Source organism: Prionailurus viverrinus, chromosome A1 (assembly GCF_022837055.1).
Source record: "Prionailurus viverrinus isolate Anna chromosome A1, UM_Priviv_1.0, whole genome shotgun sequence".
Taxonomy (NCBI): domain Eukaryota; kingdom Metazoa; phylum Chordata; class Mammalia; order Carnivora; family Felidae; genus Prionailurus; species Prionailurus viverrinus.
The window spans coordinates 167,267,746-167,339,834 of NC_062561.1; positions in this window are offsets into that span (position 1 = coordinate 167,267,746).

The following is a 72,089-nucleotide window of genomic DNA, read 5'->3' on the forward strand; positions in this document are numbered from 1 at the left end:
TTTTAGTATTTTCCCAAAGTTCATACAGATACTTAGTGATGAAAATAGAATTCAGACTAGACTTCTTTATTATTCCAACATTTCAACAAATGTGTTACATATATCTCAGCTACTAAAAGGATTTTATGAAACACACAGGTACATGTCTTTGTAAGTGCATGTATTTTTCTTAAGTGTACCTTATTTTTTTTTAATTTTTTTTTTCAACATTTATTTATTTTTGGGACAGAGAGAGACAGAGCATGAACGGGGGAGGGGCAGAGAGAGAGGGAGACACAGAATCGGAAGCAGGCTCCAGGCTCTGAGCCATCAGCCCAGAGCCCGACGCGGGGCTCGAACTCACGGACCGCGAGATCGTGACCTGGCTGAAGTCGGACGCTTAACCGACTGCGCCACCCAGGCGCCCCTCTTAAGTGTACCTTAAAATAAGACACTGACTAGAGGAGCCAACTGGTGAATTCACAGATATTATTGCCTAGGGCATGGGTAACTTCATTTCAGTGTAAAATGTGAGGCACCCCTTTCAGGAGTAGGATGCCTAGTTATCCACAGAAAAGCTCTCACCATCAAACACTTAAAATTGTTTTATAACATGTTTTAAATATATATATACATACACACACACACACAAACACACACACACATACATATTAAATATCTGAATGAACTAACTGAAGAGTAAAGGAAATGTCTGCAGCCCAGAAGGGATGGTAAATATAAATACAGAAAGATAAATGAAAGGTAATAGTCAGTGCAATAGACATCTACTGATCTCTGGTAGCCTAGAGCCTGGGTTTTCATGTGGGAGTAAAGACCAACCTGAGATACATGCAAGTTGGGAGCTATGTGTGGAGATCCCTCAATCATCTAAACATGACACTCTGGTGGCAAAGTAGTAAGAAATCTATCCTGCAGATGAAGCTATTGCGAAGTTTGCCTGTTTCCACTATAACTTTAAATTAAACAAAAATTTAAAAAAGCATCCTCTGAGTGCTCTCAAAGACATGACTCTCAGACATGAATTTATTCTACCTGTGATGCCTCAAAAATGAGAGCTGAAAATTTCATTTAAAGTGATCTTGGTTTGTAATGTCCCTGGGAGCCCAATACATGCAAAGACAAACTCTAACTGGAAAATAAATTTAAACTGGTTGTTTAAAGATTAACGATTACTCACAAATAAAAGTCAAAGTTTTATAATCTGAGAAAGAGAAAAAAAAAGAAGAGAATAAAGACAAAATCAGAAAATTGTGAAGAGAAATGGAAAGAGGACCATCAAGTAAAAAACCTGCAAAATAAAATACTAAATATGAAAATACTAATATTTTATATATAAAGTATGAAATGAGCATTACTAAGGAATAAGAAATGATAAAACATGATATGCAAACTTGAAGGAAAGCCATATGCTTCTGGAAATAAAGAGTTAAGATTCGCATCTCAAATGACAGGTTAAGTAAAATATTACATTAGACACAGTTGAAGAGAATATAGTGTGAAGAAATTACCCAGAAAGAATCACTGTGGCTCAAAAAAAATATTTGGTAAAATGAAGAAAAGGTTTGGTCCCACAAAGGGGAGATTTCAGGACTCACTAGGTCCAGAAGGACTGAAGAGACAGAAATGGGAAAAGACAATAATCAATGAGATTAAGACTATGACTTTCTCATAAATAATTACACATAACTATCCTTACATTGAGAAAGACAGATCCCAAACAGATAAACAAAAGACAATAAGTACTGTCACATAAACAATAAATATTAACAGAATACCTTAAAAACAAAGAATATTTAAAAACAATATTCTAAAAAAGAAAACTTTAAAAATCAAGGACAGATTTCTTACAAAGGAATGAAAAGTAGGATGAGTAAGACTTCTCAAAACCACAAAAAAAGTTAGAAACAGGGAAAATTCTTCATTCGGGAACACACAATTACATAACAACTATAGTTGACTATAGTTTCCAAATGAGGGTGAAATAAAAGTAAAAATCTTAAGAGATAATTCAATTAAAATTCCCTTATTAAAATACTTTTAAACTATTTCAAGAAAAAGAAAATTATTCCAGAAGGCAGTTCTTAGGTACAAACAGAGATGTTGAACAAAGAAAATAATAAATATGTAGGTAAACTGAAAAAAATTTTAAAATATATGTTATATGAAAGTTAATTTGAAGGAAGTTTTATAAATAAATAATATCTTCAGTTATATGTGTTCATGGCACTTATCATGATGACAGTACAATAATGCCTGATTTGGGGAACTCTTTGCTCTCTTCCATGAAACAACATCAAAGAATTTCTTTAATCTGTTGGTTACAATCTGCACACATGCCAATTAAGCTCTGAAATAAATATCCTACATATTGTGGCATCATAATTATAGTTCACCACCATAAACTATTAACTGGCATACTGTAATACAGAATAAAATCTGAAGAAGTGTTTGCTGAATTATTGAAAGCTTTAAGTAACAATATAAAATAGTTCCATTTTAAGTATATTTCTTTTCTTTTGATTACAAACGATTATATTGATAGTAATTCTTATTTCATTATATAAATATAAAACATTGTATAGGATCTTAAATAATAATGTGCCTTAATACACTCATACATACAGTTTCCTGGTATAAAAGGTATCAGCTGTATTCAACATTTAAACTTGAATATTTTAAGGCCACAGAGTTGGATGTGCTTGCCCAAGTTTACATGATGTGACAGAAAATGAGCTATATTTTTTCATTATAACATAATAAAGAAGGGATCCTGCCTCAAGCAAAAATGTTAGGCATCTATATATAGTTTGTCATAAGATTTGCAACAATAATTCCATTATTACACTATAATAATGCCAAGAGGTGAACTAGGTGTGATAATAAATTAACTTTATTTACATGGCATGTTTGTAAGTGAAGACAATCTAATTAGATCAACTTTAATTATCTCTAGAGGGAAAGAGTTGTTATTGATTGGTTTGTGAAAAGGACAATAAGATAATTCATTAAAGTTGTTTTCTTATTTGCCAACTTTATAAAATGCTTAAAGTACAACTTTTGTTAAAACTAAGTCCTAAATCTATGAAGGTGTCAAAAAGAAACATTCCTTCCCTTCCTGTGTTTCTCAACTTAGATATGATTTCCTTATAACGTGTTTTGTCTTACTTTAAAAGACTTAAAAATTACCATGTCCTTATTTTGATCTCAAGTCAGAATTTGGATGTGGGTGTACCACAAATAAATTTCAAATCTTAAAGTGAATTTGGCGCTCAATGTGGTCAATAATTTTGACAGCTCCTCAGTAGGCCACGGTTGCCTACTATTAATAGACAATATGAATGTCTATGCTCCAGTACATAAGCCACATATTTTATTTTTAAAATGTTTACATTGTGATAGAGTCTCTCTACATCTTCAGTGTGGATTTTATGTTATTCAAAATTAATATAAGCTACGAGATAATCTATCATAAAGTCTTATTTCCTTTTGGTAATTCTAATTTAGTTTCTTTGTCGGTCACAGGACTAAGGTCCCACCCATGTCTACTTTGGCTGATTACTGATCATGAACTTCCTTCCTTTTACTCTTCCATTATTTTAATATAGAAAACAATAGTAAAAAATAAAGTGTAGATGAATAGTATGATTTTGAAGTTCAAGGGGAAAAAATTAGTAAGCAAATTAGGGGCATCAGAGAATCATTAATATTTATTAAAACATTGAGCTACACCTTCGGATACTTTATTTGCCCATTCAGAATAATATATTGAATACTGTTTGTTGTCAATACATATTAATTTGGAAAGGGGATTTATGTATTAGCTACTAAACTGGGTGGCAAAGTGATATTCACTACTTTTTGCCTTCAGGGATTCTTTTGTTCTATGATGATGATGCCACTCCAATATCAAAGCAATTATTAATTTGGCCTAAGAAAAATATTCTCTGTGTGAGTCTTCCCAATATAATTATTGAATATACAAATTTTCCACTGAGGTCTCTGAAGTCTGATGAAAGGTATTAAAAGATTTAGACATAATGTCCACAAGGGTGATTTAATGTAATCATAATATAATTATACATTAGATAAAAGTGAGATTTTTAGGGACGCCTGGGTGGCTCAGTCAGTTGAGCATCCGACTTCAGCTCTGGTCATGATCTCGCGGTCTGTGAGTTCAAGCCCCACGTCGGGCTCTGTGCTGACAGCTTGGAGCCTAGAGCCTGCTTCAGATTCTGTGTCTCCCTCTCTCTCTGCACCTCTCCTGCTCACTCTCATGCTCTGTCTCTGTCTCTCTCTCTCTCTCAAAAATAAACATTAAAAAACATTTTTTAAAAAAGTGAGATTTTTTAAAATGTGGCTTATATTTGAGACTTATATTAGAATATTGAAATTTTATACCTTTACAATAATTTTAAGAGCTGATTATTAGGTCACTGAACTTAAGAAAACTCATTTAGGAAATATTACCCTACTAACCATGCATACTGTTCTTTAAGGCTTAACAATCAATTTTATTCTTTCATTCCAATATGCTTTTTTGATCATTCCTCTAGCTTAGCCATGATAAAAGAAAATGATGACTATACTGACAGTAAAATAGACTCATTATCTATACATAAGGTGCAAAAAATCTGTTACATAAACTTATATTAAAAGAACTTGAATATGGTTATCTAATATTATCAGTGGATATCAGGGCAGAGTTGAACAAGAGGTCAGGTAGTTGACATGTGCCATTTTAAGAAATCAAAATTTTTGGGGCGCCTGGGTGGCGCAGTCGGTTAAGCGTCCGACTTCAGCCAGGTCACGATCTCGCGGTCCGGGAGTTCGAGCCACGCCTCAGGCTCTGGGCTGATGGCTCAGAGCCTGGAGCCTGTTTCCAATTCTGTGTCTCCCTCTCTCTCTGCCCCTCCCCCGTTCATGCTCTGTCTCTCTCTGTCCCAAAAATAAATAAAAACGTTGAAAAAAATTTAAAAAAAAAGAAATCAAAATTTTTATCAGAATATTTTCAGAAATAAAATGTTTTATTTTCAAGTAACAAGAAAGCTACATAGTAAATATACAGAAGATAAAAGACAACCTTCATAATTTTCTGTAGAAATAATTATTTTCTATTAGAAATGAAAATGTGAAACATGGTCTCAGATAATTTTTCTTATTAGTTTTGTGTAACTACAGGTGATTTCTAGAGTATGAGACATCAGATTCTGTGTATTACCCTAAATATAACCATACTTGTCTGTCTCATATACAAAGAACTCAACCCATCAAGGCCAATAATAGTCTTTTAAGGCTCTCTACATGCTATATAAAATGGCATTCAGACTGAATTGTTTCCCTCAGAAACATGCATTGACATAATAATTCCCAGTACCTCAGAACTGTAACTTTATTTGGAAACAGAGTCCATGTAGATGTGAAAATACAGACATACAGGGAGAATGTCATGTGACAATGTAGGCAGAGACTGAAATGATGTGGCTGCAAGCCAAGGAACACCAAGGATTAAGCCACCCTCAGAAGCCAGAAGAGGCAAGAAGCATTCTTTCCAACAGGTAACAGAGGGAGTATGGCCTGCCAACACACTGATTTCCCACTTCTAACCTCTAGAGCTATGAGACAATCAATTTCTGTTGTTTGAAGCCACCCAGTGTGTGGTACTTTGTCAAGGCAGTAGCTCTTTGATAGGATTTTACATATACTGATTCCAAATAGTCAAATAAGCCTATTTCTCTTTGGATCTAGTACACTCACAGAGCTAATCCAAGGTTACTGGTTTCACTAACATCAAAGATAAAGTCATGCTGCAAAGAAATCTATAGGAAAGAGGAGAAATGTGTGAAACTGAGAAAGGGAAACCAAAGGGACCCCATGAAAGAAAAAGCTGATTTTTTCCTTTGCTTCTTTTCATGCTTCTATTCTTGCTAGTGTCTGTACCCTCACTTTACACATGGCTTAATGAATACCCACCATGTAAAGGTCAAGGAGTTTAGTTACTGATTTCCTTGGAATCTTCCAGCACAAAAATAACATGTTCCATGACAATAAAATGTTGTCATGAACATTTTTCAAGACCATCAACTCCAAATACCTTGAAGGCAAGACCCCAGGCTCCAGGGTATAAATGACTTATGGAGGACACTTGAGCACTTGTCCTTGTTCGATCAGTTCCTGGATGCCTGAGAGGACACACACACCAGACCACTGTCCTCAGTAAAAACTCCAGACCCCAAGCAAAGATGAAACCCCTGTGCCTTTTCCTTTCTGAGTTTTCCAAACACTCTATCTGTGTTTTCAATAAACTTTGCTCTTACTTTGCTCTTACTTCGTCTTGGCTTGTGTTTGATTTCCATCCTATGGGAAGTCAAGGACCCTCTTGGTTGGTACTGTGGGACCCACTCTGGGTCCTTGATTCTGGCCTGCTTGCAGCAAAACTAACCAAGAACCTTTTCTCACAGACTGGAAGATAGCAGCACATAAGCATTCGTGGTTCTAACCTGTAGGTTTGTGTTGATTTTGTATGTGATCTATTTTTTTACTCTAAAACCCCTGACAAATTGCAGATGGACTAATTAGCAATAATTTGTTTTAGATTATCCATTTTTAATACACATTTTATATACTTAACAAATATAACTAAATTCTCATAAAATAAAATTCAACATAAAGGGGATAATTATCCATAAGCTTCCTGCAATCTAAAATCTATGCATGTAACTCAATTTAGATGAAAATATCAGATGAAAAGTATTCCTAGAATCCCTCTCTTTGCAAAGATGTCACGCTATGCAAACATGATAGTATTTCATATGTCAGCAACATTCCAACATGAGAGGACACAAAGGAATTTCAGCAAACAATTTTATGTATTTACTTTTTTCCTGCACTAAGAACTAGACTTCAAAGTTATTCTAGAATTGTATGTGTCTTGCTATGGTGAGAAGGAGCATCCGAATTTTTATTATTAAAATAGAAAAAAAAGAATAAATCAATGTTTCAGTTTTTAAAAGTAGAACCCAGTTAAAAAAAATAAATGAACACTGAGTGTTTATAACAATCTATTTGGCTTTGAAAAAAAAGATGAAGGACAAAGTTAAGCTAAAGTAACTATTCTCTATTCACTACAACTGCAGTAGTAAAGGTTGTTTAATATAGACCCATTCATATCCCCATGCTCTGACCTTTCCAGGGTTTTAGACAGAGTTCCTGAGTTACTCAGTAGGGTAGGGTTCAGGAGACACTGCTTTCAGACCTATAGAACAACTCCTCTGTTTTCTGCTTGTTCACTTAGCTCAGTTCTCCACTGAACAATCTTAAATTTTTGTATTTAGTATAAAAATGTGTATGGTGACTAACTTTCTCAAACCTCATGAACTCTTACATTCCCACCACAGAATCAGAAAGGAAATAACATTTTTATTTCAGCAGCTTAGTTGCTTCAGAAATTGAGTATGCAAAAACACAAAAAACAAAAAACAAACAAACAAAAAACAAAACACACACACATGGGATTCATAATGCAAAATTATACAGGGTGACTTGGTAATATATACTGAAAATCCTAAAATAGTGTAAAATCTTTGCACCACCATCTAATTCCTAGAATTATCTATTAATTCTATCTAACCTATTATTAATTATCCTAAATTAAATATCCTATATAGAACAATTATTTTATTTAGCTGAATATTCAGAATGCCATTTTTATAAATATTTAAAATTATAAACCACAACTTTTCCAGCAATAATTGCAATTAAATTACAGTACATTTGGTAGAATGTATTTGCGGATATTTAAGATGATGGCACAGCCAGTAAAGATTAAAGAATGGAAGAGGTAAAAAATACTGTACCCCAAAAGACAACATGCTTAAACAGTTCTGTATGTACAATATGTCAAACATTCATGAACTAGACTCTATAATACATGAAATGGTTCAGGAAATGTGTAAGAGAAAAACCCAACCAATTCACTAAGCACTGAAGAAATTAATGACATAACAGGAAAAAAAGGTACTGAAAAGTAAAATGTGGTCTGATATAAACTATTAAATAATATGAAAGAAAAAAAGGGAAAATGGCTCAGTAGTAGAGAAGCTGATGATGTAAGTTACCTTCTGAATCACCTTTTCTCTCATTTGCTTAGACACCCTTAGTAAATTTAGAGTGTTTTGATAAAATTCCACACCCACACCCACATGATAAAATGAACAAAGAAACAAAGAAACAAAAACAAGCAACCTCCTAATAAAAAAGTACGAGTGAATTTCCTTAATTTGGCAAAAGAAAACTACCAAAACAGTGCATACATTACACTAGATGGTGTAACTCTCCCCAACGTAAAACTAAAATTAGTAACAACACAAGGTGTCCATTATCAGAACTATTCAACAGTGTTTTTGAGAGCTTAGCCAATGCATGTGAATGTCCATGAAAAGAAATGATTTCTAGTAAGCATAATTATTTATCTGGGTAAAGGAATAAAAAATTTATTTGGGGATTCTAAGAGTCTCTTTAATACAGGAGCAAAGTCTAACAAATATTTAATTATTTTGTGGAGACACAGTGTTAAAACAACACACAATACGTGCAATAACCTCAGCAGTATTAGGAAAATAGATTAACAGAATAGAAAGCCCAGAAACTGAAACAGACAGTTATAAGGAATTGCTATATAAATATGTTAGCATCTTCGATCAGTGCATTAACAATGACAATTCACAAAGAGGTGAGAATCTCAAATCCAGGTAAGTTTGTAGGGAAAATGGAATTCATATGCATTGCTAATGACAATGTAAACTAATCAGTTCACCATGGGTGAGAAAAAACTGATTGGAAGAGAAAAAATAATAAATTCATAATTGAAAGATATTTATAAATTCTAAAAGAGCTCACCTCATTCCAGGCAAACACTAGAAAAACTTCTTTTTAAAAGCCATACAAGGTGCCTGCCAATTAAGATAATTTTGCCGCGAAAATTTTAGACTACTCGCCACACTGAACCCTTATTTTGAAAGTACCCCTCCCAACAAAGTCCATTATACTTAGTTCTATTTTTGATTTTTTTGAGAAACCTCTGTAATGTTTTCCATAATGGCCATACCAATTTATGTTCCCACCAATAGTGTCCAAGAGTTCTCTTTTCTCCACATTCTCATGGAAATTTTTAACCTCTTATCTTTTTTATAATATCCATCCATGCCTACCTGGCATGATGTGAGATCTCATTATGGTTCTAATTTGCATTTACTTAGCAATTAGTGATGCTGAGCATCTTTGCATGTACATACTGGTCATTTGTTTGACATCTTTGGAAAAATGTCTATTCAAGCCCTTTGCTCATTTTTAATCAGTATTTACTTATTTACTTGCTATTGAATTATATGAGTTCCTTACATAGTTTGGAGATTAACCCTTTTTCTGAGATGTGGTTTGCAAATACTTTCTCCCATTTTGTAGCTTGCCTTTTCATTTTGTTGCTGATTTCTTTGTTGTGCTAAAGCTTTTCAATTTAATATAGTTGCACAGTTTTTTCTGCCCGTTGTGTGTGTGTGTGTGTGTGTGTGTGTGTGTGTGATATCCAAAACAAAACATTGCCAAGACCAATGTCAAGGAGGTTTTATTTACGTTTTCTTCTAGGTGTCTTATGGTTTTATGATTCAGGTCTTACCTGTATATGTCTTTAACATATTTTGAAAAAATTTTTAGAAGTAGTGTAAGACAGGGATCTGGTTTTATTCTGCATGTGTAAAAGCACATTTTATTCTGCAGTTTTCTCAGCACCATGTATGAAACAGACTACTCTCTCTCCATTGTATGTTCTTGGCACCCTTATCAAGGATCAGTTGACTGTACATGCTTGGTTTACTTATGTGTTTTTTATTCTGTTCCATTGGCCTATGTTTTTGTTTTGTTTTTTTTTTGTTTTTTTGTTTTTTTTTTTAATACTAGTACCATTATCTCTGCTAACTGTAAGTCTGTAATATAGTCTAAACCAAGAAGTATGAAAGCTCCGGGTGTGTTCTTGCTCAAGACAGCTTTGGCTACTTGCAGGCTTTGTGGTTCCACACAAATTTCAGGATTGTTTTTTCTCTTTGTGTAAAAAATGTCACAACAAAACCCAGCAGGTGTAAAAGCACTTGTGATGGGAGCAAGCCCAATATGTCTGAAGAGTAAAAAGGCCGATATAGCTGAAACATAGTGACCATGGAGTGAAGGAGTATGAGATGAGAGAGTGGGGCAAAATTATGAAGTGCCTTGTGAGCCATATTTGAAAATGAGGATTATATTCTGATTGTGATAGAAAGCCATTTGAGGATTTGAGCAAGGGACAAAGACCAAAATGGCTGTTCTGCAGAGAAGGAGTTTTAGGTGGACAAAATGAAAGGACACCAATTAGGAGATGACTGCAATAGTAAAGAAAAAAAATGTCACTGAAAGTTTGATGAGGATTGCATCGACTGTGGGAGATTAGGTAAAAAGGACATTTTAATAATATTCTTTTAATTAAAAACACAAGATATCTTTCCATTTATGTCTTCTTCAATTTCTTTCACCAGTGTTCTATAGTTTTCAGCATACAGATCTACCACCCCTTTGGTTAAATTTATTCATAAGGGGGGCACCTGAGTGGCTCAGTTGGTTAAGCGACTGACTTCGGCTCAGGTCACGATCTCCCAGTTTGAGGGTTTGAGCCCGGAGTCAGGCTCTGTGCCAACAGCTCAGAACCTGGAGCCTGCTTCGGACTCTGTGTCTCCCTCTCTCTCTGCCCCTCCCCAACATGGGTTGTCTCTCTCTCTCTCAAAAATAAATAAACATTAAAAAAATTTTTTAATTATTCATAAGGATTTTATTGTTTTTGATGCTGGTACTAATGGGATTTTCTTAATTTCATAAATCATATTAATGAATTTTTGTTAATTTCTCTTTCTTTGAGATAGTCTATTATTATTGGGTAAAAACAAGTATTTTTGTATATTAATTTTGTATACTACAACTTTAGGAATTTTCTAATTAGTTTTTTTTTGATGTTTATTTTTGAGAGAGAGAGAGAGAGAGAGAGAGAGAGAACCACCGGGGGAGGGTTAGAGAGAGAGGGAGACACATAATCTGAAGCAGGCTCCAGGCTCCAAGCTGTCAACAGAGCCTGATGTGGTCCTCAACTCATGAGATCATGACTTGAGCCAAAGTCAGATGTTTAATTGATTGAGCCACCCAGGCGCTCCTAGGAATTTTCTAATTAGTTCTAACAGTATTTATTGGGGGGGGGGGGGCGGGGGGGGAGCCTATAGGGTTTTCAATATATAAGATCATATCATCTGCAAACAGAGGCCATTTGTTTCTTTCTTTCTGATTTGGATTTGAACTGTTGTTCCCTTATACATCATGGGTCTTTTTTTTTCCTCTACTGAATATTTAAAATTTTTTCTCTTTAATTGGTTTTCTGTGACTTGATTTGGTATGCATCGGTGTGTCTTACTTTGTATTCATTCTGTGTATGTTTGCTGAGGTTTGTTGCTTGCTTGTTTTTGGTTGTTGTTGTTTATAGTATTTCCACAGTTTTGGCAAATCCTTTTAATAATTTTTTTTTAAATATCTTCTTCTGTCTCTCCTGTTGAGTACTTCACTGCACAAATATTATACCAATTATTATTGACCACATATCTCAAATATACATTTTTATATTCTTCACATTTCTTCTCTTGATACTTCACTTTTATCATTTCTATTGACTCTATATTCATCCACACAGATTCATTCATTTTATGTGTGAATTACTGCTAAATATATCAATTTTTTTCATATTTTGTACTTTCTATTTCATATTTTTTTTTCATTGGTTACATAATTTTTTCTTTCCTCCCTCTGAAGCACCCTTACCAATACAGAGTATCCATATTTTGTTCTTTATATATTAATGTATTTATCAGTATTAAAGTATCTTTCTGATAATTCCAATCTTTAGGCAATTTCTGATTCTCCTTTACTGATGCTTTCTTCTCTTGGCCAAGATATTTAATTAAATTAACAATATTTTCATGTCATATATTTTCATAAAAGAGTACACCATTTATTGTGGGAAACTGGTAGTTTGTAGTGCTGACTCTCTTATTTAATTCAGTTGCATTTGGACTTTGTTGCAGTCTTAGTTAGATACAGTTCACGAGTGCTTTGATTTTGAATGCGATATCAGAACTTTCCCTTCTATAGGGCTTAAAGTTTGTGCAATCATGATCTTTTTTTAGAGATTTCCAATTGTCTGTCATATTTTGATGTCACTGGAAAGTTCTCTTTGGTCTCCAGAATCTCTTTGGTCTTACCACACATTGTGAAATCTCTCTCATTTATGCTTTCTTGATCCCAGCCTTTAATAATTTATGCCTTACAATTGGTGAAATTATCAAGATTCTTAGTGTGAAAATTTTCTCTATTTGCAAGCTAAAATATTAGTCTGCTACAATTTCACGTATGCTGGAAAAAGGCAGGAGGTTCCTGGGTCACAAGATAGTAGGTAAATTTGTTGCATATTCACATTGCTTCCCTTTCCCCACCAAGTCCTATGGTTACAAGGTGGTAGTAGACCCAGCTGGATGCTACACACATAGTGGGCGTGCATCACAACTGAGTAACAATGAGCTTAGGAACCCCAAATCTTTATAATAGCTGCAAGCAAACCTGTAGAACCTTTGTCCTAAAGAGACATTTTGTGTTTGTTATACTGGACAGCAAAATATCGTCTTCTTGTTTAGAGGCAAACAGCTATCTTTTCTTTTCAAGGCTTTTTGCTATAAAACATTCTTGAAAAGATAATCCAGGATAAAAGGCTGTCAATATCTCAAATCACAAGATACGCAGAAATGCCAAAGACCCGTATATAGTTGCCTCTGAACAAAAAATCTACATTGCCTGTCCTGGATTAGCTCTTCTGATCTGTCTTCAAACTTCAGTTTCCACTGCTCTGTAGGTACAGAACATCTCTCACGTATCTGAGGGGCTATGTTTTTCCGCTCACCTGCCCTGCCCTTTATCTTGGCATACCATCTGATATCTATATTCATTCAGGAATTGTCCATAAAAAACAATAACAAGGAGCTGCAGACTTGCTCTGTGACTAGGGTAACTCAGAATTATTTTTTATCAAACCAGTCTAAACATTAATGATTTGGCTATTGTTCCCTTATGATTAGCTACTCTTATTTTCCTAATTTCCTAATATCTATTTTTCTGTTAACTTCTATCTGTATTTGGCTCTCTTTAGGATGCGATTATTGAATGGTTAATTACAACACCATAGTTAATTTCAGACCCTGAAGGAAAGTTACTTAACAATCTAATCATACCCATGTGTTCCAGAGATCCATGTAGGAGTCCACATTGTCCCATTATTCCAATTGGGCTGAAAAGAGTTGCAGGTCATCTCTATCCTATAAAATCACTCTCTGCATTTTAGTTCCTCAGGTCTTTGGTTTTATTTCCATCTTCTGCTTCCTAATAGCTATGATTTTATTAGCATATGTCTTGTTTTTTGTGTTAGGTTGAAGACAAGGGTTTCTTATTGTTAACTTTCTACATGCTATTCAGTAGTTGACAATTCATCTACCTTCTTGTTAAATAAATACATTAGTGTAATCATCATTATTTACTGATCCATCTCCTCTGTTGTTCTATTAAAATAGAAAAAAAATGTTGTGGTTGCTTTAATTTTTTTCTTGTCGGTAGTTTTCAGAGAGAATTCTATTCCTCCCTGTGAGGCTTCCAACGTTACCCCACAGGACTAGGGAAAGTTATCAATGAGATCTTTCAACTGTTCCATGAAAATCCTTTCCTTTCCCTGCACTGCTTTAAGAATTGTCTTGGTTTCTGAAGTTGTCTCTCCTTTTTCAATAAAGATCATGTCTAAGTGTACTTTGTGGTAATTTTTCTTTTCCTTAGCTTGAGAGTTCCTGGTAGTTTCTTTGGTCTACTTTTATTTTCCATGTTCATATTTTAATTTCATCAGATTTCATATGAAGGTAGTTTGTATAAACTGGCTTCATTTCTCTATTTGTTTTTTTTTAATGTTTATTTATTTTTAAGAGAGACAGTGCAAGCAGGGGAGGGCAGAGGGGGTGGGGGGAGACACAGAATCTGAAGCAGGCTCCAGGCTCTGAGGTGTCATCACAGAGCCCGAAGCAGGGCTGGAACCCATGAACCAGGAGATAATGACCTGAGCCGAATTTAGATGCTTAACTGACCCAGGCACCCCTTCATTTCTCTAGTTGAATTCAGAAGTCACTAGGCTATTTTCAGAAACATAATTTATTATGTGATCCATGTGATTCTATGAGTGTCTGTGTGTAAAAACTTAACCAACAAATACACTAAAAAAATTAGTAATTTAGTGTCATAAAACTTGGGTATGACATACACTTTGGCCATATTTCTTTGGCTAAAGCCGGTTTGATACCATTTGCACAAGGAAGTATAATTTCCTAAAAAGCAAACAACAGCTATTATTTCTTAAATGTTTATTTATTTGAAAGTGAGAGCACAAGTGTGATCAGGGGAGGGTTGGGAGTGGGTGGGGGGTGGAGAAAGAGGAAGAATCCTAAGCAGGCTCTTCACAGTACAGCACAGAGCCCAACGTGGGGCTTGATATCATGAACCTTGAGATCATGACCTGAGCTGAAATCAAGTCAGATCCTTTACTGACTGAGCCACCAGGTACCCAAAACAACAATAATTTTTAATAATAATATGAGACCATGTAGGCAACTAGCAATGCCTGCTATATCACATATTATTATTTATCTGAAATAATAAGATAGGTGGATAATTAGTTAAAAGTTTATCAGAAAAAAAAATAGTCCAAATGTTCACATTCTCTGTTCTACAATATTAAAACTGAAAAAATTAGAGATGAGAAAGAACAAAAGAAAGAAAGAAAGAAAGAAAGAAAGAAAGAAAGACAAGAAAGAAAGAAAGACAAGAAAGAAAGGAAGTTCTCTTTAAGAGAACTCTTCTGAGAATTTAATAAGTATGCCCTGCAGTAAGCTAGAAAAATTGAACTGTAGTCTGACTCCTGTGTGGAAAACCTAATGGCTGAGAGTGAGCTAGTGAGTCACTTTCATGGTAAAGTGGAAGAAAATAGTTGCTGACTTGAAATCAGCCAGGATTATACTAGTCAAGGTCAAGGATAACTTGAACAGTGATTGGTATGAACTAAGTGCCCATGTTTTTCTGGACTCCATACCTCCCAGAATTCCCACATGGTATCATCAACTGGGAAAACATTTATAAGATTCAATTTTCCTGCCTCCTTCACAGGAGTGTCAAATTGTGTTTTGTTTTAAGAAAATAAAGAAATGACAAAACTTAGGTGTAGTGAGTTAAACCAAATATTCATTCTATAAAAATGAGAATCAATATTAAAAAATCATGAAAGCTAGCATCCTCTCCAGTTTGTTTCTGTACTTTTCAACAATTTGTTATCATGACATACCATTTTTTAAGTATATGTATAGTTTGTAAATGTCAATATATTGGTCACTAAGAAGCTTCATAAAAGATCAATAAGCAAAGCAAAGGTAACTCTAATTTATTTACAAAGCTTTATCAAAAAAAACTATATAATTGTGTAATACACACTTTAAAAAAATTTCTAAGCAGTGAATAGTATTTGTATTGGCAGTTGAAACAAATGTGATAAAAACAATACTGCAAAGGAAATATCAATAGAAAACTAAATAACATGGGGTGCCTGAATGGCTCAGTCAGTTAAGCATCTGACTTCAGCTTAGGTCATTATCTCATCGTTTGTGAGGTTGAGCCCCACATAGGGCTCTGTGCTGACATCTCAGAGCCTGGAGCCTGCTTCAGATTCTGGGTCTCCCTCTCTCTCTACCCTTCCCTCACTTGTGGTCTGTCTCTCTCCTAAAAATAAAAAAACATGGAAAAAAAGAAACATAAATAATCTGAAAGGATCATCTAATAACCAAATTTCCACAGTAAGATATATTCAGTTAAATGAATTGATTCTAAATAATTAGGTATATATTTCTAAGACAGTAATTCCTCAAATTTTCCTTTTATAAAAATTATAAATTATTGGCTTGGATAATTATTGTAAATTGTCAACTCATCAATTTGGTTTTGGCAAATAGAAATAATTACAATGATAACCAAAATGGGAGACCAAATTTGTAAAGCCTTGCTTTGTTTGAAGGTCTAAAGATAAACAAGGCAATAAAGTGTCTTGTTTTCATCATATTTATCCGTGAAATCATTTGGTATATCAAATACGTTATTGCTCTGTCTGCACAGCACAGCATGAAGTGGATATTTGGCAACTTTTCAATTAACTCAGCCAATGTAGTAAACCAAACCAGATAATTCAGGTTAAAAAAAAAAAACACTTTTGAATTATCAGATCTGGCTGTCTACATTAAGGACTAATTGAAAGCAGAAAGGACTGCTTGTCAAACACAGTCACTTAAAATTATTACAACTGATTAAACAGATCCCTCATTGCCTAAATTACAAGACAAGTTAAATTTTAATGGCTATAAGGGGAACCTAAGGCAGGATCTTTATAATAAAATGGATTGGCTATTTAATGTCAAATACCAAGCACTCAATCTTACTATAATCAGCTGATTCAAGTGAGTAGTTCTAATATTTAAGTGAATAAAATAACCATGCCATTATTGTGGGCAGTAAGAAGATAAAATCAGATAAAATTATACCTTTATAAACTCCAATATTGAACTACTTTCATCATATTGAAATGCTTTGTGATTTTACTAGAAAGAATAGCGTATGGTTACTGATCATTCTATTCAACAGGTTATTGGATCTTAAAGTGATTTATAATATAGAATTTCCTAGAATAATTTATTAAATTCATTCTGAATTTGTTAAAATTAAGTAACTTTATGTAAGATAAATGCAGCTTTAGGCTACTATTATGATTTTTTTAAGACTGTAGTTTTAGTAATAAAGATTTTTTTAATCATCTATCATAACTCCATTTGGATTGGTGCACCATTCACTCACACTCTTATTTATCTCTAAAACATCCAATTTATAGTCTATAAAATTCACTATTAGTTAATCCTTACAAATATTATGATAAAAGATAATAATCCCAGACACTAATCTGTTTTTTCATAAGTACCAATTCTGTGATATAGGATTTTTCCAAAACCAATTATAAATGATTATATAGTTGTTGCTTCATCTGTCCAAAAGGCTGGAATGTTTATTTACCTGATGCTAGTATATTCTGATCAATTTCATGGTTTTGGTAATCTGATAACTTTTATTGACATTTATAGCACACTCTGTGATTATAACAATACAAGTTAGCCCTTAACTTACACCTGAAGCACTAACTGATTTTAATTTATAGTGGACTAGACTCAAATCAGATCTACCAAAACCCAGCTGTTATTTTCTTCTTGAATTTCTATTCATGGCTTGGTCATCTTTTACTATGATACTCTATAAACATGGTCCTGTCAGTTGAGCAGTTAAATGGAATCTCACTGATTTATATAATCTGAATGAAAGTAACTAAACAGATACCCATAGTTTGCACTGCTACCAAAGTCCTCCAGTTTCACATTAAAACAAGAGAGTTAGCAACACTGGAGACTTTCATGTGCAAGATAACTTATACTCTTCCTTCAATAAGGAAAACTGGTTCATCACTTGCCTGAATATATAAAGATACGATTCTTTCTCTGACCTGAATCTTTCATCGTGAATACCAAGGCCGTAACTTGGTGATCAACAGATTTCTTTTTAATTTTTTAATGTTTATTTATTTTGGGGAGAGAGAGTACAAGTGGGGGAGGAGCAGAGAGACAGAGGAAGACACAGAATCTGAAGCAGGCTCCAGGCTCTGAGCTGTTAGCACAGAACCCGACACAGGCTTGAGCTCATGAATCCTGAGATCATGACCGGAGCCAAAGTTGGATGCTTAACTGACCGAGCCACACAGGTGCCCCATCATCAACAGATTTCTAAAATTGCAAAATATACTCTTTTATCAGTATAGTATGTACCTAGAACTCTCATAGAGTCTTCTTAAATCTATTAAAACGATTTGAAACAAGTTATGTATTTTTCTGACTAATACATTAACAATTGCATTCAAGTAAGAGAAAAACAAGATAATTGCTATCAAACTCACATTACTCAAATTAAGATGTTTCATTTTGAAAATAAAAGATTATGAATTTTGTCAAAGTATTTAATAAACAATATATTAAATACGATTTAGAATACAAAATTGACTTTTTTATGTTAAAAAGAATAGGTTTGCTCTCTGAGGCAATAACAGTGACAACCTTGAAGTATAGTGTCAATATGAACCAATGAAAATTCATCAGTTACTAAAATGAGCACTTTTATATGAAAGTACATTTGGAAGTGATGCAATGGACCAAGTTTTTTGCAAACATATAAGAAGAAAATGTGTACAGTATTATTTCCTTTTCTTTCTTTTTTACAATTTCATTATGTGTATGCCTAAGTACATTTTTATACAGAAGGCACACGATATTCAACTTGACATCGATTACTATATAGACTTCAAAAATTACTCAGTATAAAAAAATCAATCATTCATATTATACCATTACAAAATAATAAGGGAGTAACAGTGTTTAGAATTTCAATTCTATGACTTTAATTTTAGAGAAAAAAAAATGAAAGCTTTACTTCCTCAAACTCTGGGATCTTTATAAACTCATCTTGAAATGTAAAGAAATAATTAATCTATTTAATCCTTTCAAAGCCTAGTGGACGCTCTAGTCATACACACTACACTTTTTACATATGAAAAAAAAGGGTCAGCAACTGGTTTAGGGTCTTTGCTGTGGGCTCAGTGGCTTCTTTGGATGTAATCTGTAATTTCCTCTTATAACATTAACTCCCGGGATTGTGAGAAATTCATCAGATCCAAGATGAATGAAAAGCCCACTAAAGATTATGCATAGGCCCAAGTATCTACACTTCACTGCAGATACTATGTATTATGTACTGAGTGACCTATATGAAAAATGCACACCTGCACTGGGTAATGGGAGCTAGTATGTCCCATTAGAGGCTGCATGACCAACTAGGGATGACAGCTGAAAGAATCCCAAGCTGATGGTTTCACTGACATGAGCTAATGCACACCCAGTCAGCCTCAGATATGTCACAGTTCAGCATGACAGGGACACCAGAAGCTGTGCCTGGAAGTCACAGCATATTTTTATGCTATTAATGTAATGCTCTTTTTTTCTCAGATCTGTATTTATTTTTTAATTCTTAGTAACTTTGAACTGGGTGAAGCCGAGGTGTTTGACAATCAGTTTGAAATCAAGGCCACTGCAGCTTCTAGAGCAGAAGGAGGATTGTAAAAACTAACTCCTATAAACATGAAAATATTATCCATAAAAGATAAAGTTTCTATCCAACTACATAAAGAAAAAGTCCAAGATAACAAAAGACAATATGGATTTAAACATCCAATGGAATTAATAACCTGCTCTACTGTATACTCTAGAACTTAACTTTACAGATTCTGTTGAATTTGTTTATAGAACCAAACTGTTTACTTTTTTGGATGCTATTTCATTCATAAATTTCTTTTTGGGTGAGTAGGATTTGGAGGAAAATATCTTTGCTAATTTCTAAAAAGGGTTTGAATTAATTCAGCAGTCACTTCAAATACCTTGAGTGATTTACTATGTACAGATCTTATACCTGTTGCTGAAGATACATAATTCAAGAGGTTAGCTTCAATGTAATGGCAATTTTTGAACGTGTGTGCATGTGTGATTGCTGCTACCATAGTTCATACCGAGAAAAAGTAAGTATGAAATCTACAAGTCCATGGAAAATATAGGGTGAGATGACTAAACATATTTTGTTGTTCAAATATTTATTTATCTAAAAGAAAATAAGTTTTAAAATTTTATTTAGTTGGCTTTAGAACACTTCATTCAGCTTATTCCCTATGTATGTTATTACAGGTACCTCTCCCAAGAACAGACAGAATCAAGCTTACTTGAAAATCAATGTTCAGTTAAACCTAGCAAGGATGTGTTAGGTTAAATATTAAATAGGCAGTGTTTATCTCATCAGGTTTTTTATGGTTAAACCTAATATGCACTTCATGAAACTGATAGAACTCAACAATTGAGCTCTACATATTTAAGAAAGTACAGCACAATACAGCTGTGTATTGGGTAGAATTCAAAGAGGATGAGATGAAAATTAGTAAAAACTTGACTTATACCTAGTGAGTAGATGCAAACTTTTTAATAAACATTTCCCAGGTACTAAAACAAAACTACTCCTTAACTTCACAACACCATTCTCTATGAAAATGTCCCATTAACCAAGTTTTATTTTGTAAAGACAAAGGAAGTTACATGCTCTGTCTTTGCAACGTACATCATAGTATATATAAATTATTTAAAATACTATAATCACAGTAAAGTGAGTACAAGCTATGATCCAAAATATTAATTACCTGGAAATTAGTATCATCTTATAGTTAAAAAACTAGGAACATGTCTACTATTAGAAAATACAATTAATTATTAAATTATATGCTTGACCTCTTTGTGTCTCTCTGGGTGATTCTCAGAACATACTACCTGTATGTAGTATTCGAAGTTTTATAGAAAACAATAATGCAAGACATGTGAAATTTATAATCCAACATTGCATTTTTGGCTCTTTTTTATGCATCATCTTTGGGATTTAATTTACTTATCAGATGGTATGAAATCAGAGTTTGAAAAAATTTTTCCAGAAGGAGTGAATTATATTATGCAGCTTTAATTCTAGAAGTAGAGAAAGAATTATCTCTAAATAATTAATGGCATTTCCCCCTTTCTTTCTTTATCTGAAAGATTGCTCAAGTCATGTTCCCTGAAGGTTTCACTGTTCCATGGAGACAAAGTTGACAGGTGATGGCTAGATATTGTTTAATTAGGAGAAACCCCAAAGTAAAGAGCTTTCCAGCAAGAGTAGCAGCTAGCCCCAGTAAACAATATTTGACACCTGCTTTGTTAAATTACAATGAACACCTGCCATTTGCCACTCAGAATGCTTACTACTCACTCATTTCAAAGAGAAACTAAAAAGTTAGAGGCTTTAAATTGGTTGAAGGTTTAAAGGTAAATAAACTATAATCTTAACTTGTATTTGTCTTAATTAAATTTTATTCCACACATAGCATATGAATCTAGCCTATTTCCAGAAAAATAAAATTTTACATTAAGGCTAAGATGCCATTTGACCACCAAGTTTGATCTCATTTTGAATGCTAACTTAAAAGGTGAGAGGCCTAAAACTTGCTGTTTGGCTAAAATGATGTTTCCGGGGACTTTTCGGCAAGATGGCGGCTTAGGAGGACGCTGGGCTCACCGCACATCCTGCTGATCACTTAGATTCCATCTACACCTGCCTAAATAACCCAGAAAACAACAGAGGATTAGCAGAACGGAGTCGCCGGAGCCAAACAGACAAGAGGCCCGCGGAAGAGGGTAGGAAGGGCGGCGAGGCGGTGCACGCTCCACGGACTGGCGGGAGGGAGCCGGGGCGGAGGGGCGGCTCGCCGGCCAAGCAGAGCCCCCGAGTCTGGCTGGCAAAAGCGGAGGGGCCGGGCGGACTGTGTTCCCACAACAAGCGCGACTTAGCGTCTGGGAGGTCATAAGTTAACAGCTCTGCTCGGAAAGCGGGAAGGCTGGAGGACAAAGGGAGGGAGAGCTGCTGAGCCCCCTGACAACAGAGCTCAGTTTGGTGGGGAACAAAGGCGCTCGCCAGCGCCATCTCCCCCGCCCATCCCCCAGCCAAAATCCCAAAGAGAACAAGTTCCTACCAGGGAACTTGCTCGCTCCGCGCAAACACCCAACTCTGTGCTTCTGCGGAGCCAAACCTCCGGCAGCGGATCTGACTCCTTCCCGCTGCCACAGGGCCCCTCCTGAAGTGGATCACCTAAGGAGAAGCGATCTAAGCCTGCCCCTCCTGCCCCCGTGCACCTTGCCTACCCACCCCAGCTAATACGCCAGATCCCCAGCATCACAAGCCTGGCAGGGTGCAAGTAGCCCAGACGAGCCACACCACCCCACAGTGAATCCCGCCCCTAGGAGAGGGGAAGAGAAGGCACACACCAGTCTGACTGTGGCCCCAGCGGTGGGCTGGGGGCAGACATCAGGTCGGAGTGCGGCCCCGCCCACCAACTCCAGTTATACACCACAGCACAGGGGAAGTGCCCTGCAGGTCCTCACCACGCCAGGGACTATCCAAAATGACCAAGCGGAAGAATTCCCCTCAGAAGAATCTCCAGGAAATAACAACAGCTAATGAGCTGATCAAAAAGGACTTAAATAATATAACAGAAAGTGAATTTAGAATAATAGTCATAAAATTAATCGCTGGGCTTGAAAACAGTATACAGGACAGCAGAGAATCTCTTGCTACGAGATCAAGGGACTAAGGAACAGTCACGAGGAGCTGAAAAACGCTTTAAACGAAATGCATAACAAAATGGAAACCACCACAGCTCAGCTTGAAGAGGCAGAGGAGAGAATAGGTGAACTAGAAGATAAAGTTATGGAAAAAGAGGAAGCTGAGAAAAAGAGAGATAAAAAAATCCAGGAGTATGAGGGGAAAATTAGAGAACTAAGTGATGCACTAAAGAGAAATAATATACGCATAATTGGTATCCCAGAGGAGGAAGAGAGAGGGAAAGGTGCTGAAGGGGTACTTGAAGAAATAATAGCTGAGAACTTCCCTGAACTGGGGAAGGAAAAAGGCATTGAAATCCAAGAGGCACAGAGAACTCCCTTCAGACGTAACTTGAATCGATCTTCTGCACGACATATCATAGTGAAACTGGCAAAATACAAGGATAAAGAGAAAATTCTGAAAGCAGCAAGGGGTAAACGTGCCCTCACATATAAAGGGAGACCTATAAGACTCGTGACTGACCTCTCTTTTAAAACTTGGCAGGCCAGAAAGAATTGGCACGAGATTTTCAGGGTGCTAGACAGAAAAAATATGCAGCCAAGAATCCTTTATCCAGCAAGTCTGTCATTTAGAATAGAAGGAGAGATAAAGGTCTTCCCGAACAAACAAAAACTGAAGGAATTTGTCACCACTAAACCAGCCCTACAAGAGATCCTAAGGGGGACCCTGTGAGACAAAGTCCCAGAGACATCACTACAAGCATAAAACATACAGACATCACAATGACTCTAAACCCGTATCTCTCTATAATAACACTGAATGTAAATGGATTAAATGCGCCAACCAAAAGACATAGGGTATTAGAATGGATAAAAAAACAAGACCCATCTATTTGCTGTCTACAAGAGACTCATTTTAGACCTGAGGACACCTTTAGATTGAGAGTGAGGTGATGGAGAACTATTTGTCATGCTACTGGAAGCCAAAAAAAAGCTGGAGTAGCCATACTTATATCAGACAAACTAGACTTTAAATTAAAGGCTGTAACAAGAGATGAAGAAGGACATTATAGAATAGTTACAGGGTCTATCCATCAGGAAGAGCTAACAATTATAAATGTCTATGCGCCGAACACCGGAGCCCCCAAATATATAAAACAATTACTCATAAACATAAGCAACCTTATTGATAAGAATGTGGTAATTGCAGGGGACTTTAACACCCCACTTACAGAAATGGATAGATCATCTAGACACACGGTCAATAAAGAAACAAGGGACCTGAATGACACATTGGATCAGATGGACTTGACAGATATATTTAGAACTCTGCATCCCAAAGCAACAGAATATACTTTCTTCTCGAGTGCATATGGAACATTCTCCAAGATAGATCATATACTGGGTCACAAAACAGCCCTTCATAAGTTTACAAGAATTGAAATTATACCATGCTTACTTTCAGACCACAATGCTATGTAGCTTGAAATCAACCACAGAAAAAAGTCTGGAAAACCTCCAAAAGCATGGAGGTTAAAGAACACCCTACTAACGAATGAGTGGCTCAACCAGGCAATTAGAGAAGAAATTAAAAAATATATGGAAACAAACGAAAATGAAAATACAACAATCCAAACGCTTTGGGACGCAGCGAAGGCAGTCCTGAGAGGAAAATACATTGCAATCCAGGCCTATCTCAAGAAACAAGAAAAATCCCAAATACAAACTCTAACAGCACACCTAAAGGAACTAGAAGCAGAACAGCAAAGGCAGCCTAAACCTAGCAGAAGAAGAGAAATAATAAAGATCAGAGCAGAAATAAACAATATAGAATCTAAAAAAACTGTAGAACAGATCAACGAAACCAAGAGTTGGTTTTTTGAAAAAATAAACAAAATTAACAAACCTCTAGCCAGGCTTCTCAAAAAGAAAAGGGAGATGACCCAAATAGATAAAATCATGAATGAAAATGGAATTACTACAACCAATCCCTCAGAGATACAAGCAATTATCAGGGAATACTATGAAAAATTATATGCCAACAAACTGGACAACCTGGAAGAAATGGACAAATTCCTGAACACCCACACGCTTCCAAAACTCAATCAGGAGGAAATAGAAAGCTTGAACAGACCCATAACCAGCGAAGAAATTGAATCGGTTATCAAAAATCTCCCAACAAATAAGAGTCCAGGACCAGATGGCTTCCCAGGGGAGTTCTACCAGACGTTTAAAGCAGAGATAATACCTATCCTTCTCAAGCTATTCCAAGAAATAGAAAGGGAAGGAAAACTTCCAGACTCATTCTATGAAGCCAGTATTACTTTGATTCCTAAACCAGACAGAGACCCAGTAAAAAAAGAGAACTACAGGCCAATATCCCTGATGAATATGGATGCAGAAATTCTCAATAAGATACTAGCAAATCGAATTCAACGGCATATAAAAAGAATTATTCACCATGATCAAGTGGGATTCATTCCTGGGATGCAGGGCTGGTTCAACATTCGCAAATCAATCAACGTGATACATCACATTAACAAAAAAAAAGAGAAGAACCATATGATCCTGTCAATCGATGCAGAAAAGGCCTTTGACAAAATCCAGCACCCTTTCTTAATAAAAACCCTTGAGAAAGTCGGGATAGAAGGAACATACTTAAAGATCATAAAAGCCATTTATGAAAAGCCCACAGCTAACATCATCCTCAACGGGGAAAAACTGAGAGCTTTTTCCCTGAGATCAGGAACACGACAAGGATGCCCACTCTCACCGCTGCTGTTTAACATAGTGCTGGAAGTGCTAGCATCAGCAATCAGACAACAAAAGGAAATCAAAGGCATCAAAATTGGCAAAGATGAAGTCAAGCTTTCGCTTTTTGCAGATGACATGATATTATACATGGAAAATCCGATAGACTCCACCAAAAGTCTGCTAGAACTGATACAGGAATTCAGCAAAGTTGCAGGATACAAAATCAATGTACAGAAATCAATTGCATTCTTATACACTAACAATGAAGCAACAGAAAGACAAATAAAGAAACTGATCCCATTCACAATTGCACCAAGAAGCATAAAATACCTAGGAATAAATCTAACCAAAGATGTAAAGGATCTGTATGCTGAAAATTATAGAAAGCTTATGAAGGAAATTGAAGAAGATTTAAAGAAATGGAAAGACATTCCCTGCTCATGGATTGGAAAAATAAATATTGTCAAAATGTCAATACTACCCAAAGCTATCTACACATTCAATGCAATCCCAATCAAAATTGCACCAGCATTCTTCTTGAAACTAGAACAAGCAATCCTAAAATTCATATGGAACCACAAAAGGCCCCGAATAGCCAAAGGAATTTTGAAGAAGAAGACCAAAGCAGGAGGCATCACAATCCCAGACTTTAGCCTCTACTACAAAGCTGTCATCATCAAGACAGCATGGTATTGGCACCAAAACAGACACATAGACCAATGGAATAGAATAGAAACCCCAGAACTAGACCCACAAACGTATGGCCAACTCATCTTTGACAAAGCAGGAAAGAACATCCAATGGAAAAAAGACAGCCTCTTTAACAAATGGTGCTGGGAGAATTGGACAGCAACATGCAGAAGGTTGAAACTAGACCACTTTCTCACACCATTCACAAAAATAAACTCAAAATGGATAAAGGACCTCAGTGTGAGACAGGAAACCATCAAAACCTTAGAGGAGAAAGCAGGAAAAGACCTCTCTGACCTCAGCCGTAGCAATCTCTTACTCGACACATCCCCAAAGGCAAGGGAATTAAAAGCAAAAGTGAATTACTGGGACCTTATGAAGATAAAAAGCTTTGCACAGCAAAGGAAACAACCAACAAAACTAAAAGGCAACCAACGGAATGGGAAAAGATATTCGCAAATGACATATCAGACAAAGGGCTAGTATCCAAAATCTATAAAGAGCTCACCAAACTCCACACCCGAAAAACAAATAACCCAGTGAAGAAATGGGCAGAAAACATGAATAGACACTTTTCTAAAGAAGACATCCGGATGGCCAACAGGCACATGAAAAGATGTTCAGCGTCGCTCCTTATCAGGGAAATACAAATCAAAACCACACTCAGATATCACCTCACGCCAGTCAGAGTGGCCAAAATGAACAAATCAGGAGACTATAGATGCTGGAGAGGATGTGGAGAAACGGGAACCCTCTTGCACTGTTGGTGGGAATGCAAATTGGTGCAGCCACTCTGGAAAGCAGTGTGGAGGTTCCTCAGAAAATTAAAAATAGACCTACCCTATGACCCAGCAATAGCACTGCTAGGAATTTATCCAAGGGATACAGGAGTACTGATGCATAGGGCCACTTGTACCCCAATGTTCATAGCAGCACTCTCAACAATAGCCAAATTATGGAAAGAGCCTAAATGTCCATCAACTGATGAATGGATAAAGAAATTGTGGTTTATATACACAATGGAATATTACGTGGCAATGAGAAAAAATGAAATATGGCCTTTTGTAGCAACGTGGATGGAACTGGAGAGTGTGATGCTAAGTGAAATAAGCCATACAGAGAAAGACAGATACCATATGGTTTCACTCTTATGTGGATCCTGAGAAACTTACCAGGAACCCATGGGGGAGGGGAAGGAAAAAAAAAAAAAGAGGTTAGAGTGGGAGATAGCCAAAGCATAAGAGACTGTTAAAAACCGAGAACTGAGGGTTGATGGAGGGTGGGAGGGAGGGGAGGGTGGGTGATGGGTATTGAGGAGGGCACCTTTTGGGATGAGCACTGGGTGTTGTATGGAAACCAATTTGTCAATAAATTTCATAAAAAAAAAAATAAAAAAAAAAAATAAAAAAAAATAAAATAAAATAAAATGATGTTTCCTATAGGGAAAATCATGAATAATTTACCCTGTGTCTGCCTAGACCATTGTCTCTAGATGGTAATCCATCCCTTCTCTCAATACATATTTATGGGGTAGACAGATAATAAGCTAATTAAGTAAAACACATAACAAGTTAGGAGATAAGTACCATAAATTTCTGAGAAAAATTGAGAGTTCCTTTGTTGAGAGAGATTACACTTTAAACAGAGTGGACAGGGATGGCTTTAATAGGAAAGTTTTATTGGAGGAAATAATGAGACCAAAGTGAGGAAGCCTGCCACGGACATTTGGAAAGAGAGCATGCCAGGTAAAGGCAAGAGTAAATATAAAGGCCTTGTAATGGTAGAAATACCCACATGTATAAAGAAAAGCAAGACAGCAAGTGTAGCTGCATGAGGAAGGGTGAGGTAGTTGTAAAGGAATAGGTAGGCCTGGCTTACAACAATTGCATGGCCCAGTGCAAAATGAAAATATGAGATTCCTTCTTTAAAAGCCTGAAAAAAACATACTGGTAAGGACACTGCAATTTAAATTTTTTCCTTTCATCCCATAGTCTCTCTTTGACTTGTCATGTTATTTTTTATTTACTTTTTAATATTGTCCTAAGTACAGACAAATTAAACTTCTAAATTATTAACATTAATTTTACAGATTATACTGTGAAACAGCAGTTTTAAATACAAACATACAATGAACTCATGAAGAATCACTGAAGTAACACAATTTGCATTTCGTGTCACATATATATCAGAACAGTGAAAATAGTGTAATATATTCAACTGTTCTTATTTCACTTCCTGATATACAAATGTTCTCCCAACCCTCTCTACCTTCAGCTTACTGACAAGTAAAGATTGACTAAAAAGAAAAGAAGTATTGGTTGACCTGTCTCTCCCATTCCTTCTTTCCCACCATTTTTAGTGTAAGAGGTTAGTTAATATAGAAATATTTTGTGAATATGAACATGAGGACGAAGGAACGATAGGGTTCCTTAACCATGCGTGTTTCTTAGAATACAACCCCACTGCCTTTTTTTCCCTTTCAAACTAAGTTATCAAATGGAAGAGCAGCCCCTTGCAGCTATCAGCACCATACTGCTTGCTCAGTCACAGAGACACATACTGACCTTATTGTCACTTTGGATCTTATAAAGATTCACGCACTATGCAAGCACTGGAATTCTGTGTTCCTGGGCCTTTGCAAAGACTATATGAGAGTGGGACTGCAAGAGACATTGTACATATTGTGCAAACGTCCTCGCTTCCTTCCTTATCCATTGGATTTCACTTATAACTCACATGTTCAAAGATACAATTATTACGAATTTTAAGAAGGCAGCAGAACGTTGTATCAAACACAGGCTATGGTCACATGCCCAGGAAGCTGCCCTGGTTGAAGGAGATAAGAACAGAAAGATAATGAAGAGGCCAGTTCAGTTGGACCTTGTGAGCCATCATAAGATTTTGAATTTACCCAAAATGAGACTGAACTCCACTGGAGGTCTAATGGGCAGAGGGGTCATATTGACAAGTTACATCAATGTTTACTGACAGTGATCTTCATTTTCTGAATCTTTACCAATACAGCCCTCTGCAAAATATCCCAATTATTTTGAGGGTCAACAAGGTATATTCCCCATATTTTGTGCTTGTAGAAATCTGTAGGATTTCACGAGTCCATTTTAATACTTCTAATTTTTTTTTGGTCATTGTGATTCATAAATACCATTTCAGAAATCTCAAGCTGTGTAATAATCTATAACTGAGGATTCCCAATACAATACTGACTATGCCCCAATGTACTTCAGAGTTTAAGAAAATCACTTTTGTATTTTTAAAAACTATATGTTCTATCTCCCCACAGGACTAAAAACCATAGCCACGAGGCAAAAGAAGGGTTAGATTTGAATAACTGGGATTGTACTGCACTGTACTTACAATCTTATTCCTTTATTAAGATCATTCTACTAGATATATTCCCTCTATGGAGCTCTTGAAGCCAACTTGGACATGAATTTTTGTCATTTTCTGAAGGGATGATAATTTTCATTAATTAGCTCAATTAATTCATTTTTTCTCAGTCAGGCTTTAGCAAAGAGAAGTTGCCAGTATGGTCTTTAACTCTAGATTTTTTATTCTTTTATAAAAATGTTATTGATCTTAGACTTAAAGTCATTGGATTTGATTGAATTCCAAAAGCTGGCATCTCTCCATTCCTGTGAATAGCTTTCAAAGCAAAATGTACTTAAACTAGATCCCTGCAGATCCAACTAAGAAGATTTCTAGAAACTACTTGAAATGGTAGGTTTGTGGCAACTAAATATCTAGAACTGTTGTTTCTTCAAGTTTCATATATTCTTTGCAGCCCTCACATCACAATACCAATGAGTTCTTGACAGAATTCTCCACATAGCTAATACTCAAGAGATGCTTAGAGGTCATAACCATGGCGTGAGTGTCAGACCAAAAAAAAAAAAAAGATAAATGGGTTTATATTTTGGATTCCAGGCACTGGCTTATTTATATGTAATTGTCTCAGTAATAATCACTAAGGAGACTTAGATTCTGACAGGAGACCAGGAACTATTATCATTGTTGGTCCAGTTCTCTCTCTATCTGATAACACCTTTTGTTTCCCCCTAAATTTCCTAAATTTCCTTGAGTGTTTCCCTTGAAAACAAGAGGTATTTTGTTCTAGAATCTTCAATGGCTGTTATCACTTATGGATTATAAAGTATCCTTCTCATTATGGTTTTCAGGGACTCCATGGGCAGACCCCCATTCTGCCTTCCAGATTTATCCCCATATGGTTTGTCACAAATATACAGATGGCCAGGCATTTCCAAGTCTTCTACTTATGTTCACACTGTTTCCCATTGGTTTTGTTGATTTAAAGTATAATTTCCCAAAGGTCTATCCCAAATTAAAATTGTTGATAAAGCCTTTTTCAAATTCCCCATTTTTCAATTATGTAATGAACACCTTTAGAATGTTTACTCTGTGTTACTCATTGTTACACACACTTAATCCACCTGCTAACATGTCACAGATACTGTCACATCCCCATTTTATTGATAAAGAGACTCAAGCCCAAAAGGTTAAATTACTTGCTTAGAGGTAATGCAACTTTCTCGCTTTAATTCCAAGCTCTTAATAAATGTCCTGTTATTTTTCAAAATAAAATCTCCTAACTTCTACTTCTTTATTATTGTGTTCCTTCTGAATACATACTTAATTTTCCTTGAATTATAGGAAATAATAAAACTCCTATTGCAATTTAAAAAAAGCCCTCCTACTATTCCAATGGTATCTTAAGCTGCATTAAATCAGAAGCTGTATCTTTTCCTTAATACTATTTCCCACAGCATTTAATACAGTTTTGTGGAATCAAAATAAATAAGCAAATCAAAGGTAACTTTCAAGTATTAGACATTCATTATTTTCTATAGTTCCATAGACATTTTCACAGTATAATGGTGTTTTGGGTTTGTTTTATGTTGGTTTATTTTGCTTGATCATTTGTTCAGGAAAATGCTCTCCTATAATATTAGACATTGTGCTAATGTGCTTTTTATTTATTTTACAATAATACTATTATTATTAGTGTTAATGTATAGGGAGACATGTTAGAGAAGTTAAATAATTTGCCCACTGTTTATGCAGAGGTGTATATATTTTATAAGACTACGTAATTGAATAATATTAATATCAATTATTATAGATAAAGCATTTTAAGAAAAGACATTAAGTATTACATACACTATAAACAGAAAGAGATAGAAACATCAATAAAAACTATCCCATGCCCTGCTCTAATAAAATGTACAGCAGGAGATAAAGATTTTCCTATTAACAAATAGTCAATGAAAGTTTAAAATAAAAAATTTATTATTAATGGACAATTAATATATCACTATGTTATCATAATATATCACATCTGTGTAGGTTTTAATACTTTAGAAAATACGTTTTAGTGATATGAAGCTCACTTTGAGACCTCTATTCTGACAGCCATAAAAAGACTCTGAGTTACTAACAGTGCCAAGTCTATAAAAAAAAAAAAAAATGAGGAATCTTGACTGCCAGTCCCAAGATCTTTCCAAGTAATTCTCCATCCACAAAAATAATTTACACAAATTTCTAGGGAAATAATTCATTTCCCTTTTATTCTGAAGAAAGCAACATTCCTGCTGGGTGGCTGACAGCAGGTGTTAATTCTGCAAGTACTAATTTAACATAGCAGGTGTCAAATACACTGGGTATTAACTGCATGGTTGCTACAAAGTGATGACAATCACTAAATGAGCTCCGATTAGGTGGCCACTGGCACTTGCAGGCCTTCTGCTCTATTTTATTACTCACCTGAGCTTCATTCATCGGGGTAACATCCCATGGAAGCCTGTCACTCAGGAGTTTATAAGGAAATGAACATCTACTTCAGGGATATGGACATTTTCTCCATCTCCATCATTTCCTCTTTTCAGTCACATATGATGTGACATAACAGGGTAATTATAATCATTTTAATTTTTTAAAATGATGAATAATACTGTAGGAAAATTGCCAGCAGCTGCTTCAAAATTAACTTCTTTCCCAAAATATTGCCAACCACCTGCTCCCATCCCATTCCTCTCCCCAGTACTTAAAAGTAATCTGGAAAAACATGCGCGCGTACACACACAGGCACACACACACATACACACACACACACACTTAAAACTTGCCACAATTTATGAAAAATATAATTTCGTGAAAGAACAATTTAAATTTATGTGTTGTCTTTTAATCTATATATTGGTGTTAGTAAACTGTTTTTTCTAACCTATTGTCCAGTTTTCAACATTTAACTTCTAGATATTTTCCACAATTGATGACATTTTTACACATCAGTCACGCTAATAATATTTCACAACATTTTGTTTATTACTTAGCTGTGTTTTCATGAGTATTTAACTTTTATGCTTCCTTATTCAAGTTTTGGTTATTCGTTTCCAAAAATATACTTGTAGTTAGTAAGTCCACTCACTGTATTCTTTAACGAAAGCACTCTCACAAGTCTCTCATTTTTGTACTCCATCCTCAGCCAGTTACTTACTCTTACTTTGTTTTGTCCTTTTCCTTAACAATAGCTAGAAGCCTAGGAGACAGAAACCACTGCCGTCTGTAGATGGGATAGGAATGTCTGAGATATGACTGAGTTCTGGAGGAAATCAACAAATGATTGATATATGACATTTTCAAATCACTTACTTTTACCACAAAGACATTTTATTGTTCAGGTTCATCTGACCTAGCCCTAAAGCTCCCCAACCTTTAAGTATTACGGTGCAGCTGACAGAACAATGTATGGTGTAAATTAATTAAGTTTTCATCAAAATCATCAGGCTCAAATTCTTTGAAATATCTCCTTCCAGATAAAATCTATGCAAAGGCTGTCAGCTGTCAGCTTTTTACTATTCTTGTAGAGTTGGTTTACAACTGTGTTCAGAGGCTGAGTGAAAGCCGAATTTGTCAGGCTTTTGTGAAACAAAGAACTCAAATTCACAAGCCTTACCATGAGAATAAAGCCACCTACAGGGATGTTTTATACCAGTTTGATCTCAAAGAAATGAGATGGGGTGCTGGGAGAGGTGCTAAAGACAGGTAAGGGTAAAAGTCACTGGTAAGAATACCAACTTCCAGGGGAGCCAATCCCAACGTTACCTTTTATTTTTCTCTAATCAACCAATATGCAGTTTGTGACCCAGCTCATGACAGCTCATTTGTGATGCTCTTTAGAGAGGTCTTACTTCATGAGAGGAAAGTAGGCCTGACGTCTTTGAAATGGAGATCTAAAAATGTAATGAGAATGTACTCTTCAGATCATAAATGTATTTTATGTAAGATCCTCTTTCATCACAGAGAGCTTATTGTGTAGACAAAAAGAGTACCATGGAACCCCTATTTTAAAGGACTTCTAAACATAGCTACCCTGCCCCTACCTCAACTGTGAAATGAGATGAATTAGCTAGCCAAGGCTTCTTTAGCAGTGGTTATCACATTTATGGAATCATGCCATTATAACAAGCTTTTTAAATCATAATGGGAAGCTAAGCCTTGATTGCAGCATTGGAAAACGGCAAATGTGGACCAGGAAAAGTCTCTAGATACACTGACTGACTCCAAAATTGTTATCAACCATGATTCTTTTTGTGTACACACACACGCGTGTGCACACACACACACACACACACATGTTTAATCATAAAAGCAGTTTACTCCATGTGGTTTGGATTCATTTATCATGAAATTGAGATGATGCCCTAGTGCTGAAGGTCAACTAAGTCAGGCTTTGACCAGTAATTATGAATTCCTCAACAACATCTAGTTATTATCTATGACAGGGAGTAAGAGAATATATCTCTGTAGGGGTTTCATGTAAATACCGTGGTGCTCAGCAAACTATAATTTCTGAAATTAAATGAGATATTGAACAAATAATACTCTTGTGAAAAATGCATACTTCCTCTTAACGTAAAAAAAAAAACCTGAATGTTAAATATGGAAATCACCAAAATTCCATCTTTTGCATATAGGATCTGAAGATAGCTACCTTCGTGAAAAACCATGTAATTACTTCTACCCCCTCTAAAACACGTATTTTATTTTGTCTTATTTCCCAAAGCATGCTTTATTATTTTTATCCTGTTGCTGATTTTATTTATTTCACACTAAGTCAAATCTTACTCAAAAGCCAACCAAATCTTGGATAAAACTCCAGATGCCAAAGCAAAAATTCCTATATAGATGTAGAGGTCAGACTCATAGAAACACACAGACACATGGAGACACAGGACAACACACACTCCCCTTGTCATTTGCATACATATTTAGGCATAGACAATGATTCTCTTACTATAATCTGGAAAATCAACAGCATAACAAAGAGACCTATGAAACAATTGACCCCATAATTTATCTGGTTCATTTAACTTCAGAAAGTTAAGCAATTTGGGGCATCTGGGTGGCTCATTCAGTTGAGTGTCTGACTTTGGCTCAGGTCATGATCTGATGATCTCACGGGTCATGAGTTCCAGCCCCATGTTGGGCTCTGTGCTGACAGCTCAGAGTCTGGAGCCTGCTTCGGATCCTGTGTCTCCCTTTCTCTCTGAAACTCCCCCACTCATTGTCTGTCTCTCTCTCAAAAATAAATAAACATTAAAAAATTTTTTAAAAATAGAAAGGTAAGCAATTATACAATACAAAACAGGTTGTTACTCGGTCTTTTCCACAAAATCTTCAGAAGTTTCTTTAATTTTTTTTTCTTATTTCATCATTCTTACAGAGTGACATTTGTCTTTGTTTGCATCCAGTTTAGAACAAATCCTAAAATTACATAGAAGAGGGGCACCTGGGTGGCTCAGTCGGTTAAGCATCTGACTTGAGCTCAGGTCATCTTGTGGTTTGTGAGTTTGAGCCCAGTGTGCTGACAGCTCAGAGCCTGGAGCCTGACTTGGATTCTGTGTTTCCCCCTCCCTCTGCTTACTCTCTGTTTCTCTCCCTCCCTCCCTCTCTCACTCTCTCTCTGTCTCTCTGAAATAAATATTTAAAATAAAATAAAATTACATAGAAGATTATTGGGATGTGTGATGTCCTTATATTGTCATTATCATATAGGTTTGCAAGTATGATAGGGCCTGCAATGTTTATTAACAATGATATATCTCTTGCCTATCTGTGGAAAGGATGCAAGTTAGCTTTGGCATACAGAATAAAATGACTAAAAGGAAAAAGATTTTTAAACTATGATACTCATTTTTAAGAGTTAATTGCTATAGTTCTCTACTATTGAACGTAATCTGTCTCCTTAACCTCACTAAAGTCATTATCACTTTATTCTTGTGCCATGATTATTCACACAAAAGTATAACACTGTACTTCAGGCTTTGTGAAAACAGTATCACTGTCCAATCAATCTCTGTACCAATCTCTATCCTCTTACAGATTTTCCATAAATATTCAATATAGTTTTAAGCTCTACAGAAGACAGGCACATAAGAAAAGGGTTGGGCTTAATTGTTCTCATTAAAACAAAACAAAACAATAGCATGAAGCTTAATGTGTAAAACAAATACTTACCTTTCAATGAGTTCCAGAAGAACTATGTCAAATGGGTACTCATGGAAGGGGGAACAGAACTTACTGAAAAATATATTGAATTATAATTTCCCAAGACAAAATACACTTTTCAGGTAGATACTCTTTTACAAAACATTTCACTTTAAAAGTCAAGGACAACTGAAAACTTAACTCAGGAATGCCAGTTTGGTGAGTTAACTCTTGACAAGGACAGAACTTTGAGAATATAGAAAGCCTGCCTCTCAACTGTCAGTCTCAGAAAGCTTATGACAAGTGTTCAAAGTCACTATATGGATCAATTCTCTGCTAGGTTCCTATAACACAATATTCTATTTTGTTGCTAAATACACAGGTTCCAAATATTTGATTCATTAGTTTCTCTTTCTTTTAGTTTTTCAATGAACATTTTCCAACCACTTAGGCTGAGAAATATGAGCTCATGATGGAAATAAATTGCAAATTCCAAGAGCTGGAGGAGATCCAGGAGCAGTGGATCTTAGAAACAAGGGTAAAGAATTTCAGGGAGTACATAACACACAAATTTAGCAGCTAATGTGCGTAAGATGAGTACCCCAACCCTCTACCAACACTCTTTCCCCCAAGGCAGTGAAATTTAGCTTTTTGGACTCAAAGACTCTTTGGAGGACTTAATAATGTGCCATTAATCTAGGAAAATACACAAACACACAAAATATTTCATACATTTCTATATCTTATGCTTTTCTTGGCTTATTCCACTCTAGCCATGGTAGTCTTTTTGCTGTTTTCTGAACAGCCAGAACCACTTAGTGCCTTTGCACTGACAATTCCATTACCAGTAATGATCCTCCTGGCATTATCTTTCTGGTTTGCTCTCTCACTTACTTCAAGTCCCTGCTTAAATGTCCCCTTCTCATATGTATGACTTCAAAAGATTTATTTAAAACTTTATTCTCCCAGGCCCCAGACACTCCCTCATTTTGTTCTATATTCTTCTATATTTTGTAGCACTTGTAAATGTCATACATTTTTATTGCTATTTTTACTCTTTATTTTGTATTCCCCAATTGAAAATTAGATGCACAAGGTCAGGAATTTTATATAGTTTTCTGTTAAATCCCATATCCCTGGTACACAATAGATGTATTGAATAAATACCATTTCAAGTGGACAGCAAAGTATGGTGCTAATTTTTTTTTAATCAAATAGATCTGGATGAGTCTTGGTGTCACCCTGGTGAGTCTGTGAGAAAGCAGCTTTATATCTTTTAGCTTTTGTTTCTGGTAAGTTATAGAAGGGTATTAATAAAGCCTACAGTTACTTAGGGTTCAGAAACAGAATGCTGTCTCTTTCCACACACCCCCTCCTCTCTCTTCCAACTTGTGTATAAAATTGATCTTCCTCAGACAAATCCTGAATTTTGTAGAGTATAATATGACCAGCACAAAAAGGCAGAGTCATTAACACTTGAAGAGAAAGAAAATTACTTAGATGAAGAGATTAAGCCAATCTAAATTACTAAATTCTGAGGAGAAAAAAAGATGAAAGTAAACAGAATAAATAGAGGGCAGTTCCAGGGAGAGAAATTAGGATGTTATCAGTGGATAAAAAGTTTCAGAGAAGTTCAAATTGTGAAAATTAAGGTACTGAGAAATGATGCTGGAGGTTAAGAATTGCATTCTGTTTTTAATGTGCTTTAAGTAAGGACTGGATTGTCTTTTTCTTTGTAGCTATTTGAATTGAATGGTTTGAATGCCTACCAGGTAATAATGGACAGATACTAATTCCAAAATGCATGTGAGTTACATATATAAAACCTATATGAAAAGCCTAGTACAGCCTGTGCTGACAGCTCAGAGCCTGGAGCTTCCTTTGGATTCTGTGTCTTCCTCCCTCTCTGCCCCTCCCCGGCTAGCGCATGTGTGCGCACTCTCTCTCAAAAATAAACAAACATTAAAAAAAAAATTTAAAGGCTTAGTACATTGCATGGTCCACTATTACCATTCAATAAATTCTAGTTATTAATAGGGCAAAAAATATTCATAATCCACGGCAACTAGGGCACTGATTTAATCATTTAATGCTTATTAAATGCCTATTAGCTTCTGGTAACTATGCTTGTTAAGGATGTGCTAGAAAAAAAGAAATCTGTGTCTCCTGGACTCATGGATTTTATTTTCAATGTATTTAATTGAGGATTAATCAATGTCAGGGCAGACAGAGAGATAGGCCTCTGCCAAATTTTGTTTGTGAGTATACTATGGGTATATTCATTTTTTTTCCCTGGGAGTGGGACCCTAAATCTTTAAACAGATTCTCAGAGCAATGTGTTACCTTAATACCTAAAAATTCCCTGCCTGCCTCACTGAGAGAAGCCAAAACAAATTACAGTTAACTGAGGGATGAAAAGAATGACAGATGAGGAAATGAGCACCACAAGAAGCAAAAGAGAGTAAACAACAGCTGAGGAACATTCCATTTGTTAGGCAGTCCATTAATTTTATATGAAAGACTGAGTAAGTTTAGAAGTTGAGGGGCAGCTCACTGTAGAGAGACAAGAGAGAGAACTACAGAGAAATAAAGAGAAAACTTTCAATGAATTAAAACCCCAGAGGAGGTAAGAAAAGGAACAATCATGAACTTAACTGGTTTTATCTAAGGGAAGAAACTCATTTGACATTTTGTAAAGAAAGTTCTTGAGTCTTTATTTGAATTATTTGTTTAGGACTTTGGCAAAGAATTCACCTCTGTAACTTCAGAGACTTTCATCACTGAGTGTGAAATACTTACTCTGGGTTACTAAAAGAGCAAAGCCAAACAAACAAAAACAAACTACTAAATTTTCATCAAGTAGGAGTTGATCTTTAAATTAGTTTCCTATTCAGTAGGGGTCTTGCCCCTATAGACTATGGGGAGACGGGGAGATCCAGAACCAGAAGGCAGAACAAGGGAAAATTCACCAAAAGGACAGGGAGGGGTGGGGACTTAACAAGTGTTAGTTTGGTGTATCACCAAGAGCACTGGAGTTCCTGATTCAAAATGCAGTTCTGTGGAGACTAAGGAGAAACTTGTTCAAGACAGCTTGCCTGAATAACATAATGTTTATGCAGGCATCAGCACTTGTAGTCCTCAAGCAAGGGATTGTCTGCTTAGACAAGAAATTCTTTTACTCCCATTTTCTTCAGATGACCCGTAAAGGTGCAAAGTAAAATCAGTCTCTGAATATTGCCCAACAGAGGGCGCACTTGAATGATTCAGCTTTCCGGGAACACTGGCACAGTTGAAACTCCCTAGAGTTGATATTGCAACTTACAATTCCCAAGGGAAGTTTACAGAAAAAAGAGATACTGAGCAAGAAGACCTACTTGTCTGTGTACTGCTTTAGAAGATAATTTGTAATTGCATATTAATAAGTAAATTTTATAAAAGTCCTTTTGATCAGCTTCCCCAGCCCTATTGCCTTCCTTATTCCTCAGAGGAAAGTATTTTTCTAACTTGCTCTGTTTTTTTTTTCTGTCCTTTTTGTTTTATGCATTTGGTTCATTAAGTACCTAAATCATAAATATTGTATTTTATGGCGGACTTTCATTGTTATTCTTAATGTACAAATACTATGCTGAGACCACCTATTTATTTAATGTAATAATCTGGGGATTTTTCCACAGACGCCCTTCCTTATCTGAGGAGCCTTGCCTTAGTATAGATATACATTACCATGGTTTATTTAGTCAGCTCCTTTGATGGATTTTTTAATTGGTTTGATTTCTATTTGTTTGTTTTGGAGCTAAAGTAAACATTATTGTATAGGGCTCTTGGGGTATGTTAGAGGTCATTCTCTTAGCCTTTTCAGAAAACACAGAAATGATTTTGAACCCTTATGACTGAAGTATTTGCACTAACTGAAACTGCCAGTGGCTTTTTTCTGTAGATCAAAACTTCGGCAGAGCCAAAGATGAGGATTCACAAAATCAGATATTAAAAAGAAAATGTCAAAGTCATAGAGAAAAAGAGGGCACATGCCACATAGTAACTTCAACTGACATACTAATTTGTGTGTGTGTGTGTGTGTGTGTGTGTGTGTGTGTGTGTGAGAGCTGGAGACCTTTCTTGAAACTCCTAGTAACTGAGAATGTGTTAACAGAAGTTAATTTGTGTCAGTGAAGCTGGTGGGGCTTGTTTCACTCAGAATTAGTATAAAAAGAAAGTATAAAAATTAGAAGGAAAAAAAGGTGACCTGTGGCTGCCAAAGCCTGAGACATGTGCAACTACTTTACTTTAGGAAAATTGATAGATATTGAGAAGATGGTTTAGGACTAAAAGCACAAACCAAGAAAGGTTAAAATTCCCAACAAGTACTTAAGACTTAAACTCTTTTTTTTTTCACATGCAAAATGAAGGGTTTGATGAAAATTATAGTATCCTCCTAACTCTATGCTTTCTAAGTAAATTTTATCAAATTCTTATTTTCTTTAAAATAGCAATACTAAAACCTCAGATTTAAATTTGATATTCAATAATTTTATAACCCTTTAGGAAAACAAGCAGTTAGGAAAATAAGATGAGAATTATAGACATTCATTACAGGTTACCTGGCAGTGACCTAATCAGGACTGGGAACTTGTCATTCCTCCTTTCAAGGGAAGGGATCTGCTCACATTCAATTTGTCCACAGTAGCTGAAGACCCCTAATGTCTGCTAGTATCAGGCAGACAGCATCTCCCTGCAGTGTCCTCAAAACTGGCAACTAGGCTAAGCTTCATTAATGCTTGAGCCCAAAATATTTATTCTCTGAAGACAAAACCCATAAAAAAGTGAGAGCAATACAGGAGGGTCCCATTGCTAGGATACAGTCCCATATAAAGTCCCACATAGTATGTTTATCTCTGCAGTCAACAGTGAATGCCACTCCATACATAATTTGCCACCAGTCGAACCTTCTGCCTGGCCCTATACCAAATAACCTGTCCTAGTATTCACAGCAATATATTAAAGTTGCCCTCAGAAATTATTACTGACACTAGCCTCCCATTTACCTTCTACTTTTGGACACTATTAATCACTTTTTACTTTCATACAAATTTCTAAATTCTAACATACATAGGACTATCAAAATATTTGTATAATGCTTTTTCTAATGAATTTTTCATTCATATTCAATATTCATCAGGCCATCTATAATTGTTTAATTCAGTAAGCCACCAAAAAGAACTTGGAACTTGCTTTTATGGTAAAATATTTTACATATTATATGTGTGTGGGTATACATATATATACACACACATACACATACATATATGTATATATATACATATATATACATATATAGAGACATATATAGACATATATATATATATACGTATATGTATGTGTATGTGTGTCTATATATATATCAAATAAGCCAAGAAAGCAAGGGAATTGCCACATACTTTAGGTACATGGGTGTATGTATATGGTGAATGATGTAGTGGTCTGTTTGGGAAGGAGAGAGCTGTTTGGGAAGGAGAGGTATGAATGAAAAGCTATAAGAAAAAGTTTAAATTATTCATATATTTAAAACTTTACTGTATCTTCCAGCTCTTTGATGATTGCTACATTATGCGAAAGCACTATAGTCTTGAAAATGAACAGCCTTTGAGCCAGTTTATAAATTGCATACATTGAAGCCAACACCAATTGCAAAGAGAACAGACTACTCTGTCTTTCTCCTCTGTCCTGCTTTTACTTAAATAGTCATTCAGGTGGAAAAATGCCAGCCTTCCTGCCCTGGGGCTTGTTGAGTTCACTCACAGATGTCTGGCTCAGATTACTAGCGCATACAATGGCACTGATGCCAGGCTGAGCCTGGGAATTTCCTTGACCTCACAGTGAAACATAAGTTTGAATGATCACATGAACCAGGTCTAGGATGGCTTTCGCTAATTTTAAAGCAGATCTTCTTACCTTCCATAAAAGGAATCTTTCTTAAAAAAAAGAAAAAATCTACTCATCACTGTAGCACACTTTGGTAAGGGGAAAAATACTAAAGGGTGGTGGCAGAATGACTTGTAATGGCAATAGGCAGAACACTCTATTAATGTGACATTGATGGAGAATGATCTGTACACATATGTTAATTTTACAGATAATAGAAGCCTAACTTTTCAAGCACTGAAAGTAACCATTTTAATAGAAATATTTCTAAAACATATTACACACATTTATGCTTTCTAAAGCAGAATGAATTTAATATAATTTTACCCTTCCATTAAAGCTCAAAGTGTCTATCTACATGAATGCCAATCTATTCTGTAATATGACAGTGGATGGGATCAGTGTGTCTTGGGGAGCTATAGAATAGGTCACACTCAAGTGTTTTTCCGTTTTTCTGTATCCTCAACCTGTCAGCTGTAACTTTTACTATTATCTATGTGCCTAACAGTCTGCAAGCTTGAGTCTAATTTGCTTTTTCCATTTTTCCTGAATCTTGGAAAATGAGATAACTAGCCTTATTAGAAAAGATTAGGAGTTATAAAGATATCTTATGAAAGTCCAATATTTCTTTAAAGGAACATTGTGCATTACATATTCACTCATATATTAACATAACACATGCTTATTGGGTTCTTCCCACCTTCCAGATGTGAAAGATACAATGAGGAAAATGACATTGTATCATACAATGTGGAAATGTCCCCAAGAAAGGGGAACCTGGACTAATAAAATTAAAGGAAAGAAAATATAAAATTTCAATCATTAAGGATATATTTATGGGTCAAAAACTTCAGATGAAATCGCAAAAACCTGTAAATAAACATAAAGTAGTATTTTTCTATTTAACAGATGAAGGGAATAAAACTTTAAATAACTGGACAGTGTCATAAATGACAGAGCCAACATTTTAAACTTTGTCTCTCTGAACTTAAAACCCATGAACTTTCTAGGGCGCCTGGGGCCTCAGTTGGTTAAGCATCTGACTTTGGCTCAGGTCATGATCTCGTGGTCCGTGAGTTCGAGTCCCCCATCGGCTCTGTGCTGACAGCTCAGAGCCTGGAGTATGCTTCGGATTCTCTCTCTCTCCCTCCCTCCCTCCCACCCTCCCTCCCTCTCTCTCTCTCTCTCTCTCTGCACCACCCCTGCTCATGCTCTTTTTCTGTCTCTCAAAAATAAACGTTAAAAAAAAACAATTTATGAACTTTCCATTATCCTATGCCCTCTCCCTAAGTGCCGTTTCTCTTCCTATTTCTCCCTACCTCCCTTCTAATAACACACAAAAGACTGTAAAGAATGGTACCAAGGTGATGAAATAATTTACCCAAATCAGCAATGCGTCTGGTAGTCTCCTTTCCCTTACAGTACTATGCTGACTTGCCCTCACTTATAAATCTAAGCTCTTATTCAATGACTTTTTCTTCCCCATCTGGGGTTATTCATACCTAAATTGTATAGAATTAAGACAGAAAACTGAAATTAGGATAGTGAGATGGCATTAGCTTCTGTGGGGCAATCTTCTTCCCAATTGGTTGATATTTTATTAACTTCAGGAAGGCTGAAAAAGAACAAGCATACAATGGCAATGTGGTAAACAGAAGGAAAGCAGCAGCGTCAATAAATACCAGGTACAATGTACATGCAATCAAGCTTGTAGAGGACCTGGATCGAGCCATATGGATGTTGAGGAGTTAGCTCTAAGCAGCATGTTCTGTGGAGCTTCCTGTGGTGAGCCACTCAGCCCAGGGAATAAAAGGTAAAGCAATTTGGAGAGAGAAGAACCCTAATGTCAGGGGCAACTACCTATATTAAATAAAATAGATGTTAAATCCAGGGATACAGAAAAAAAAAACTAGCAACTGAGAATAGATATTTTGGGCTATGAAACATGCTTCTGTGTGCATTGTGTTTCCATTATTCTCCAGGATTAGTTTGCTCACCTTCTTTTTTATAGTAAATGTTGTTTTTTTCTTATTAAAACATTAAGAATAATATTCAAAAACTGATTTATAACATTTGTACATGAAACACAACCAAATCTGGGTTTTTCCTATATCAATTCAAAACATGCTCTAGAGTAATTTATGCTTCAAAAAGCAAAGCAAATTACCTGGCATATAAACCATTAAGATTTACCTAATGGTTATGCCTTCAAGATTAGAGCAAGTAAGGGGCGGCTGGGTGGCTCAGTCGGTTAAGCGTCCGACTTCAGCTCAGGTCACGATCTCATGGTCCGTGAGTTCAAGCCCCGCGTTGGGCTCTGGGCTGATGGCCCAGAGCCTGGAGCCTGCTTCCGATTCTGTCTCCCTCTCTCTCTGCCCTTCCCCCGTTCATGCTCTGTCTCTCTCTGTCTCAAAAATAAATAAACGTTAAAAAAAAATAAAAAAAAAAGATTAGAGCAAGTAATACATGCAAACCTGAGCTCAACATTTGGAGCATCAAGAATCTTCTAGAATTTCCCTCAACTCTCTTTATGTTTAGTAGAAACAGTCTCTCTGATCTGACATTCAAACCAAGTGGATAGGATCCCAGTATAAACGCCAACAAATTAGAGAACAATAAGGTAGCCACTTAACACTAAGTGGTTGCTAAGATTTGCCTGAAGTCAAGTGATCTTCAGGGACTCTTCATTTCTTGTCAGGTTAAGATGAGACACCACCTATCACCATCATCCAACCTAAACACAGGCTGTGATAGCCATGGTTGTTAGGAGACACTGTGCAATCACAGAAAACAACACCAAGATTTGATAATTACCTATTGTTCTGTTCACATTTATTTCAAAGAAAACAAAGTTCTTTAGAGCAGAGCCAATGAACATTGCTCACAAAAACAAGAGAAATGAGATATTAATCAAACATATTCTAACGCCTCTAGTGAAAGAATGATATGAATAATAAAGTGATTAATAGGAGACAACAAACCTTTGAGTCCCTGTCAGCATTTGTATGCAGCATGCTTGAATAATTTAATGAATTAATATATCCTCCATGAAAGCCTGGAAGCCAGAATTATCTTCAGCAGGGTCACACCTTATTTTCAAGAGTTTCTGAGCTCTGTGCTAATTCGCCGAATTGGTATGCGAACCAGAATTGTTGATTTAATATTCATTGCAGAACTGAAGTCTAAACACTAAAACATATCACAACCTAGTGGACTTTTAGTGAAGCACTAGACAATGTCAGTTTTGATTGAGTTCTTCTTCTATCAGAGGCAATTTAGCACATGCCACCTCACTTCAACAACAACAACAAAATCCTTGTCACCCTGACTGTAATGAAATCTTAGAAGAAAAGCTGTACAAAGAAAACAGAAGATAATACAAAACAAGTTTATCAGAGAAACGTCAAGGAGGCAACCATGATTGTGAAAGGACATTCTTCTTCTTCTACATAATCTTTGAGCCACACAGAACTTACTGCCAATAAAGATAACTTAATAACAATGAATCAGGTTGCTTCCTTGCAAGAGATATGCCAGTATTAAAATAGTGTCTGGCAGCCAACTACCAAAAACATGGCAGCACATTAAATCTGGCCATAAAAACAGGAAATGGTCTTAGAAAGACATTTAGGGAAACAAGCTACAGCATCTAAATTATCCTATGTTAAAACAAGTATGTGAGTGGGCTTGGCAAGGGAGTCTAATCGTCTCCTGTGAAGGCAACCAGCTTTGACCAGGACCTATCGGAAGGAATTAGATATAAAGGAAGGCTGGGATTTCATCATCCAGGTTCTCTTTGCTTCTTCAGAAGTTCCTCTTTTAAAACTTTTCATTATTACCTTCTACTTCTTGTTAAGTTTTGGTAACTCTGGTTGTTTAGAAGTATACAGAAGAGTAGGTCTGAGTCCTGGTCTAGTCTTTCTGTAATAGTCCCTGATCCTTAATAAGAACAAATTTTCTCTCCATTCCCACAGTTTACAGGCCATGAATATACACTGATATAGAAGGATGCCCTCTGTAGCTGAATGGTAGGAAAAGAAAAAGAGAAAAACACAAAGAGGAAAACTTTCTACCATAGATTCCCCATGCTGGCTCTTTCTGAGATCTTTGATAGCTTCCAACTGGTTTGGAAGCTGAAGACAAGACTTGGCCAGCTCATGAGAATCTCTGCCAACTTTGCAAAGACATTTTTTGGTGGGAAATATTGGGAACTTAGAGGGTACCCCTATTTCCCATGCCCTCTTTGCACTAACAGGAATTCTACATACTCCCTCCCCTCAAAACACTATCCCTTAGAGCTCTCTGAAAAGGAGTTCATTCCTTCCCTCATGCATCAGTCAGGCTGCAGTTCCATGCCCCCGCTGACAAATCCACCATCTCCTACCAACAAACAAATCTTCCCCGACTGAATCTCATATGATTTTAGAGCACTATTCAAACCCCTACTTATGACTATAACCTCTAGATGATATATTAACAAACACCTGGTTTACAATTTCCCTGCCCTCTGAATCCAACTTTTGGCACCATCGGAGATAATTTCTCCACTGTTGTGTGGGAACCGGATTTCACAGTAACGTTCCATTCTCCAGTCTACTCCAGTCACCTTTTGTGATTTCAACCTGGACCTTTCCTAGTCCAGGAGACACGGAAGTTACAGCTTTCTATTTCAGGAAGACAGAAGTCAAACTACAGAAGAGAGGATAAAAGAAAGGATTTGTTAAGACTGATAGGATAATATGGAATTTGAAAGAAGAAGTGACAGTAACTAATCAGGTACATATCCAGTGGCAGAGTCAGTCAGATTAGAAGAGAGTGTAAAAAAGTGAGGATCAGGGATTGGAGGTACTAAAGAAATGGAGAACAGAGGTAGAAAAAGTAAGCGTGTGGGAGGAATAAAAAACAGCGAATTGTGGTCAGGGATTCATAGGTAAAGACAAAATTAAAAACACCAGGAAATAATATTTATTTCAAGTCTCTTTAATTGCATCTACTTGTCACTGTATTTGATATGTTGACAAAAGGTGTTCTTTTTATGATAATCATTCTACTCTACAGTCTCCCCAGAAATACAGTCAAGTATTCAAGCTTTATTTTTCTTTAAATTTCTTTATTCTTTTCTGGTGGTATCTCTACCCTCAAGCCACCATCTACCTCAAAATTTCTTATAATTATCAAGTTTAAAAATAGTTTCTTTCTTCTTCTATCCAAACTCAACAAGAGTATGTTTCATCTTCACCTAATATTTCCTCTTCCCCAACAGCCACTGAAAATGCTCTTCCTCAAAGTATCCGATGACCTCTTGTATTATTTTAATTCATCACTTTTGTTTGTCATTCTCATCCCCAAGGTCACTCCTCCCAACTCTTCTGAGAATTTCTTGTCAGCATCCTTTGCTGGTTGATATCACAACTTGAGCAATAACCTCATATGAAATATGAGAGTTGTGGGGTATTTTTTCCTCCTTCCTATCTCTCCCACTCAACTGTGTAACTCTGAAGTAATGTCGTATTTATTCTTGTATCCCTTTGTAAAATGCCCCAAGTGCCTTAAAGCTTAGCAAAAAAAGTTGCCTATTGAATATTTCATTAATTTCTAATTAATTTTAACCCTGTTACTTACATATATTTCCAGACATTTCACTCAAACACTAATGAAATTGCATGAACTTATTTATGCAATAGAAATCTGCCATGCGCATTCTAGAGGAAAGTCTTTTTTTTTCTTATTCCAGAGCTCCTGTCAATAACCTCTGTGAAGAATTTCTTGCTATTTTTATAAAGTTTTAGAAAATGTTGAAAATGTACAAATAAAACATGTAAAGCTACTAAATCATCCTGTCCAAAGGTAACCACTAATCTGACCGTAAACACATACATTAGTTTTGGTTGTGCAGAATATTAGGTAGATCATATGGATATATGTTAAACTTTATAGACTAATGATAAAAAGCAAAACAAATAGCAAATAAATGTGCAATTAGAATAAAAATTACACAATAAAAATTTTAAAGATCTACGTGGAATTTTAAATATATATAAATGTGCATTTAATATTTAAATGTATTTATAAATTTATATATAAGCATATATATCTTTTAAGTTCTACAATGATAGGAACAATTTATTTCTGATATAAATAAATAAAATATAAATAAATAAAAGAAGGAAAATCTCTTCTAAAGATGACATTAAACACTCATCAGTGAAGAGCAGTTATGGTGAAAAGTTGATGAAGAACAAGATCTATATTGTCTAAAAGAATCTTTCCACAAATCACTTACAATTTATAAGAGTATGCATTACAACTATACATGGAGAATCTAGTGTATATTTAACAAAGTGATCAAAGACATTATCAATATTGCATCAAACCAATTTCAAAGGCCTCCTGAATATAAGATACTGAGAAGGCAAAATCACAACTGTGATGCTCCTGCAAAAACTGCATAATCGTTATCAGATCATGAGAAGACATAAGAAAAACAAATTCAGATATTCTACAAAATAATTGCCCTACATTTTTCAAAAATGTAATAGCCAAGAAGATAAAAGAAAAAAATCCAAATATTGGAAAACCTGAAAAATAACTAAAAGTATTTTATATTTTCCCCTTGTAGATCATAAATTAATGCTTATATCTCCAGATTTAATGGATCTTAGTTGCATATACTTTCACTAAGTCCAATGTGTGTAAGATCAAGTACAAAGAAAGGCACTCACTGTACTAAAGACACAATGACTGGAACTCCTTAGGGAATAACTTGATTTATGGTTGAAGAACATGCAGTTTAACAAATAATATTTTGACTGTACAGGAAAGATAGTGAAACATTTGTTATACACTGTGATTCAATACATTTTAATATAATTAAAAGCATTTTTAGTTTTTTGGTCTTTAGTTCATTTCATTGTAATTGAAATTTGTACTGAGATGATTTTTAGATTCATATGCAAGTTATAAGAAATACAGAACCTACATACACTTTATCCAATGTCCACCAATGGTAATATTTTACACAACTATAGTTTAATATTAAAACCAGGATATTTACATCGATACAATCTTCCAAACTGATTCAGATTTCTCCTGTTTTACTTGTATTCATTTGTGTATGCGTACTTATTTCTCAACTCAGGTTACACAGACAAAATATTGAACAGTTCCAGTATCGCAAAGACTCCCTCCTATTGCTCTTCTCCCATGCCCCTCCTGCCTGTTCCTACACACTGGCAACCACTAAACTCTCCTCCACTTCTAAAAGTTTTTCATTTACAAAATGTTAGATTAAGCGGAATCATGTGTTATACTTCCCCTTTGAGACTGGTATTTCTCAACAGAATTTCACAGAGATTCATCCAAATTGTTAATACATCCAGTTTGTCCCTTTTTATTGCTGAGTTGTGCTACATGGTGTACGTGTACATACACACAGTTTGTTTGACCATTTACCTATTGAAGAACATCTGGGAACACGGCAGTTTGTTTGTTTTTGTCTATTATAAATAAAGTTGCAACAAACATTTATGCATTAGTTTTTGTGTGAACACAAATTTTATTTCTCTGGAATAAATAACCAAGAGTATAGCTATTGAGTTGCATGGTAGTTGTGTATTTAGTTTTCTAAGAGAGTGGCAAACTGTTTTACAGATTGACTGTACCATTTACATTCCCATGAGCAAATTATGAGTGATCCAATTTCTCCCTGTTCTCACCAGCATTTGTTATCACCATTTTTTAAAAAGTTATTCTGGGAAGTAAGTAGTGACATCTCATTGTGATTTTAATTTTCCTCTCCTTGCTGGCTAATGATGCTGAATATCTTCAGTGAAATGTCTGTTCATGTCTTTTGTCTATTTCCAAATTACACTTTCTTTCCTAATTTCCACTGTTGAATTTTGAGAGTTCTTTGTGTATTATAGATATTGATCCTATTGTAGATATTTGCAAATATTTTCCTCCAGAATGTAGCTTGTCTTTCATCTTCTTCACATAGGCCTTTTTAAGTCCACTTTGCTGAAGTCTAACTTATATACAAAGAACTAAATATATTTACTGTGCATAATTTGATGCATTTGGACATATGCAAACACCTGGGATACTATCACCACAAGCACTGTAACAGACCTATCCAACACCTACCCAATTTTCCTTATTTGCCTTTGCTTTTTTTCTTGTTTCTTGTTTGTTTTGTTTTTCTGTGGCAAGAGCACTTAATGTGACATCTACCCTCAATAAATTTTAATTTAACGCTAATTCATTTTTGAGAGAGAGAGACAGAGCATGAGCAGGGGAGGGGCAGAGAGAGAGGGAGACACAGAATCCGAAGCAGGCTCCAGGCTCTGAGCTGTCACCACAGAACCCATGAACCGTGAGATCATGACCTGAGCTGAAGTTGGACACTTAACTGATTGAGCCACCCAGGAACCCCTCAATAAATATTATGGTACAACAATACTGCATTGTTTACTATAGGCACTACAATGTATAACATATTTCTAAATCTTACTTCTTTAGGATCAGTGAAATTTTATATCCATGGAACGTCTCCCTGTTTCCCCCATCCTCCAATTCCTGTAAATCACTATTTATTCTCTACTTCTATGAGTTTATTTTAGATATCTCATATAAGTAGAATCACGCAATATTTGTCTTTCTGTGACTAGGTCATTTCACTTAGCATAACGTCCTTCATCCATTTTGTTGTAAATGTCAGGACTTCTTTTTCAAGGCTGAATAATATTCTTCCACATGGAATGATGGAATGATGTACACATCACATTTTCTTTATCCATTCTTCTGCCAATGGACACATGGATAGCTTCCATATCTTGGTGACGGTGAATAATGCTGCAATGATGATACAGTTTTGAGATCCTCATTTCAATTCTTTTGGATATACATGTCCAGAGTGGGATTGCTAGATCATAAGACAGTTCTACTTTTAATTTTTAAAGGAATATTCATACTGTTTTTCTAGGTGCTATACCAATTTACATTCCCACCAACAATATTCAAGGGTTCCCCTTTCTCTGCATCATTGACAGCACTTTTTACCTTTTATTTTGTCTGATAATAGCCATCCTAAAAGTGTGGAGTGAGATTTCATTGTAGTTTTGGTTTCCATTTCCTGAAAATTCATGATGTAGGAGCATCTTCTATACCTGTTTGCCATTTGTATGTTCTCTTTGGAGAAATGCCTGTTCAAATTCTTTGTTCATTTTTTAATCTGGTTTGTTTCGTGTTTTTTTGTTTGTTTGTTTTGGTTTGGTTTTGGTTTTTGGGGTTTTTTGGTTGTTTGTTTGTTTGTTTGTTTGTTGTTTGTTTTTGCTATTACGTTGCAGGACTTTCACACTGGCCTGTGTAGACCAAATGTTACTAATATTGATGAGACCCAACATATATGTTTCTTTTTATGGACGGTATTTTCATCCTTAGATAATGAACTCTGACTAATGATAGGCCCCAGACATGTTCTTTTTTCCCTCCTAAATGCTGCATTGTTTTATGTTTTACATTTATGTTTGTGATCCATTTTGAATTAATTCTTTTATCCTATGTGAAGTTCAGGTTGAGGTTCATTTTTTCACCTAAAGATGACCAATTGTTCCAGCACCATTTATCCAACAGACTATCTTTCTTCTATTGATATGCTTTTGTTGCACCTTGTCAAAAATCAGGTGGGCATATTTGTGTGAATATACAACAGTTTCATTTATCTATGTGTCTATAACATCACCAATAGCAACTCTCTTGTTTACTGTAGCTATATAGCAAAACTCAATACTCAGTAGAGTGACTAGTCCCACTTCACTCTTAGTCAAGATTGCATTACCTATTACATTTTCTTTACCTTTCTATATAAATTTTTGAATAATTTTGCCTGTGTTTACAAAAACTTTGCAGGAATTTCTATATTAATTGCATTAAACATGAATATCTATTTGGGAAAACATAACATATTTGCTATCTTGAGTCTTCTACTCCATAAACATGGTATGTTTATGTATTTAGGCTTTCTTTAAATTAGCATATAGTTCCTATACACATTTATTAAGTGTTTACTAAAGTATTTCATTTTCTTTGACATAGCTATAAATGGTTTTGTGGTTTTAATTTTCATTTTTGTGTGTTCATTATTAATATATGGAAATGCAATTGTTAACACATTGGTCTTTTTAATAGTTACCTGCAGAGGCAGATGGACACTACAAAATGTTTAGCTCAAATTTTGATAAGACAATATAACGCATACACCAAGAAGGTATGAAAGGTTTATTATATTACTGAAGTCTCTGAGGGAAGAAAAAAGACCTCTCAAGTAGGTCCAAAATGGCTTGAGAGAACAAGGAAAGAAGGCTGGCTTAGTTTTATATCATAGTTAGGGGTGGAGCTAGGGAAAGTGCTCCTATACAGTGAATTCCTTGCATGGTTTGAACTCCTCTCATGTATCAAAGGATGGACTGCCCAGGCTTTTTCATCAGCTAGTCCAAATGTGGGTCACAAGAGAATAAAGGATGAGTGACACATAGAAGCTCTCACAATCAGTATCAAAAGTGAAGTCAGACCCCTCATTACATTCTTGTATCATGCAACTCTGACATGCAAACTTATTAGTTGCACAGGTGTTTTTTAGATCCTTAAGCTATTCTGCATATGCAATCATGTCATCTGCAGAGACCAGCTTATTTTTTCCTTTCCATTCTTTATACCTTTATTTGTCTTGACTTATAGTACCTAGAACTTCTAGTGCTGCTCCCAATCCTGGGGGGGGGGGCATATTCACTTTTTCATCACTAAGTATGATGTTAGTTAGCCATTTTAATGAGTTCAGTGGATGTTCTGTCAAATGTTGTTTCTATGTCAACTGGTATCATCCTATGATTTTTCTTCCTTGCCATGCCGATACTAAATGCCACTATAAATGTCAAAAATCAAATATTTAAGATTTAAACTTATTAAAAATAATTTAATTCCCAATCAGCTTGTCTCAAAATCACTGGGATTTCCTACTGCAACTAACAGGGCAAACCAAATGTTTATTCTTATTACTTTGTAAGCTTTTGTTTTTATCTAACAATATTTCCCTTTTTACTTGGATATAGCACAGTGCAGCCTAGGACTTTTTGTACTTAGTCTCCTAATAAAAAATTTTTATTGTTAATAATAATGATGATAGTGATGTTTTACCAAACCTAAAAATGGGCCATGCAAAACTATTCACAGATTTGCAAGTAAAGTTGATGTGCTTTCAGTGATTATCTTTTGTGGTATATTAAACCCATAAGATAGGTTTTATTTTCTAGTTATATATACTCAACTAACCAAAAGTTGAGTGAACAATGGTTTTCTAGCTCTTTCACTAGTTATCAGTTCTGTTTCCTTTTCCTGTACAATCATTTATTCATGAAGAAGAAAAAAATTTCCTTTGGCACCTTTTCTCTGAACCATTTCTACCAATTAGGTCTAAGTTGTTCAAGGCACTCTATTTTTATGGTGAGGTCTTTTGTTGATAAAATGAGAGCCCGCATTTACTACAAGTATTCTTCTTGGAGGAGGGCAGACCAGAAATCACTGCTAGCTGGAACAAGAACTTCCTGCCTTGGCTCCATTTATGATAAAGGCCAAATCTTTGATGAACACTGTGTTGGTGACAGTGTTGGCATTTAGCAGCAGTGACCTCCTGTGTGGTAGAGACAGGGAAGGTAAACTTCTTCCACTTTAAGGAAGAAAAGGGCAATTAAAACACTGTCGTGTGTCTTCACTCACCCTATTGTTTCATGTATATTTGCAGATGTTTAAGTATTGTAAATTTCTTCACATAAGTTTCATGTAAAATACCATTAGGTGACAAGGAGTCTCCCACATATGAACTAAAATTCCTGGAGCACTTCCATGCTAAACAAAACTTTGTGTCAATGTCAGCTGTTCCAATGTACTTAAATCTTTCCAGAAAGCAGAAAGATGATAATGTGAAATCATGTAAGTGCTTGGGGATCTCCCACAGTCATAAATCATAAATGGAAAACAAAGCAAGCCCTGGGCAAAATTGCATAATAGAGGAAAGCGTGTCTTTGGTACTCCCCCAACTTTCTCAATGTGTCTCTCTTCTGTTTCTGGGTTTCTGTGTAAAGTCTAACATTCTCATTTTTTCCTTTTACTAGATCAGGGTCAACTCTAGCTCCCCATGAGTACAGTGCTACTGACTAACAAGGCCCTCCATCTATTCTATAGAACAATGGTAATTTTGCTAACTTTAGTTATAGTTCTTCAGGGAATATGCAACTAAGATGAAAACACATACACAGGATTCACTAAATTAGTAAATATTATAAACCTAGCCATAGTGCAACACATCTCATAACTGCTGAGGTAAGCAAATACATTTAAAGCATAGCATGAGCATCTACAAGGTGTTAGTAACTTTAAGAGTTATTAACAATTAAATAACTAGTGAATCTGTTCCTGAGGAGGCGCTATTAAGATAACAAAACTATGTCTGTCTGTCTATCTATCTCAAAAGTACACTCGTTTTTTATCTAAGTTTTGTAGGAATGTTTCCTTAGGTTTCAATAGATAAGATTTTTTTCTTGATAACCTCCATACAAGAAATGCAGAAAAAATAGGAATCATGTGAAAACAACTGCTATTAATGAAAAATTGTCAATTCTGACAAATAGCACGCAGTAGTGATGCTTTTAAAAATGTAATTGTTTCTGTGGGGTGCCTGGGTGGCTCAGTGGGTTAAGCATCTGACTTTGGCTCAGGTCATGATCTCGCAGTTCATGAGTCTGAGCCCTGCAACGGACTCTGTGCTGACAGCTCAGATCCTGGAGCCTGCTTCAGATACTATGTCTCTCTCTCTCTGTCCTTCCTCCACTCCGCTCTTTCAAAAATAAATAAACATTAAAAAAGTAGTTTTAAAAAATGTGATTGCTTCTGCTTCTGAGCCTTTGTTTACTTCTCTTAAGTTTAAAAGTTTTGTAAAGGATTAAAATAGTTGAACTCTGTGTCAGAAACCTTAGATAACATGGATAAGTTCTAAAGTTATATTCTAAATATACATTCATGGCTCAGATGCACAGAAATGTAACATTAATTTCCCATAACAAATTCAACTTAGCTGAGAAGCACCTAATTCTGTTGATATCTAAAAACTCTTAACTTCAGCCCACCATTCTTTCTATAAGTGACTTCCATAAGACTAGGGACATTATTTTATTTCTACATGTTATAACAAATGTTCAATAAATAACTGTATAATAAAGCATTAAAATTTCCCATTTTATAATAGTCTTTACTAATAGATATGGGCTCACTTCTGTTTTAAACTTTGACTGTTTTGAGTATATATTAAAATGTAAGACTTAACCCATGGATTTCCCATTTTGAAGTAAGATGGTCTCTTGCCAGCCCTTTAAATGGCAAGCAGGGAACAGCCATCTGATACTGGATTGACCCTCAACATATCTAGACTTACGTTTTCCACAGGCCTCAGGCCTCGGGCTTAATTTGCACCATCCCTATTCTATAGTTTATTCTCATTAAATCTATTTTCCAATAACCTAGATTCTAGCAGAATAGAGCCTGCCTGAATATTGCAAATTGAGCCTCTGGAATTCAACATATGCATGTCTATATGCAATGATCATCTCAAAAGTGTTTGATCTCAAATCAAAGTACCAACTATAAGCTAAAGCATCTCTTCATTACTTTGACTTTTTTACTCTAGATCCTACCTACTACCTTCTGAAGTGGAGGGAAATATCATTTGTTGAATGGCAAGAAACATCTGGAAAAATAAAAAATACCTTGTTTAAAAATCTTCAAATATTATCCCATGATAAAATTTAATGGAACATTGTAGTAGGGATCAAAAAGACTTTGAAATATAAATTAAACCTTCTAATGACAAAGAGATAAGAGACTATTGAAGAAAGAGAAAATGGGAATTTTAGAAAAGTAAAACAAACACTCTGGGCCTCTTCAAATGTAACTATCTGATGCAAATAATCAACAAAGTGCAATGTATTTGAGAGAATTCAACTTAACAAATAAAGACCAAAACTACTGGCAACTGGATATTATTCTTACACTTTCAACTTTCTATTCCACCTTAAATGAATATGCCTCTTCCACAAAAAAATAATTTATTCTTTTATAATATTCTAAATTCTAATACTATAAAATATATTCTATATTAGAATGATATAATATTCTAATATTCTAATAGGTTTTCCAGTCATCATCTTGAAGCCAATGAAACAGACTTTTGAGGGAATCTGATTTTATCTTCTGAAATACTGTTTTCTTCATGGACTTCTGCAGGTTGTCGTTTTTTTTTTCCCTCTTCTTAAGAGCAAGACCTATATCTCATTTAATATTATTCTGAAGAAGAATGACTGTTGTCATTTATTTATTTAAATATATATATAATGAAATCAAATATCTTACAATTTTATTTTTAACTATTAGGAATCTGAGCATGGTTTGCTCACTGGGTCTGTCTCTACTAACATGTTAACTGAAAGAGTAACCAACATTTCAGGCTCCATCACATATAGCAAGAGAAAATGTCCTAGGATGGGAAAGGCCTCTTAGTAATTCCAAGCCACATTACATTGCTGAATACTTATTGCGCTCTTCAAACAATCTGTAACACTCTTCCTATCTCTTACAGAAAATGTTTATATTGTGATGTTTCCCAGTTTTTGAGGATGAAGTATTTACAAACCCATTCCTTAACAAAGACCTATTAACACAAACAGTTCAATAAAATAACACATGAACATTTTGTTTCAACTCCTCCCAAGCTATAAATTCCTTTCTGAAAACGGAAAGAAATGAAAACTTTCAACAAAAATGCCCTTCAGGGGCGCCTGGGTGGCTCAGTCGGTTGAGCGGGCCGACTTCGGCTCAGGTCATGATCTCACAGTTCGTGAGTTCGAGCCCTGCGTCGGGCTCTGTGCTGACAGCTCAGAGCCTGGAGCCTGCTTCACATTCTGTGCCTCCCTCTCTCTCTGCCCCTTCCCTGCTCATGCTGTGTCTCTCTCTGTCTCAAAAATAAATAAACATTAAAAAAATGCCCTTCAACTCTCAAATAACCATTTCATAGTCCATTGTAATGATTAAAGCTAAATTACATGCAACAGATCAACAGTGGCACAAGAAATTGCAAATTATGGGGGTGAGAGGGGGAAGGCAGTTATTTGCTTGATGTCTGCAAAACAGTCTGCTGTCAAATATATGCTGTCTGAGAAAATACTAAAACCTAAAATTCTAGCATCGACTTCAAAGTATCACACTTTCATTAGGCAAATAATCCATGGACCATGAACTCTAAAAGCAATCCTTAACTAGAAATAGGCTATAGACATGCCAAGTATGCATCTGGATTGAAGTACTCTTTTATGTACTTCCTAATTTTTCTGATAACTTATGTGACCAGAAATTTTGGGAATATTTAGTCACACAGCATAAGAAAAGATCCAAATAAATGCAAAGAGAAAACCAAGATATAACAATGTGACACTTTCCTCTATGTGAATAATCCATTAATTATGAAAGTTCCCTAAGATTTTAAGGACCAAAAGAGTCAATTTTCTCATTTTCAGGACTTATTTAACACCGCTGATTTGCTATCTCTTATAGGGTGTACCTCATTATCTTTCAAATTTGCATAATCACAGAATGCTTGATTAAGGAATGGAAGCATTGAGTGTAATGGATATGCATGCATGATTAACTGTAGGAGGGGATCTGTAATTATGTGATGTATAAATATACATCTATATACTTTAAACCTTCATAATAAACACAACAAAGTCTTGGTATTTATTTTAAAATTCTTCTGGTCATAACCTAAAAAGAAATATTATGATTAAAAGAACCACAAAAGGTCTTGATCACACTTTTCCAGAGGTTAAAAATTACAGTGTAGTATAAAATCATTACTCACTATTAAACATAGTGGTTATCTTTTGGAAAAATAGGTAGAACTTTTGGTTCCCAAGGTAGTTTTGTGCTTTGAGACCTACATTCCCAATTCATTAGGTGTGCAGAGAGAGTACTGATAGGGTGTTTGTCTAAAATCTCTCCTCTTCACTCATTTTAATTGAATTGGAAACTGACACATCCTTTATACACTTCTCCTCCATCAATCCCCATTCTCTTGTATAAATGTGCCCACAAAGAGATACCACACCATGATTGCTTCCAAATATCAATGTGAACTTCAAACTCACAACTGGTAACTAATGAATTACCAAGTGGCATATTTGTATAAAACGAGAATGGTAAACTGCTATGAAATATATTTCCATAGCAGACTTAAAAAGCCAATTAACTAAACTAAAATTTCAACCAAACTCTAAATATCCTAATAATCATATTGTAACAGAACTAGAAATTTATTTATATGAGTCAAACTTTTTTCTTTGCAAGTCCCAGATGAGTAGTATTTATCTACTTACCTGGGTTCGGTCAATACAGATATTTGGTATTTATAAATATTTGTTTCCACAAACTGTGTGATGTAGCATTTATCTTTTTTTTCTATTACATATGCTGATTAAGAAAACTGACAACCACTGATAATGGAAGTCCTTTTTTCGTAAATTATTCTGAAGCATTTCATCTGTGATAGTTTAAAAATACATTTTAAACAAATTTATGTAGGGTTATGTAAATAATATGTATTTAACAAAATAGTTTTTTACATTTGTATAGGTTTGTTTTTGAAAAAGGAAAAATTACTGTACATATTTAATTAACTCACTTGCAGCCCTTATCGTGAACTACATACTACTCAGTTTTCATCAGTCCAATATTTTACTGAAGAAAACCTAAAAGGAAATCATCCTTAAATGTCATCTTCATCTTCCACCTCACTAAAGGGCTCTTGTAATTTGCAAAAGTGAGAGTGAATTTCTTGCTAGGTCACTTAGTGATTCTCTGGAGTGAGTTGATGCCTGATATATGAAAAGCCTTTTGTGAAAGATCTGCAACCAGAATGAGGAAAGAATAAACCATGTCAAGTTACCAAAAGGAATGCTAACTAGATATGTGATCTTATATATTGCTCTGTTTGCTTACTTGAAGGGAAAAATTATAAAATAATAAAGTGAATAAACAGTTTTATTACATCTGTAGTGGTAACATTTTCTTTTCTCTTTTAATTTTTTTTAATGTTTACTTATTTTTGAGAGAAAGAGAGAGAGTGCGAGCAGGGGAGGGGCAGAGAGAAAGGGAGACACAGAATCCAACGCAGGCTCCAGACTCTGAGCTGTTAGCACAGAGCCCAAGGCAGGCCTCGAACTCAGGAACCTGAGATCATGACCTGAGCTGAGCTTGGGTGCTTAAATGACTGAGCCACCCAGGTGCCCCTCTAATATTAATATTAATAATGAAAAGGAGGAGGAGGAGGAAGAGGAAGAAGAGGAGCAAGAAGAAAGTAGAAGAAGGGAAAGATGGAGAAAATAAAACTATGTGAGAAGGTTATCACAATAATGACAAATATAGGTACAAAACACAAAAGCTTCAGTTTACTTAGTATACATTTTCTTGTTATTGGGTGATTTTTTCTGTCCAATACTAAGCAAAATCTTTTTTATGCATGCGGTCATTTAATCCTCATGTCATCATCTACTTACAGAATCACTGTTTTTCCATATCATAGGTAAAAATACTGTGACTTTGGTAAGAAAACTTACCAGCTCATTTTACTGCAGAGTTTGAATTAATACATATTCTGTCAGACACTACTGTTTGAGCTCTTGAACTCTATTTTTTTCTGTTCATTCTTGGATGGTGTTAGTCCACCAAAACTCGCTTTAGTAAAATAAATCATAAATTGGTTATGATGTAAGTATCTGTCCATTTCACTTTCAGATAAAACTTGTGAACTTAGTTATGAACTCATCTATATTTTTCTTCCTCAAATAGCAAGCATGTATATAAATAAAATCAGGGGCGCCAGGGTGGTTTACTTGGTTAAGCGTCCAACTTCGGCTCAGGTCATGATCTCATGGTTTGTGAGTTCAAGTCCCGCATCAGGTTCTGTGCTGACAGCTCAGAGCCTGGAGCCTGTTTCAGATTCTGTCTCCCTCTCTATCTTCCCTCCTCTGCTCACACTGTATCTCTCTCAAAGTAAATATAAACATATACAAATTTTTAAAAATAAATAAATCAGAAAAGTTAGAAATGAGTAAGTAAAATTACAGGGAATTGTTTTTACTTCTATAATTAACACAGTTTTTATCAACTATTACTTTTGCATAATATTTTATTATAACATATATCAGCATTGCAAAACTGTCTTCTGTCCAAATTAATGGGCTTTTAAAATGTCTTACAATGTTGTTGCTAGTAAACCTAAGACCCCTTAAAAGAATGGTAATTGAAGGAAAAAGCAAAATTATAATTTAAAGCTTCTATTGCTTGGGATTTAAAATCATTATTCTAAATAAAAAATTGTTACCTATTAAGACCATATGCTGTGTAAAATATTCCTGTTGATGTCAACAGGAGTTTCAGTGAGGACATGGGCAACATATGGACCTGGCATTTTGTTAATTAAAAACAATGTTTTGCTACATTGACGTGTGTTCCAAAGAGGGATTCCTAGAGCCTAACACCAAGTTGCTGAGTTCGCTCTTTTAGGAGATCAGTAATTATACAGGTGAGTGTTAGATCTGAAACACAGAGATGTAACTTTAATGTTGTTCACCTGCTGACATTAGCATACAACCATTCTATTTTTAAGAATGATAGAAAAATCTAGTTGAAATTTTTTATTTAGATAAATGAAATTAATTTCAAGTAATTTCTTAGTGAATTGTGAAGACTATAAATGAGAACTGAATATTTATAAGAAAACATTTTCTTTATCTTTTGAAGTATATGTAGAATTCCTTGTGGTATATTTATTGAATAAAATAGTCCAATTCTCCATGTGTCTTGCTATACACAATGAAATGATTTCACAAGAGGAATCTATTTCTCTACACAATGACTCAAAGATAGATTTTTTTTTATCTGCTTTGGCTAATAGAGTATGGTGAAAGTGATGATATCCCAGTATCAAAATTGGGCCTAATGGCCTTCATTGCTTTCTGTCTTCTTTTTTTCTTGTGGATTCCTACCTGATCTATACTGTCAGAGGAAACATATGGAGCAGATACAATTCAGTCTAGCTGTCCCAGCTGAAAACCCAGAAATAGGAAAGAGCTTTGCAAAGATGAGCAAAGCTTCAGTACTAATAGGCACATGTGTGAGTGAGAACCAACTAGAAACACGGTCCATCAAGCTCATATGCTTGTGTGTAAAATTAAATATGCTTATTGTTAAGCCACTGAATTTTGAGGTGGCTTTGTTATATAGCACTACTGTGGCATTATATTTCTACAGCATCACTTCCTCTCCCTCACATACAAGGTATATCACTTCTGGAGTTAGCATCGATTTTCAAACACCAGAAAAAGGACATTCACAAAGACCACTAGTCATGCAAAATCCAAAGCAAAAAATATGGCCTAGAGTGCTTACGTGAGCTACCATGAGGCATCAAAATATAGTTGTTTATAGAACAGATATAGATAGAGATCTAGGTTCCAATCTAAACATCAGCATTTACATACCTCCTCTATTAGTGTAGGTCAAGTGGCCCTTCTGCTCACTCCTGAAATAGAACCTGATTGCTCTTGTTGCTGTTGCTTCTCCTGACTAAACAGAAATAGCTCTATGCACATTTTTCAAAGAGAAACTGATGTTTAAACGACTCGTGTTAGATTTTAGATTTTACCAATATAGATCATTGATCGTAAAGCCAAAAAGACATTTTGTCTACCCCTTGTTAACTTTTGGATACCAATGCAAAGAGAACGGTATGAGTGAAAGACATGAGGCTTCAGCATAAAGATACGAGTGAAAGACACAGTCTTGTGTTATATTTGACAAAAGAAATTGTCAAAATATACGATTTTTCAAAGGTTTGTACTACATACGAACGTGGAATGTCATTAAAAGTTAGCCAAACTAGAAAAACACATCTGTAAGTCATCAGAAAAAAAAAAAAAAAAGAAAAGGTACAACACATATACAAAAAGAAATTGCTTTTTCTTATAATAACTCAAAATGATCAATAATACTTTCTATTCTGTGTAGATACATAAGTATCATTCATTTGTATTGAAGCAGCAAGCAATGCTTTAGAAGAATGCATGAGATAAACACACTATATTTTTTAGATGTTGTGAATGGGAAATGATTGTGTATCATTCTAATTTCCACAGAGTAAGTTTCAACTGTTCAATGTGATGTACAGCTTTTACTGAAATTCACAGACACCTAGATAGATGTGTGTAAGAATGTGAGTATGAGGAGCCAAAAGCCTAGCACTGCAAGGAAAGAAGGCTGCCATTTTTGTCCCTTAAAACTTCTAGTTGTTCAGGGTCAATGCACTGAAACTTAGAAAGAATAAGAATTGGAAACAAATTGTATCCGAATCATACCTTCCTCTAATATAAGAAGTCAGCAGAGACTGAGAATGAAAGTAAAAGGGAACCAAAGGTATCACGATAGGTGAAAGTTAAGGTACAAAGGTTTGTTGGACTTCCGCTAGGACCCAAAATTTTCTAGTGATTCTAAACTGATCAAATGACCTCATATTCTCTCTTTCTTACTATCTTCCTCCCTTTTCCCTTTCCTTTCCTTTCCTTTATCTGGAGTTTAACTAGGAGAGAGGCATTTTCATCCATACTACGTGCTCAGGTCCCCCCAAAATTGTTTAGATCAGGAAGGTCAAAGAATCAAAAAACATTCTTTCAAACATTTGCCAAGATGTTATTAATCTCTAATTGACCCTCAATTTTTGTGTACTACAGCACTTTCATGGTATGATGAGTTCCTGGACTCCATGCCCTTATAAGAATTCAGCATACAGGAAGAAACTTCCCACACAGCTGGCAAGCATCCAACACAAAAATAGGTCTTCTGGGGCACCCAAATGAAGTCTCAGAAGAGAGCTATTACTTTGTCTTAGGAAATTCCAAACTTAAAACTGCCTTTTTTGCCTATCTTTTTTGTTGTGACATTGTTGAGAAACTAGATGTCAGCAAACTCTGGCTATTTTGGTTACCTTGTTGTGAGTAAAAGCATGTTTATTCAACAGTGTAGAATTCATCACTTTCTATTTGCTAATATACAACACATACATGTAATTCACATCTTACCTCATTTTAGTGATCTCCTTATAATAATTGTGACTATTTTTTCTCTCAGATAATTGAATTGGAAGTGAAATGTCAAATATATATTAATGCCAAAGTCTACCTTTTCTAGATGCAGATTACATATATTGAACACTTTAAAGTAGTAGAGTATGATGCCTGCTAAAAGCAAAAGAAATGAGTTAATAAAGCTAATTTTATGCCTTATACCTATTCCTTGTGTTTGTAAAAGAAAATTAAATATATATCCTAAAAAATATACCAAACCAATTGGTCATGGAGTCAAAAGCTCTAGAACTTACTTTCATAGAATTAATGAGGCAGAACCATCTCTTCTTTCACAAACCCCCCTTTGACTTCAACAAATGTACAAACTTTGACTTGGCCAAAAAAAAAGGGTTTGAAAGTATAAAAGTCTGTCCTACACTACCAAAGAAATGTTTGTATCAAACCATTCATTCAGTGATATGAAATTCAGTTCCATGTATCCGACACCTGAGTGTTTACTTGAAACAGGTGACAGATGTATTAGGAAGAGCACAGGCTTGTGACTGAAATCCTGGCTTTAATTCTCAAAGTTCTGAATTCTTCAGCAAGTTTTTCAGTGTCTCAGAGTCTCATTTACTTAGAGGAGAATCTCAATCTCAAGATTTAAACTTATGAGTATGTGTTATGTAACTAGCATATCTGAATAATCCATACAAGTTGATTGGAACTCAATAAGGAATCAATAAATGCCTAGTCCCCTCCTTCGCTAATCAGAAATTCCTAGGTAGAAACTGTAAGAAGTCTATCAAAAGTAATGCCGCTATCCAGAAACACATGGAAAACTAGAAATCCAAAACTAAATTTGATGGTAAAAAAATCAGGGAAATGAGATGCAGATAAACAACAAGTTTTCTGTGCCTAGTTTAAAAAAAAAAAAAATCACTGTCATTTAGAGGAAGAACCATAAAAAAATGCTACTTGAGAAGGGAAATGTGATCTCAGAAAAGTGTCTTAAAATCAGTGCCTAACAAAACTCTGTCTTTCCTTTATTATAATTTCTTCTGTTATATATTCACATATTTAATCTCAGATCTATAACTATCTTAAGAACAAAAAATTGTATACAAATTTACTGAATACATTACTATCTACAACAATACAAGACTTACAAAAAATATTTTATTCTGGAAATTATAGTAAAATTCAAAATGTGTGTTTGCCTGTTTTTAAACTTTTAACATTATTATTTTTTCAATTTTGGATGTTAAATTTATGAGTCATTCAGTTTACACTAAAATATAAAACATATTTTTTTCCTTCTAACTTTGATAGTGTTCTTTTTTCAGATGATTTTGAACATCTAGAAGTATACTAAATGAGAAGATGCTAACTGAAACTATTTAGAAAGTGAATTAATTCTCATATAATTGTGGATCAGAATAAATGTATCCAGTAATGTATATATTTATGAGAGGAGTATATTATATCATGCATCTCTTGTATATCTACTCTTAGATATATGACAAATATCTAAAAATATAATTTTGTAAACTATAAAACCTATGTTTAAAAGGAACATAATTTTAAATTATCATGAACAAGAGTATTATACTCACCATAATATTTCAAAATGTTAATAAAGAATATAAACTACCTTAAAAAGGACATTGAAAAGGACTTTGATTTTTATTAATGTTTTGAACTCAGAACTCATTTGAGCACAGAACTGTGAGACATGTTTTTCAGGTTTCTCACCCTAGTTGATAAAAACCAATTTAGCTGCATTTGCAATAACAAATTCGAAGATAATACTATATTGATTTAGGGTTTTTGTTTGAAATAGAATCCTACTGAGTTAGCTTATCACAAAAAGAAAGTTCATTTAAATATTACTTCTAAGACCCTCGCGCAGGGGTAAATCCTAACATCAGGAATTAATTAGAACCAGAACTAAAAGAACATCAAAATTCTTTCTCTCCCATCTCTGTTCCCAGTAAATCTCTGGGCAGTTTAACTGTCCTGTCTCTGAAGAACACTTTTGTGTTCTACATAGCTAGGCACAACTGACCCCAGCTTCCAAGTTTACTTCTCTTCCATTCCATTGATACATTAGACTATGTTTTGAATATCTTTGTTCTTCTAATTTCCAAAATAGAGAACTGTATTGGCCCTGGATGATGGGTCTATCCTGGACTAGTCTGTATTCTCCCACCTTATTTTTGTGCTTGGACATTCCAGAGCTACTGGTGATGCTTGTAAGAGGGATTAGAACTGGGAAGTTTCCTGAATACCCAGCCAAGCCAACCAGAAAAAGTACAAGCAGGCACTGGTGATGCAGAGAAAAACACATATTTTGCAGCAGTGGCCCAGTCAGGAAAAGGAGAATTCAGAACAGCAGAACCAGTGGCAGAGGGAGAAAGGAAAGGAAAAGGAAGGAAAGGGTAGGAAAGGAAAGAGGAAAAAGGAGAGGAAGAATGATTACAGAACATCAGCCTCTCACTTGTGCATTTCAGCCAAACCTTTTTTCAGTGTAGTAAAGAAAACCAGTGTTATAAGCTCTGCTCTTCATGAGTCTATCAAAGTGAATATTGGCCTAGAATATGGCATCCTTATTATAAAAAAAATAAAATGATTTTCTTTTGCAAATTTTCATAATAGCATAGATCTTTTCTCACCATAAGCCTGGTAAAAAATTAGGTGGACGAAAATTAATTTCTCATAGATTACCTCTCCCAAATTGTGAATACAAGAGACTGGTTAAAAATTGGCCACATAGAATTTGCTTGATATGTTTTCGATGTAGATCTCAAATGGTGTTAGAATAGAATTCTCAGCATACCATTAGCATAACTTTCATTTCCCTGTGGGCTTCCAGCTGAAAATAAACTCCAGTCAGTTTCCTTATCTCTGTTCCCAATAGAAGAGAAAAGATAGCTAATCTTTCAGTACAATTAGGTATAGAGAAAAGATCAAGGGTTTTTCTAAAAGAACCAGATACCTCCTGCCAGAAATTTTATCTTCAAGGGTTATCAGGAGTTGTCTAAAGTCTTTCCCCAAATATAAGAATTAGAGGACTCTCTGGGATGCTTTTGAGGAGACATAACTGGAGTGGCCTGACAATAGGATAAGTTGTGAAAAACAGTATTGGTCCTGCCACAATTACCCTGAATTAAAAAAAGATAAATGCAATGTGTGAACGTGTGTTAAATAGCATTGCTCCATTTTCCCACTGAAGATTAGCCAGGCTTAATGTAAGCTATGTCCTGAGGGGTAAGTGAAATTAACCACTAGTTTTTAGTCCAATTAACCTAGAAAAGGGCCTCCCATAATACAGCATGCATCCCAGTCACTACAAAGACTGATAAAAACAGAGCTTGCTGGGTGCCACTCCATGTTTTCTAACAATTCCCAAGCGAAAATGATGATACTTGGTGCTGGATCCACACTTTGAGAATAATTATAATTAAACCAAGATGCTATTGAGTGGTTCAAATACTAAAAGATTTGTCTTTCAAGATTCATAGTATATGCTACTTCCATCACGTGGCAAAGCCAAATAATAATTATAAAAACAATAATAACAATGATAACAGAGTAAGGAAACTCTTTACGTAACTACAGATGAAGACTGAAGTCTGTTGCTTTTACACTAAGGTTGGTAATGGCCTATTATTTTAATAGGCACACCTTTTTTGAAGAGCTCTAAAAGCAGAAGTTTAACATCTCTACTAATACAAAAATACAAACGATATACAGACTTATTCATTTGCATAATATATTATTCCTTATAAATTATATTGCAAATCATAATTCAAACTTCAAGCAGAGAACTTGCTAAAAATCAGATTCTTGGTGTGTATCCCCAAATGTTAATTATGTGAGTCATAACTGGGCCTCAGAATCTATTTGTTTACTAGGCAATCATGTGACTCCTGTGTAGGGAGCTAGCAGACTACATTCTGGGATATATTGCTTCTAGATGACACTGTGAGTTAGAAAGAGTCTGATTATTCTTCTGTTTTGGTTATTCTTCTGTTTTACTAATGCGGAAATACAGTCAGAGAAATAATGCATTATTCAATGTCCCTAGGTTGGTAAGTGTTAGTTTCAGAACTCAAACTGAAGTCTTTTGACTTTGAGCTTCATGCTTCTACTCACCATATTGCATTATGTTTTGGGTTTTTTTTGTAATGGATTTTTTATTTTCATTTTTGGGGGCTTAAACAGGTAATGTGCAGTCCCCTGAAATTTAGAATTGCAAAGTGCTAAGGCATTGTATGACTGTAACTTCATTTTCAAAAATCTTGTTTTAATGTTCTTTTATCCAATTTAAGTTCTACTCTATTCAGAAATCCTAATCTCATACCATCTTTTTTATCTTTTCTCATTACCATATCACATTATCTTAAAAATATGGATGAAACTAGTATTCATTAAAGTTCAAGGGTATAAAGAAATTTAACTAATATTGATACAGTAGCATTATTTATTTGTTGCTACTTTGTCGATATAATTTACTATTTTGGAATCCCAGACACCAATGGTCTTCCCAATAGGTTTGCAATCCAAGAAGGAAAGAGCGTTTTAAGTTCATACAGAATGTAATTGATTCTGTCTATACAATGCTGAATAAAACAGCATGAGGAAACACATGCTTAAGCAAAGTCTTAACACTAAAAGAACTTACTAAAATAGCATGAAACTTGAACTGTTTTCTATCTGCTCTGCTTAGAAAAAGTTTTAAGTTATATGAAATATATCTGATAAAATGCCAGTGGGAAGTACTAAATTTACTTAATAAATACATACCACTTCTATCAAACTACGAAGGGGGGAGGGGGCTTGCAAGATTTCCAGAGTTTTCACCAGTTCTGTATTTATGATTTGAAATATATTTATTTCATCATATAAAATGTTTGGAAAATACTGTCATGTTATTCTGATATGACATATTAAGTTTCACATGGAATTAATTCCAAATTTTAGTCCATTTGATCTCTTGACTCTTAAGAAAAAGGTTGATCTACATTTAACCCTACTCAGAAATAAACCTTCTATTTTCTTTTCAGCAGCTCAGAGTTCAATGTCATGCATATTCATTCATATACTAGAACTTTTGTTAACAATTGAAACTATGAGTGCAAGAGGAACACTTTCCAGCCCTCACCAAGGATCTGGGGTGGATCAAAAAGAGCTGTTAAATGATGATTAAACTCTTACATCCCTGTAAGCTCCCTCTGACTGGCTAATGGGAAAAAGCTGGTGAAAAACATTTCTCTCTGTTGTCAAGCCAGCATTATATATTATGAACACTGTTTCAACTGGACTTCTTAGCAGTTTCATAAAAGAAAGCCATTAGGATTTTTTTTTTCTATATGCCTTAGTTTATGTGCTGCTTAATTGTAATGGAATAGTAAGAGTTTCCTTCTGGCTTGCTCAATGATTTCCCTCTTCTTGAATTTCTATTTTCCATATGTGTTTAATATGTCAAACAATCATAGGTAAGAACAGAAAACTATATTCACTACATGCAAAGAAAAAAATTATGTGCAGACTAAATCGATATCCATGGCTTGCACACTATCTGTGGATTTTGTGCTTCCCAACTCTAAGCAGACAAACTGGATATGCTTTAATCAGTTTTGTTTTCATAGACTTTAGAACCCCTTTTTTAATTAGCATAATGAACAAATAGCTTCTTCCATCTCATCCTTGTCTCCAAAAAGAGTCATTAAAATGATTGCATTTATCTTGTTAAAGAGGAACTTTCATTCCACCCTAACCCTGATTTAGTTTCATAAAGCTGAGCACTTTAGGAAGTAGAAACACTTAAAAAATGCCCAGGTTTTGAACTTTAGTCTAAATCCTTTTGTGAGCTAAAAGAATTTTCCTTACTAAGCAATGTAGTGAGTTTATATAAAAACCTCTATGGAATAAAATGTCAGTTTATAAATCCTCTGGCTTTCTAGTTTATGTGAAGCTCTTAGTCTTTCTGTTTCCATCCAACAGTAAGATTGTTACCTCCTGAGGTAAGTTGAATGGAATAAATTACTCGAAAACATTTCCTAGAATAAAACCATGGTTTCAGTGTTGTCATAGTCTGTAATCACAGAGTGATTAAAACTGTCCGTCCCTACTCTTTATCACAGTAACTAGAATACTGTCTTGTTTTTACTGTCAACACTCAACATCTAGGATACCTAAAATGAACGCAAGTTCTTGTTGATACTATACCTTATAGTCAGGACTCTTAAGATTTTGGCACATTCACCGATATTTCTCACTTAACAAATGGCCTAAAAAATCACTCTAATAATAACTTGTATTTTAACTCTAATTAGGCAAAATTGTTTTTCTATCTACTCTGGTAGTATGGCCTAATTCAACTTCTTAATTTGATATATTAAGGCTATTGTACATAGCAAGAGAATTAGCATAACATATTAACTCTTTCCTTCCATTACTGATATGAATAAAGGGTTAACCATTAACCAAATATTTGTAATAAAAAAAATTCAGGATTTTAAAGATTATTTCTAATTGTTCTTCTCTAAAATTTAATTCACACAAGTTATTTTTTAAGTTATTTACTTTAAAAATGTGGTAATATATAGTTTATCCACATACAAAGCTGATCAGCAAAGGTAAAAGAGATAACTTTAGTAGCTATGTAGGTTTTTCTTGCTAACAGCTAGTTTTTCTTAGTCATGATACATTTTTGAAAATAAGTTTTCAAGTTTCTAGAGTTTCATGTGAGTTTACTATAACATTAGAAATAGACTGCCTTTTTAGTTTCACAAATTATATTTTCTTAGGGTGTGGAAATAAAATCATATAACCTGGCTAGTAAACCTTCAGTTTACGTAGTCAATTCAACTTAATAAACATTTATGTTTAGACCATGATACTAATGATGTAAAGAATCTCAATGTGTAAAAAGTATGATCCTAATTTTAAGGCATTTATAATCTTGGAAATAATTAGAAATGTCTCACTCTAATGATAACCATAATGAGCAACAGTTAGAGACTGTTAATTTGAATAACCACAAAATCACCTGATACATAATTGTCTATGTCATGTCCAAAATTCAGAAAGTTACTCTGAAAAGGGCCTTCATGAATTACATATGAATAATATATAGGCTTACAGATTTTACTTCATTATAAGAAATGGAAAGAGGAAGATTTTTCTCACCCTATGTTGAGAATGTTTCCACTTATCTTGCTCAGTATCCCCATTCAATGTCCCTTATAACAAGTCTTCTTAACATGGAGATCTTTTAAAGGCCTGACACATTTAGGGGTGCCTGGGTGGTTCAGTCAGTTAAGCGTCCGACTTCAGCTCAGGTCATGATCTTACTGTTTGTGAGTTCGAGCCCTGCGTCAGGCTCTGTGCTGACAGCTCAGAGCCTGGAGCCTGCTTCGGATTCTGTGTCTCCCTCTCTCTCTGCCCCTCCCCTGCTCATGCTCACTCTCTCTCCCTCTCTCTCAAAAATAAATAAACATTAAAAAAAAAAAAGAATGGATACATTTCCTTATACTGAATAGACACAATTTTGAAAGCCAATATGCTTTCCTTTATCTTTCTGGGCTTGAGGTAGGGGAGGTTAATTATTAAAAATTAAAATTACTTTTAAGTGACTTTTTAATTATTTTAGTCTGAAGCAGTGATCTTAAAATAAGACCTATAGATGGTCACTGAGATTCTTTCAGGAGGTCTATGAGGTCAAAACTATTTTTATAACACTACTAAGATGACATTTGCCTTTTTTATTATGCTGACTTTTTATTGCTATTACCAAAGCAACAGTGGTTTAATAGGGCAAAGATTAGGGTAAGTTAAGTGAGACACTCACCCTGCGTGCAAAATTTAAGGGAACACCAAAAAAGATCAGTCATCGACAATATTTAGTGCAGTATTTTAAAAATCAAAATTTATGCAAAAATACATGATGCAAAAAATTAAATTTTAAATAAAGAACAATGCCATGCTAAGCAACACTGGGGTCTGAGTAAAAAAATTTCATATTTCAGTATTTTTAAACTACATTAAAATTCTGGAAAAAGTAAGAATTAAAAATACATTAAAACATATATAAACATATGCATATACAATTAAAATATATAAAATATACATGAAACACACAAGAACACAAACATAATTCATTTTGTGTCAGGCTCCAATATAGCATGTCAAGGCACTGGTAACTAAAATTGCTGTATGTCTTACCATGAATCAAGACAGTGGCACAAAATTGTATTAGCAGCCATTGCATTCTTCACCATAAGGTACTTGTAGCAAAGAGAAAAATTTTTATTACAAATTAATTTCTTTAATAAGGCAGAGTAAAACTTGGTTCTTGAATGTTTTTAATGTTTTTTTAATATTCTGTACATTAAATTGGAAGTATGCATAAAGTGCTGCATACCACACTACCATTGCTGTATTCAAGGGATAAAAAGTTTTGCAATTGTTTGAGTTGTAAGCTGAACTAGCCACTTTTCTCATTAAATTCTATTTTAACTCAAATGGGTGGCTAATCAAAAAAACTAGAATTATTCAGAGCTGGGTATTTGGCACAAAGTTTGTTGAAGATAAATGAAATGAGAGAGTCACATCAAGAAGACAAAAAACGACATGATTGTTTCCCAGTGACACAATTTGAGCCTCCATACAGATAGCATTTTGGAAAAAATTTTATCTGAAAAGAGATTTGTAGTAGATTGCATCAAAATTTGGCAAGGTTGTGGGGCGCCTGGGTGGCGCAGTCGGTTAAGCATCCGACTTCAGCCAGGTCGCGATCTCGCGGTCCGTGAGTTCGAGCCCTGCATCGGGCTCTGGGCTGATGGCTCAGAGCCTGGAGCCTGTTTCCGATTCTGTCTCCCTCTCTCTCTGCCCCTCCCCCGTTCATGCTCTGTCTCTCTCTGTCCCAAAAATAAATAAAAAATGTTGAAAAAAAAATTTTTTTAAAATTTGGCAAGGTTGTGTGTCAATAAGCTAATATTTTCTGAAGGACAGATTTAAATAATCTGCTCAAAGTGTAAGACAGACCAATTAATTTTAATGTAAAAGAGTAAAAGTCTATTTATGTGTCTTCAGATTCCATATTGTAACTAGTCTTTGAAAGATGACTACTTAGAAAATTGGGATATTGTATCAAAGAAAAATTTTCATGATTATCCAAAAAGGTTATTAACATCCCTTCCCTTTTCCAGTTATACATCTGCATAAGGCTACAATTTTTATCACCTACTTCAGCCAAAACAAAATATTTCAATAGGCTGAATGTAAAAGCAAATAGAAGAATCTAGCTGTTCTCTATAAAACAAGACATGGGGGGCGCCTGGGTGGCGCAGTCGGTTAAGCGTCCGACTTCAGCCAGGTCACGATCTCGTGGTCCGTGAGTTCGAGCCCCGCGTCAGGCTCTGGGCTGATGGCTCAGAGCCTGGAGCCTGTTTCCGATTCTGTGTCTCCCTCTCTCTCTGCCCCTCCCCCGTTCATGCTCTGTGTCTCTCTGTCCCAAAAATAA